Genomic DNA, 58,886 nt, shown 5'->3' with positions numbered 1-58,886 from the left:
CATAGAGGCTGGGCCTCCCTCCCTCTCACACATACACACCCACAAACACACGCGCACCCGCACCCCCCTCTGTCGACAGTCAAAAAGAAAACGCTTTGGCGTGCCACACACAAAATGATGCAAACATTTTCCCAATTGGCATTCGATTAAGCCAAAAATGAGATTGTAAATGCGAATACGAGCGCCACCAACGCCACGATTCATCAATGCCGATTGTCCCTTACATTTGTAATCTTCAGAATCGGCTATAATATCCGCGCGAACACGCACTCGATAAACAAATCACAAGAAAAAAAATAAATAAACCAGCCAGTGTGACCGCGGATTTATGTACCGTCTGGCCCTCAGAAATATACCGAAATACTGTCTCATTTTCAAAAAATATACCGAAAAACTTAGCCCACCTAACCCCCCCCTGTTTGAACAGCTGAACAACTAGAGTTCCACCGCGGACAATTACACTGTTCTTCAAATTCTTCCTTTATATCCATCGTAACCTATATCTGCACTGCGCTGAAATACTTCAAGTTTCAGTATAAACACGGCAATGTGTGAGTCGTTCTCTGTCCATTATTGGAACTCCTATTCCTCGATTTTGATATTCGGTTAAACTTCACTCGCTGACTATGACCCGCAGCCGTGAGCACGTTTCATCCGATTGATTAATCAATTTCCTACTAGATTGGTTTAATTTGAGGAATTTTTCAAAGGGTGGGTTATAAAATATGGTTTAAATAAAACCGGTCAACCAAAATGTTAATTTTGTACACCAAAACTACACGGTAACTACACATTTGCTACATATCAACTACATATTTATGGATTGTGGTATTCTCTTTTTGTAACTCCTTTTGCTGTTCCTCTTCTGCTGTTATCTGCTGTTCATCTGCTATTGATCTGCTGTTACTGCTGTTGCTCTTCTGTTACTCTACTGATTTTCTCGTTCTGCTGTTTATCTGCTGTTACTCTGCTGTTACTCTGCTGTTTGTCTGGCTCTGCTGTTGACTGCTGTTACGCTGCTGCTGATCTGCTGTTACTCTGGTGTTACAGCTGTTGCTTTGCTGTTACGCTGCTGCTGATCTGCTGTTACTCTGCTGTAGTCTCGTTCTGCCGTTTTTCTGCTGTTACACTACTGTTTGTCTGGCTCTACTGTTTATCTACTGTTACCCTGCTGTTGACTGCTGTTACGCTGCTGCTGATCTGCTATTTCTCTCGTTCTGCTGTTTATCTGCTGTTACTCGCAGCTGATCTGATGTTTACACATTTATTCAAAAGTGAACAAGCAAAATAACCGCCATGGACCCAATCATGGAGTGGCAGCATTTGCTTGTGCGTCTCGATCGGCTCTGTTAAGTCTACAGAATGTGACGATTGACTGATAACATCATTTTGTTTAGATATGTAGGTTTATGTAGCATAACTACTCATAAACAAAAGGACAAAATGCACTGGCTACAACAGTATTTGAACTTTTCAGGTTGCAGCATCTCTGGCTCTAATCCCATTCGCTTCTTGACCAAACGACCCGAGTACGGAGCACCTTCTCGATGGACGCCAGCAGGGCAGTGTCCTGTTCAAAGGCCTCTTTGAATCCATCGGCTACCTCACGGATGACCATCAGCGTCTCGCAGTACAGATTGCAACCCTGCTTATCGAACAGATCCACATCCCCATCCTCCCCCAGGGAGCCGTGCTCCTGGACGGGTGTCTCCTGCGCCATCAGCAGGAACGGCTCCACAATGATATTAAATAGGCGCAGCAAAAAGCCGCTGTCGCTGCCGTATCTTTGAAGGCTGGCAATGAAATGCCTTAGGAACTCTGTAAACACTACGTTGGCGAGAATCTTCTTGGGCTCCGGCTGCGGGTGCAGTCTTTGCCGCAACATCTGGTCGGCCATCACGGCCGCATCGTTGCGCAGTCCCTCGTCATCGTCCACCAGCAGGAGGAGCACCAGGCGCGCAAAGCGGCCGAGGATCTCCACATCGCCTAGGCAGAGCTGCTGTCCGATTTCGCTGCCAATACGCTCGCACAGACCGATGGCCTTGTGCCGCAGATAGACCGGCTGTGTGGCATAGCTTAGGATCTGTGCGTACTCCAGGAGGAGTACCCAGATGGGCTGCGACAGCTCCGCCTGGCGGTCCATCAGCCGCTTGATGGCTAGCACCAGGCCAAAGTGGACGTGAGCGGCGCTGTTCTCCAGCCCGAGCTCCAGCAGTCGTCCCAAGTCAATTATGGGATCGATGGGAAGCAGCAGCTGTAGGATCCCAATGCGGCCGGCGAGCTGCAGGCTCCAGCATTTGGGCGGACCCTGCTGGCCCCATTCGTACATCCGGCGGAGGCAGACGTGCACCGACGGGGACGAGGCGATGCCACGGGCCAGCTCCTGACGCTGGTCGGGTGTGAGGGCCTTGTGGTAGCGCACAATGTCGCTGGAAAAGCTCAAAACCTTGACGTCCCCGGCATTGACCAGATCGGAATGCAGCGGCGGCAGGTCCTGCAGGACCACGCACAGCAACAGCTCGCCGTTCAGCTCCTCGATCGCCATGGGCAACGGCATTGGTCCGCTGAACTTGCACAGATCCTCGACAATGTGGCTCATGGCGGCCCCACGACTGCGGTCCAGTCGGTGCAGATGGAGCCCAAATATCTGAAAGATCTTCGGCGAGAGGCGCTCCTTTTGGCAGCGGCTGTAGATCCGCCCAGGCGTCAGCTGGTACACCTGCCGTAGCTCGACCATCACCTCCTCGTCCAACTGTCCTGGCGCCACATCCTCCAGTATGGCCACCAGCACCTCCAGCATCCCATTGAACAGAAAGACGCTTCGGTCGAGCAGATCGACTGCCACTTGTGGCAGTGTCTTCAGCATCATTCTGACCAGATTCGGGCGGCTCCAGCGCAGGCGTCGGTACAGCTCCAGCATGAGCAGCTCCTGGCCATGGATCCGGTTGTGCCTCAGGATAGGAACATCTTTAAAGGCATCCCCTGGCGAGGGTGGGGCCTGCGAAAACAAATGTTGGGAGGAATAAGATGGAGAAAGATCATCAGTTGAAATCTTTGAGAAATCAGAAGGAACGCAGTAATCACGAGAGATTTATGAGCAAACAGAAGGAGAAGGGAGAAGGGAGAAGGGGCAAGGGGGAGCAGAAAATGTAGGATAATCGCCCCATAAACGCCAATAAAACCACTTACGTTTAATCGTCCATGCAGCACCATCATTTGCACTAGGAGGTGCCTCATCCGGACAAAGGCATCCCGGTCGTCCACAAAAATGCCAACCACCGCCGCGGCCTTCTCGCGGGTCAACACATCCGCACAGAGGCTGATCTTCAGCAGATCTGGCACAAAATTGCTGAGCTGCAAAGAGCGAAAATGTGGAGTCGAAAGAACGTTCAGTGGTGGAGATGGGGCCTCACCTTCAGTGTGGACTCGGCGCCCTCCAGCGACGAGGGATAGAGGCGACTGAGCAGCATCAGCATGCTCTGCAAGTGGATCTTCTGTACGCCGTTCAGCGCCCTAGGCCCGAGGGCGGCCTTGGCCAGGCCCTTGCTGAAGTAATTGTACAGCTCCGGGTAGCGTGTGAAGAATATGCGTCCCGTCATCCGATTGCGTACGTGCAGCTCGCCAGCGTCATCGCGCGGCCGCTCTACACCGAAGACACGGACGACGAGCGTGGCCAGCAGCAGGCTGGCACTGTTCTGCTCCGCCCAGTCGGTGGCCAGCAGACCGTCCAGCGTGCAGATGATGCCGCGCGCCACAAACTCTCCCACCAGATCGGCCAGCTCGCTGCTGCGGAAGAGGGCTCGCATTATGTTGAGCGCATGGCAGCGTGCAGCGCCTCCTGCTGCTCCAGCAGCACTGTCGCCCCGTGGCGTCTCGCACACCTTCAGCAGACGGTTCATGCAGCGATGCAGGGTGTTGTGGGTGCCCAGCTTCAACTCCGAGCAGACGAGGGCCTGCAGCATGTAGGGTATGCCGGCACTGCGACGCGTGGGGCACAGACGAGACTGGTGGTGGTGGTGCTGCTGCTGCTGCTGCTGCTCTCCCTGGATCATGTCAAGAGCCTCGTTCACCCAGGCGGCTGGCAATTGATTGAGCGCGGCCGCATCACTGTGCCAGAAGCGGCGGCAGAGCATGCTGAAGCCCACATACGCCTGCTCGAAGGCGCCGCGATGCTTAATCTCGGCCAGAAGCAACAGGAAATGATCTCCAATGGCCGTTAGCTGACTGCCGCTCAGCAGATACGTGTGATCGTCCTTCTCGGCCTGCTCCTGCTCGAGCGGCGAGCGCTCCACTAGACCGCCCAGTATGTTGGATACCTCCTTGATGCTACGCCATGCACAAAGCAGCACCATCTGCGGTGTGGTTTGAATCTGGCGCAAGGCCTCGGCATCCAGGCGCCGCCTCAGGACATTGGTCACCTGTTGGTCCGTCTCCTGGTCACTGGCCTCCGGCAGGTAGCCCTCGGGCGCCACACTGCTCACCACCGGCAGCACCACCTCGCTAATGGCCATGCACACATCGACCAGCTCCTGCACATACCGCCGCCAGAGGGGCTCCCTGGCCAGCTCCTCCATGGCAAGCAGCTCGACGAGGTGGCGACTGGCCAGCAGCAGGCCATACATGGGACTCAATTTGGCCCCCTCTGCGAGATTTGTGGTGGCCAGGGCCAGGGCCTCGCGCAGCGGTTGCAGGCACCACTGCAGGGCCGCATAGATTCGCGGCTGATAGCGCACCCCCCCCTCGGGTAGGGACAGGGGTGGGGGTACGGCCGGTACCAGCTGCGTCTCCACCTGCTGGGCCTGGCAATGCACTTGCAGGAGATAGGCGCCCGTCAGCGAGTCGGGGGGACGCAACGACTGCAGCAGCTCCATCACTCTGTCCGGTACGATGCGCGAGCATGGCTGCAGCTTGATCAGCAGCTGGGCGGCCAGCAGTTTGTTGTGCTCGTAGCTGTCCCACAGGCATGCCTCGACGCGTTCCGCCTGACTGGCGGTCAGTATATCGCCCATGGGTATGTCCAGGCGGCTGCACAAGAGCGTACAGCTCTGGAGGAGTCGCAGCGAGAGCCAGCGGCGTCCATAGTTGGCCGAATGAAAGAGATTGTCGGCCAGCAGGGCCATCAGACTGCGAAGATAGGCCATTTGATCGGCTCCTGTGGCGCTGGGACGCTTTCTGTGCTCCGCCAGGCAGAGTTCGATGCGTCGTACCACCTTCAGCATGTGGCCAAAGCCCAGCTGTCGTATATGGGCGCTGGGATTGTTAATGTTGTGCTTCAGATAGAAGCCAATAATCGCACGCTCCTCGGCGCTGACCGGCTCACTGGGCCGTGCGGCCGCGCCCACAAAGCGCAAGGTAAGCAGCCGCAGATGATCGTCCTGCCCGACTAGGGCCTCCCGCAGCCTCTGGCTGTGCTCCACGAGCAGGACCTGCCGCAGTTCGCTGGACTCTTCGTTGCGTGCGCTCAAGATGGCCGTCAGGGTGGTGCTAAAGGGTACGGACGTGTCGGGCTGCAGCCAAATGTGGCGCAGCGTTTGCGGCTCCTCTTTGACGGCCTGTGTGATCAGCCCCTCGATGGCTGAGAGCCGCTTCCTGTTGTCCTGGGTGGCCTCCAGCAGTAGGTCCAGCCACTGCTCGCGCCAATCCTCGAAAGACTGCTCCTTGCGCGAGGCCACCATCATGGCTGTGTGGGAGAGGGAATGAATGAGAGAGGGGAGTTGTGTGGGCAGAGAAATTGATTTGCTCACCTCTGAAGAGCGAATCGACGGCATCATCCACGCCCAAGTACTTGGGAAATACGCTACCAAACAGGCTGGGGCAATGCCTGATGGCCTCGCGTGCCCCCTGAACGCCGACAAGTTTCTCCACTGCCAGACAGCCCGCGGCCAGGCTGCCGCCATCCTCGAATCGCACATAGACCTCTTCGAAGAGCCCCGCCAGCCCGCAGGCCTGGCCATGCTGCAGGATCTGCATGAAGATGCCGCCGCACATGTGACGCACCGAGTCCGTGGCACTGCAAATGTTGGCCAAGGCGAAGCGCTGCATCGCATAGAGGATCCGCTCGTAGCCCTGGCGCTGCGGACCAGCCGAAAGATGAGCCACTGGCGCACCCAGACTCTTGGAATAGCCATGGAAATGCTTGGCCATGTAAACGAGAACATTGTTGGCACTCCCCTCCTGCGCCGTGAGGTCCATCAGGCGATCCACTATGTCCGCCGCACGGCTGCCATATCGCTGATAGTCCTCGGGCAGCAGGACGTTCAGGGCTGCCGCCTGTATGGGCAGGTACTCGATTGGCATGGCCTTGGACCACTTGTCCAGATAATCCTCGAAACGATCAAAGAATCGGGTATTTTTGCCAATCACTAGGCCGGCAATCGAGCGCACATCCCACGGGGTATCACTGTGACGAGCCACCTTCTCGGCCACCACTTGAACTAGCAGGAGGGACGCCCCGCCCGCCAACTGGGCGCCCCACTCGGACAGCACGCCCACATGGAAGCGCAGCACATTCTGCACAAACAGATACAGTTCGTTGAGCCGCGTGGGCGATAGCTCCAGGACAGCGCTATTACTGCAGGGACAGAGGAGCACATTCTTAGCAGATTGAAGCCAAAGCTAAGCCGGGACCCAGCTGGGACTCACCTGATGTCCAGCCAATAGCGTTCCAGGGCCATGCTCAAGAGCGGCAAAAAGCTATGCAGCTCATGGCCCAGGGCCTCCCGGCCATAGGCGAAATTCTGCAGACACGCATTGGCCGACACGAACACATCGTTGACCTGGTCATGGGTCAGCGGCTGAGGCGGCTCTGTGGCCGAAACCGTGCCCGCCATTTCGCGCAAGGCCTCGCGCAGTGCGGCCACCAGTTGTGGCTTGGTGTGCTGTGGCTGGCCCACCTGTTTGGCCAGAGCCTGGTCGGAGAAGAGCCTGCCAGCGGAAAGGGAAAGGGGTATTCATTCATGGTTCGTTTCTTTCTGGTTTAATTCGTACTTGATCAACTGATTGCGCACAGAGTGCTTGAGGGGACTGGCAAGGAGCACACTGGCCAGAAACTGTTCCACGGCCAGACGACGATCCTCCTTTCCCTTTTCCTGTTCGTGCTCCTCCTCCTGGGGCTGCTGCACGTGGGATCCATGGAACAATGTCCGAATGACGTTCACCTGCTCTGCACTGCTGGAGGCCGTCGCAAACTGCTGCACAAAGCTGTGGGGCGCTGAAACAGACCAAACTCTGGCATGTGGCAAGTATAGAGACGGCTGATGCGGTGGTGGCTACTCACATGCCTTCCACTTGTTGGGCACCGGCACGAGGGCGTCGCGCAACTCCGCGAAACGCTTGGGATGGGAGCACAACTTGATTGCGGTTACGCGTAAACTTAAATCGTTCATGGTTCTTTCTACTTTTTAGAAAATATAACAGGAGCACGGTTAAACATCAAATTAAATCCAAAACACGCCGGGAGCAACAGCTCCCTGTTGCTTGGCAGCACCACAACACTGTAAATAAACTGTTCATGTTGCATCATATTCCTCGATCTTGATATTCGGTTTAATATTACTAGCTAGCCAGGACCCTCAGCTCTCAACTTATAATTTTAACCGATTGATGAATTCATTTCCTACAAGATTGGTTGGCTTTAAGCTTTCATCTTTATTGGATTGTTTGTAAAATAAGGTTTAGCCAAAAACGGTCAACAACAATTAAAACTAACTTAAGTTTTGTACATGGTAACTACAGCACAACTACACATTTGCTACATATTAACTACATTTCCTGAAGGGGAAATGTGTACGTTTCAAAAATTTTAGCCGTTTGCGCCAGTGTAAAAAACCTCCGCTTTCCGCATTGGACTGGCTCTTTTGCGACATTTTTGAAAAATTGAGGTTTTGATAGCAAACGATCAGAAATTTGATGCTGATCACTGATCCCGAATTAGTATTCGATGTGGCCTGGGACATGGCTCTTAATGGTATTTATATACAATTTCTACATTAGGGCATTGGGCAAGATGGGAGTCAAAACGCGTCTTAACAATACTGAATGGTACTAGAAAATACCAGGAAAAGTATTAATGCGATTCCGATACCGTGAGCTTATAAAATATATAAATATTATATAAACGACGTCATAAAAGTATAATACCATAAAACTCAAATGAAATTAAATCTAAAACTCCCCAGGAGCAACAGGCAGCACACAGCACAGCACAGTTAATTGCGTGCTGTCATATTTATCGCTGGTAATTATCGAAATATAATACCAAATATTTGGCGGGTTGTTTAAACAATAATCGTAACTTTGGCCAAATTTAGCCAAACACCTAAACTATATTTAAAATATTACCACAAATATGTCCACTTGTTCGCTATGTGGAAGTTCGACTGTATCCCCTGTCCTTGCCCCCTTTTTTCGGGGGAAACATATGCGGAAAAAATACCTCCTCCACCAAAAAATATCAAATTAACCGTTACAGTGAACAGTGCTGCCAATGGAACGCAATACCAGAGTGAGGGAAGCACTGTTGCCCTTCCTCCAACAATAGCAGGGCAAAGAGGTGGCAAGCAGGATGCTTAAACCCTACAGATACCACGGATACCTTGAATGTGGTGGAAATCGGATAGGCAGGGATATGTAGGGCAGAACGCGTACGTAAACGACAGCACCACGTGACTCCTGTCTGGAGTTGCGTCAATCTATGAGTCGAAACACATAATCAGCCATGTGCCAGAGTCCTGGAAGCGACGATTACGTGAAGGGTGGGTTTTAAGACCAACAAATTAAGGCGTAAATAGAGATTCGACTGTTAAGGTTTTTTTTTACAGTAAATAAATCTTTTTACTTTATTAGGGGTATTTTAGGGGCGGGGGGGCGTTGGCTGGGGGACTATATGAAAGAACTCTCGTTGGCATTCCCATTGGAGGCAGCAAACTGCACCAACGCCTTGATGCGTCGCAACAGTGAACCATTGAAGCCCTTGCACTTGACCGAATACTCTTCACTGGCGACGATCAGCTCCGAGCAGAAAGTCTCGTTAAAGGTGGAGATCAGATGCTGCTTCAGCTGAAGGATTTCATCGGGGGTGGCATGCAGCACGGAGACGCTGTCGTTGCCGCTGGAACTCTCCAGATTGCTCTCGTTGATGGCACTGCGATTCTCGCTGGCAAATATCACCGCATTACGCATATAAAAGTCCAAGTGAATCCACAGCAAATACAGATTCTGTTCGGCTATAAAGACGGCTTGCATCAGTTCGTTGCGCTTCTCCTTGTGCCGCTGGCTGAGCTCCACGTAGCTTTCTTTACCTGCAAAAATGGGTAGCAGTGTGAGCCAATGTTTGGGACCAGGGACCAAGGACCAGGGCCGTGTACTTACCGCTCGGGCCGAAGCAGATGTTTGGCAGCGAGGAGCGCTGCTCCAGCAGGTTGTCGGCATGCGACTTCTGCGAATGGTAGTAGCCCACGGAGCCCTTCAGCTGTTCGATGATTGTGTGCATAATGGCCGTCAGCTTCTTGCCGTCTGTCCTGCCAGTCCTACAGAATGGCAAAAGATAGAGGGCGTGTGCCTTTGGTGGATTATTCAAGCAGAAATCACAAAAAACCAGTCCCTTACAGTGGTGTAACATCATTGACTATCGTCGTTAGGAGAAACTTGGAGGTGGTGCTGTCGCGGACATGACTGGTCACCGCATGGCGGCAATAGAGCGACAGATTGGCGGCAATGTCCAGGAAATACTTGACGTGACGACTCTTCTGGCTCTCGGGCAGGGACTCCACATCCTCCTGCTGGAGTATTTGGCGAATGGTGGCCTCGGTCACAGTGAAACGGCCAAAGACCACGATCATCAGCTGCTGCAAGCGATTCAGGCGATTATAGAACTCCAGATCGCGCTCCTGCACGTAGCTATCAGCCATATTGGTGCACAGTTCGGGCGTGGAGGTGCGCGAGAATAGATTCGTGATCGACGCCAGCTGCTGCAGGTGCCCCAGGTCCATCAGGGGCGTGGCCGTGCGCAGCATCGTCTCGACCATGTCCATGTGGGCGAACAGAAAGTTGAGCACCTGGTGGGCGGCCGAATCGTTCTGCGATCCCAGGGAGCTGACAATGCCATCGCAAAGGGCCAGGGCCGGCTGCAGGATGGAATGGAAACGCTTATACGTGTTCGGGAGAAAGCCCTCCGGATCTTTTCGCAACTGGTTGGCTTTCAGGTCCGGCTGCAGGTCGTACACCCGCATATTGGACAGGACGCCCAGGGCTCCTTCGGCGAGCAACATGCGGGCACCCGTCTGCGACAGTCGCGTGAGGAAGGCCAAACGCGCCTCGTACACGTACAACTGCCGCAGATTGTCCGGCACCGGTTGCAGGATCGCGCTCAGGGCATCGTCCGATTCTGCGACGTTGTCCAGCAGGTGCTTCAGGTAGCCGCGCGACACCACAAATTCGGTGAGCGTGCTCACCGCATCCAGTTCAGAGATCATCTCCAGGCAGGCCAGCGCCAGCATGCGGCACACATCGTGTCCGGTCACCGCATCGTGGCAGATCGAATCAATCAGCTTCTCCCCATAGACCCCGATCACCTCCGCGGCCATCTCCTTGAGCCGGTCCTTATCCTCGTGCCGCTGATCGGAGACGGCCTTTTGCGATTTCTCCAGGCGCGAGGCAATGCTGTCGAGAGGAATCCAGAAGAAGCATAATAAAGGGAGCCGTATAATAAAAGGCACGCGAGGGCTTACCTTTCATGAAAGTCCACCTCCTCTTCGGTGCGCAGACGCTTCACGATCCGCAGGCAATTGAGCAAAGCCGTATAGAGATTGATGCGCAGCTTCTGCGACTTGACGCCGCTCACCATGATCCACTCGACGATGCGTTTCAGGATGAAGCGCAGATTGCTCGTGCTGCCCGTCATTGTGCCGCTGAGGTTCGACTGCGAATGGGCGTGCGAATACGAAAGGGAGAGCGGGCCGTTGACCAGGCTGTTGTCGCCGTTTTGGGCGGCGGCCACATCGCTATCATCGCTGGTCCGCTGATCCTCCAGCTGGTAATAGCAGATGCGCAGATTGGCCAGCAGCAGCAGGATCGTTTCGGTGATCTCTATGGAGATCTCGATTAGCGGCTGCACGGGCTCCACCTTCAGCAGCATCTTCTCGATGATATCAATGATGTACTGACGCCTCAGGGCCGGCGGCAGCAGGACCTCGGGCATGCTGCTGAACAGTATCTGCACCAGCTGGCACCACGCCTCCACAAACCTCAGCGTGGCGATGCGCTGTGTCCGCACACGGTTCACCTCGACGGCGTACTGCAGCAGCACGGTGATCTCCCCACTGATGGCCTTGCGCTGGCCCGTGGCAATGGTGCTCTGCACCGTACGCAGCTCTTCGTGCAGGACGTCGTGGAGTTTGCGGATGTTTATCATCAGGTATGGCTCAGAGCCCGAGGCAGTTCCGCTCTTACTGTCGCTGCCTGGACTCTGTCGGGGGCGGGCCTCGCATTCCTTGAGCACCGTTGTCGTCAGCACCGGATCGAAGAACTCCAGCTGCGGCTGGGGCGCTGTGGCATTCACCTCGAGCACCAGACATTCCAGCAAACGATTCGCATGCAGTCCTTGGGTCTTATCGGGCATCGCGGGTATCTTAACGGCCGCCGCGACGGGGCCCACGTCCAGGCCATAGAAGCTGGCGGAGGCTGTGCCACTCAGTATGTCGTTGTTGAGGTCCTGCGGCATGCCGGGATTCGCACGCAGCCCATCCGACTGGCCGCCCAGCAGGAGTATGTCGCACAACAGATTGTAGCGCGTCATCTGGCCATGATTGGCCGCCAGGCGCACCTCGACGGCCACACAATTGAGCAAATGGCTCATGGCGTGCAGCATATGATCCTCGCGGTGGCGGCGAAACGGCATGGCGCTCAGATGGCGCAGCAGGAAGTCATTGCAGGTCAAGCGAAAGAAGCGCAGGATGGTCTCCGAAGTCCGACGATTGGCGCACAGGCCCTGGAACAGCTGATAGACTCTCTCCACCAGATGGGCCGTATAGGGGCAGTATTTCTCCTGGCTGTGCCGTTGGCTCTACTCGAATGGGATTAGAAAGAGAGACAAACATAAGCCCATCGATGTGAAGGAGATAGAGATAGAGAGATAGAGAGGGAGAGGGGGAGTACAAACCTCGAGATACTTTTCCAGGACCAAAACCAAGGAATGCACACAACAGCACTGCATTTCAATGCCGACCTGCTGCTTATCCCTGGCCATAAAGTCCCTGAGGACATCGATGCCCAGCAGAAAGTAAACGAAATTCGGCGGCGCTTGACACAGATTGAGTCCAAAGAGCTCGACCACAGCCTCTTTGATCTGCAGATCAATGCCGACGGGCATCTTCTCATTGAGGGCCACCACTTCGTAGCATGGGCCCAAGGTGGTGTCCCCGTCCTCGGGACCGGTGATGTCCGCCTCCGATTCATCCTCGTCGACGGCCACACTCGGCGGCTGATGCCCTCCGTGGTGGAGCACATCGCCCATGGCCTGATAGTCGTTGAGCACAATCGAATCGAGGAGCTCTTCGTTCTTTTGGGCCAAACGGGCGTCCATTTCCAGGCACTCGACAAACCCCTGGCGCACCTCGAGCTTCTCGTTGCTGCCGAGGGCATACATATTGAGGATCTGTGAGGGGACGTTCGGCAGCATGGTCACCGCGCTCAGTATCTTGATGGCCGCCAGCGAGTGACGCGGCAGCCAATTGTTGTAGGTCACAAACTTAATGATTTTCACCACGTAATCGGGTCGTCGGGTGCGCGGATTGATGTCCAACAGCATCCGGTTCAGTCCCGACAGCAGAATGGGACTATTGGCGGACGAGTGGGCCTCGAAGAAGGCATTCTGTTTGGCCACCGCCACCTCGAGCAGCAGTAGGGCGTACAGGGCGCACTCCTCCAGCTGTTCCTTGCCACGAAAGCGCCTGTACTCGTCCAGCCGCTCGCGGGTATCCTCGATGATGCGCAACAGGAGCTGCAATAGATGCGATTTCACCTGCAGCTGCAGCATCACATGGTAGCCCGGATACGGATGCTCGTCGCGCAATTCCATAAAATCGCTGGCCTTCGGCCGGTACGTGGCCAGCAGATAGAATAAAAGCTTCAATCCCTTTGCGGCCACCTCCCACATTTCGCTGGGGTCCTTGTACGTGCGATTGTAGACCCTGAGGATTATGGAGTCCATCAGGAAATTGAAATACGGATCGTAGCCAGGGTGCCGCGGGCCGGCGCCCAAGCTCCTGGGCATATGGGTGGTCATCAGTGTGTGGAGCAGCTGGAGAACGCCGCGACTCAAATTGTACGACTCGAGACGGCTCTCGTTCTGCTCGATCTCCTCGGCCAGGCTGCACGGGCTCTGTCCGGCCGCTGCCGTCGTCACCACCGTGGGTATTATCTGCGAGTCCTCCAGCTGGAACCAAATGGCACGCGCCGTCTCCTTGGACTTGGCCAAGGCTGCCAGCGTAAACATGATCTCTGCCTTGAGGGCCAGCGGTGTGGCACATGCCACCAGGCCCAGCAGCACCTGTGGCGCCTGCCAGCTGGCCTGATCGCACATCATCACCCGGGACACGCGATCGTGCTCGGCCACCGCGCGCATAATCCCCATCACAGCCACCAGATGCTCCGTTTCGCGCTGAGTTATGTTCCGGGGCTGCAGGGCTCGCCGCATGAAAAGATCGCCATTCGAGGCACTGCCCGGGGCCATAGCGCTGAAGGCATCCGTGCGCATGTTGCTGCAAAGGGAACGAGGCAGAATTAAAAGCACAATCTAAACAGATCTACGCCCTACCCACTCACCTGTAGTAGCTGGCCAATGCCTGAAAGAAGTGGTCCCAGCCCATCGAAAAGCTCGAGGAACCCGACGGCGTGTTCTTGAGCAGATTGAAGGCACTGCGGGCCGACAGCTCGGTGCGCGTGAGGCCCGTGATCATCTTCAGGTACGACTTGAACAGCGTCTGTGGCAGCAGTTCGCTGGCCAAGGATATAAACTTGAATAGGGACACAGCCCGGGTGTTGTTCATGGGATAGAGGCCGGCATTGTTGCCGTTGCCGCTGCCGCTGCCGCCGCCGCCGCCGCCGCCGCTGCCGGCTGATGTGGCCGTGTCGCTGGCCCCCCAATACTCGTTGCACAGGGTGTGGCTGGCCCGTCGATCGCCGTAGAGACGGGACACGCACAGCATTAGCAGCTCGAAGTTTGCGTCCAGATTTGGTGGCGGCTCGAGGCCTTCATTCAGGAAACTAATCACCGTGCGCGCGGACTCGTCCGCCCGGTTGCGCAGCTCGGCCACTTTGGCATGCATGAAATCAATGAAATCGGTGATCAGTAGATGCGCCCGTCGATAAATGAACTCCGTGCTGACAAAAGAGATAGATAGGAGGCCATCAGAGGGGGGTCAAGCCTCAAGCATTGACTCTTACTCACTTGTAAATCATTTCATTCTCCAGCAACTGACGGTATATGAAACCAAGGACATTGGAGGCCAGTGCCTCATCCATTAGCTGCTCATCGCGTGGTATCAGCGCACTGGCGGCCGCCTGCATCTGGCTGGGCGCATGCCGCAGGCTGGCCAGGGCCAGGGCAAAGCTGTACTTGATGATGGCATCGAGGCGCGGCATCTGCCATTTGGCCTGGGCGTACAAGGCCTCGTGGAAGCTCTTGGCAAACTCTGGATCCCACATGATGGGCAACCGGCCCGTGTATGGATTAACCACATCCGAGCTCAGCAGCACGGACGTATCATAGGAGTACAGCAGAGCCATCAGCATAATGACTGTCACATCATCGATATTGCCGCCTGCATTGTCGTTGCATTTGCATGCCGCGAGCATTTTCATCAGACGTATGGCATTGCCGCGGGGCAGGCCACGTTGGGCCGAATAATTGAAGAGGCTCATGGCCACAGCCTTGCGGATGTCCTCGTACAAGGCCAGCACTTGATTCTGATGCTTTGTGGAGCCAAAGGCGCGATTTTTGGTCAGCATAAGGTTCTATCAACAGAGGGGGAAAACTGAATGTTATTAAAGCCCAGTGGTTGTGAGAGAGGGTCCAGTAGATCCTTTACCTCCTTGACCACATCCATTTCGGCGAGTATATCCAGCAGGCGGGACAACAAATTCGATTCCTCCGTCAGATTCTGCACATAATTATTCACCAACGAAAGGAACTGCAGACAAACAAGCGAAAAGAAAACGCCATTAGCTTCTACTTAGAGCTGGCCAGGAGCTAGCGCTCTTCCTACCTCTCTGGGCAGCTCTGTCACCCAGGACACGCCACTCATCGTCTGCATCAGATCGCGCAGGGCACAGGCCATGGCCTTGCGGCCATCATAGTAGAGCAAAACGGCAACCAGGCCACGGGGCAGCCCCGGATGATGCATCTGCTGACGCTGGGCCGTGTACAGCAGCTCCACGGCGATCAGCTCATCCAGATCGAACATGTCCGACAATATGATGGCCTCATCGATCAGATCCTGAGACAGTATCAGCTTGTGGCCCTGGGCGCCCAGTGGTATGCCTTCCGTGAGTCCGGCCCTTATCTGATTTCGGCTTTTCTCATTCTTGGGCTGCAGGGAAACGAAGCACAGAAAAAGTGTCAGTGGCATAGACTATGTGGAGGAGCGGAGCCTTACCGGGTTGCGTAGAAAATTGGTAAAGTTATGTTTGTTCTTCTTGAGGCACTGCTCCAGATCGCCAATGAGATCCTTTGGCTGGGCAATCGCCTGCTGCAGTGTGCCATAAAGATGCTTGCATGGCGTCCACATGTCCTCGGTCATGCCTTTGAAACACGAAAAATACACACAAAATACGTTTAAATATAATGTAGCACAATACATAGGATGTCTCCCTGCACATACCATCCATTTTTAATTAGTTTTCTATTTAATAAACCGAACCAAAACAACAGATAAAATAAAAACGCGGTTTTTGTTGGAATCGGCGGCAGTGTGACTGCCGGTACTTATCGGCATGACCCGCGGTCTTATCGATAACATATAGCCCTCAGAAATATACCAAAATATACCGTCTCATATCGAAAATATACTGACGAATTGTTCGAGTTCCCTCCTTATTCCTCGTCTTTGATATTCCAACGAATATTACTAGCCAGATAGGACCCTCAGCTCTGCCCACATTATATTTGTATGAGTATTAAGTGAGCATGGAATGTCAGTTCATATTTGACATGTTGTTGGTATTTGAAGACTGTTGCTTGTCAACCGGAGTATGTGCATTTGTATACCCTATACTCAAGCTGTTTGAAAACTTTAATTAATAATGACCTTGTCATGGATTGAATTGTATTTGACCTACTCATACATACAATTAATTTCTTGTATATATATCTCGATCGCGATACCTATTCTTGGACTCTGTAAGAAGAGACTGACAAGTTTCTGTACACATTGGAGCCAGATGACAAACATTTCCCCAATTCTATAATATCCTTGTTTCCTAGGGTATACATAATTTTGCCCATTGTTACTGGGACTTGTTCGGATGAAAAATCCCTTCAAGAGCTAGGATTTGCCACCACAAAGTAGAAAGCAAGTGACGCACAGATGTACGATTTTAAAAATTCGGTTTTAGTTTGAATCGGCAGATCTTGCGCCGGTTTGTGTCAATCGACAGAGTGACCAGTGAAAGCTTGCATCGAAATCACTTGATGCACTGCAATGCAGCCCTGGCTTTTGTCAGGCTTTTTGTCTTAGCCAAATGCGGCCACACCCCATACACAACTGCAGTGCCGCGCGGGGCGGGGCGTTTTTCGTGAAAATTTACGCACGAAATTTTCCGTAGTTTTTCCCCCAAAAATAGTACACCATTTGTTTATTTTGTTTTGTTTTTTCTGTTCAATTGCACACACGACTGAAGGATCAAGTTAAATAGTAGAAGTAGTGTACGCGACAGCTTATATGAAAATGCAGTGCAATTGTGTTTAAGGAAATCCCGTTCGCATGGCTGGAAAGTGTTTAACAAAATTATAGCCAAACAAAATGCAGCAGCAGAAGCAGCAACAAACAGGCTGACTAACGCCGCAAAAAGAAGGAATAGAAAAGAAATCACATACTTACGCGTGGAAAAGGGAGTAGGAAAACACACAGGCGGATAAAGAGGAGTAGTACCAGGAAAACACATGCAAGAAGAGTAGCATAGCAGGAGGAAACACTCTGGGAAAACGGAGTAGTAAAAGGAACACACTTCACACATACAAATACTCGTTGGAAAAAAGAGGAGCCCAAGGAGGAAAAGCCAAGAAAGAGGCAACAAAACACAAACGCAACTTGCAATTGGAATTGATATTCGAAATTGGAGTGGGAAGTGGAAAAGGAGTGGGAAGTGCAAGTGTTGTGGGACGTCGGAAAAGGAGTGTAGAATTGAGGAGTGGAGCGAGACGTAGGCAAAGGAGTGTGAGGGGAAGTGTATTGTGCAATTGGGCAACATATCCAACAATAAGAGTGTGTTTGCCAGAGCGAGATAGAGCCAGAGAATTGCATGTGTGTGCGTGTGTGCATGTGTGGGTGTAGTTGTTGTCTCTCCCCAGTGCATAAACTGTGCTCGTGCTCGTGCTGCATTCGGCTTATTCGCCCACGCACTTACCCGAAGCGAAGTGATAGAGATAGAGAGAGGGAGCAAGAGGAAGGCCCAGGAAGAGCGGGTTTGAAGAAACAAGAAACTGCATCAAAAGCGAAATGCAAATCGAGCCGACCAACGGTTAACGCGACTCAAATTTGCTTAAATTACGACGAATAAGTGTAAAACAAAACGAAGAAACCTGCTTCTCCTTTTCAATTGCATTTCTTCAAAAAATTGTGTGCAATATAAAAAAAACTCCAGCGATCGCACAAAAGGCGCACACTGAGAGTCCAGAGCAGAGTAACCAGAGAGTGACAGAGAGAGAGAGAGATAGAGAGCAGTGACAGCAGACAAAGAGAGCACACTCGCTCGCTTTTACAGCTGCAGTGCCCTGCTCGTAGTCCTACATACAATACCACCCGCGCCCCGACCGACCCCACTCCCTTCTTCTGGTAATATGGATTTTGGCGGTCTGGCAGCACAACAACAACTATTACAGCAACATTTACTACAACAACAACAGTTACATCTGCAACAACAGCAACAAAATCTTGAGGAAACAGCAACAATAAGCAATGTAAGTATCGTATCTCTTTCTGTCTCACTTGAACACACGCTCAATGCATATGCGTGCATGAGTGTGCGTGTTATGTCTCTCTTTTCATTTCTTTTATACTTCATAAATCGCTCCCACACACACACACATACGCACGCACAAAAACAACAAGAAAAGCACAATGCATCGGTCTTAATGCTGTTGCTGCGCTGCCCACTACTACTGCCTGCTGTCTTTTGTGCAGTTTATTGGTTTTCTTATTAGATTTCTGTGACGCTGACGTTGGCAGCGACAGCATTTGTGTGTGTGTGGGCGGACTGTGTGGAAAAGGAGTTTTAAAAAAAATTCGAGGGGGGAGGGGGCTGACATAGGTAATTGAAAATATTCCCAGTTTAGTGTTGTAAAAGGTACAGAGATTTTTAGGGAAAAGAAAATGAGTCAACGCTGAACAGTCCAATCAGAATGAAAGAGACGCCGATGATTAATCTCTGGGCCATCTGCGCTGGCTGGTGATGCTGCTCTGCTCTTCTTTGCTGCCAAGAACAAGAAAGTGCCGACACATTAATTGCGGTACTAACTTTTGTGTTTCCCCTCATTACTTTCACCATGCATAAATTCTTAAGAGAGGGGGCGCTGAAGGAGAAAGGCAGAAGAGAAAGAAAGAAATTAAATTGTTTATTCAAGTCCAGCAGCAGAAACATCGCAGTTGTTGCTTCCTTCTTTGTTTCTGCCGCAGCAGCAGCAGCCAGCTAGAGGTCGCTGTCGTCGTCGCTCTTCCTGCGTCTTTCTTTTCGTTTACTTTCTGGCATACCCTTACCGCACTGCGGAGACACTTCGGTACATAAAGTACTCCAAATCGGGTCTCGTTTAATTGATTTATGCCGCGATTTTAGAAAAACTCAGAAAGAGATGTATCGAAAAACGATTTACAGCATTTATTGTAACTTTGTTTATACAAAAATTAAACATTTTAATAGCATATCGACTCAAGGAAATATATTCTATATATCCTAACAGTATAAATTGTGCCTACAGCTTTCTTTTCGCATCTTTAGGGTGTTCACTATTCGCTATCGCCCACCAAAATGGATACTCTTTAGTTTTTGTTTTCTTTTGCCTTTTGCTACGTGACTGCAATAAAATTTAACTGCAATTACGTGCTGCCTGCACACACACACGCACTCACACGCGCATACTTGGTTTTGAGGGATTCCTGAATTCTGAATGCGGCATGCGGCATGCAGCAATGCGCGATGCTGTTCTGTCCAACTGTAGGCTGCTGCCCTCCCAGCAGGACATGCGGCCTGTCCTATGTGCGTGTCTAATTTGTTTAGTTGCGCTGATTGTGCGAAAAAAAAAACAGCCGAAATTCTGCAAAAATTCAAGCCACTGCCTCCTGGGCCTTTTGCCAACCTCTCTAGAGCCCTGGCCAGTCCAGTCCTGTGCAAGGCATATTAAACACTAGGTAGGGCAGTGCGAGAGATGAGCCTCTGAATAAGCTTACAACATAAAAGTTGCATGTTTTGGGATGGACCACAAAAACAGAGTAAACTTAATTTAATATAAATATTCTTTAAAAATTCTTAAGCATTAAACTACTTTGACAAAAATGTGTAAATTAATCGGAAATATACCCTGGAGTGTGTCAAGAAACATTTCCTTCCATTAAATACACCTTGGCCCTGTGTGCAGCCGCCGGACCACTGAGTAGTCTTCCCAATATTTTTTTTTTTTTTTTTTTAGTAATATTCAGCAATGTTACAAAAATAAAGCTGGAATTGAAAAATGTAGCACAAAATGCTAATAAAAATGAATGATATTTTTTTTTAGAGTTCAATTAAATTTGATATACTCGCATTTATTTATTTATGTACGATTAATATGTTTATAAAAATAGAATCTAAATTTTGAGTTAATAATTTGAGCTCTAGTTTAAATACTTCCCAAAAAGCGTAATAAAAAACAAAACAAAAATCCCTTCCCGCTGTGTTTGGATTGGAAAAAAGCTAGATCTTACAGGAAAAAGGCTGAGTTGGCATCACTGCGGCCCAACGAGCCAGCACGTTCGTTCAAAGTGAGCAGCGCTCTCGGATTTACAGTTCGAATTCGGCCGACGCGCGCACAAGACGACAGCAACAGCAGCAGCGGAGAGGCGCAGCAAACGAAAAACGGGACCGCAAAGATAAAAAAAAACTGTGTAAAAAGAGCGCGCGCGGAAATTGAAATTCACAATTATTTGAGTTTATTTTTCGATTTCGGTTTTTATTTTTTTATTTTGCGTTACGTTTTAAGCTCGTTTTGTCTTTTTTTGCTGTGTGTGCTGTTGTTGCGTCGTTTATTAAGTTCCTTGCAACAACATAACTGTTGTGTACATACATACATATTGTATGTGTATATAGAAGTGAAGCATTTATGGGGTAAATGAAGCAATAATTAAAAGTGCCTTTTGTTAATTGAGAAAAGTGGAAGAAGTGGATAAAAGGGAGCAGAGAGCAGAAGCAACAGCGGGACGTAAACGATCGAAGTGGTAAGAGGAATAACAGACACAAATACCACCGTCCAGCTGGCCCACACCATACACCCCCCCTTTGCTGGAAAGCACTGTTTTTTGACGAGAATAAAACGCAAAGCTAGTGCCGGCAGAGACAGCGGCCGAGTGGAGGAGATTTGATTGTTTTTGCTTTTGGCAGTTAATGTTAATGCGTTTTCGGTTCTGTTTTTGCCTCGGGAGTGGTGGGGTGCTGTGCCGCATCTGCATCGACAGAAGTTTATTTGCTTTAATGTTCAATCGAAATGCGGGAGGGGAAGGAACGGAAAGTGATAAAGGAAAGAAGCGTATGGCGGGCTGTGAGGGGAATCAGCTTTTATTACTGTTTACTTGGTCTTCAGTTTCTGTGCCTTATCTTTCCTTATACCACAGACTCCTTCGTAGTACATATAGTAGTTTTTTTTTCCTCCATTCAGCATTTTCGTTTCCACTGTCCCCCACCCGTCTGTTGGTTTGCTGTTATTTTGGCTCTTTGCCGGCTAATACGGCGACTCGTATGTGCGTCATCATCCGGCTGCACCCACCCCCCGTCGCTCTCCCACCCGCATCGCTGACTCGACTAAAACTTTGTGACTCCTTTGGCCGATGATGTCGGTCGGGGTCCTTTCCTCGTCTTTCCACTGCTTTTAATTGCTTCTGCACGTTCGTCAAATATTTGCTCAACTCTTTTTAATTACATTGCCACTATACACACACACACACACACACACACGAACGAACAGTATACGCACATTTGTACCATTTACCCTTTCACACGCACCCACACACGCACACACGAGCACACGAACACACGCGGAACAGTTTGTAATTGCAGATCTGTCATACTGTCTCACTCCAACACTCGCTCCGATTGCTGGTGGTGGGGGAGGGGGGACTACTGCGTTCGTTCGTGCATTTTGCACAGTGTGACTAAGAAGGAAATTCGTGGAAACTGCAGTGATTGATCTAATGGATACCGGAAATATTGTAAAGCGAGAACTAGACTCTGTCTCCCGTGGGCAAAACAAAACAAACAAAAAATAAAAGTGAAAAGCTTGGGCTAGACACCGCACAATGGGTGATATACTGAATTCTGAAAAGTAAAAAGTTTTCAACTAGATTAGGTGAATTGGTTGGAAAACACGAAAAGCCACTTGACCAAGAAGTGTACCCATGGAAATAGATTCTGTGTTGCAATTAAATATATGTATATGCGTACATATATGTAGTACATCGCTTGCCCTACACATGTTTTGTTTCGTAAATCTCTGCATACGCAATCGGTGGCAATCAAAATCATTTTTGTTTTTCGCCCACACAAGGCCATGACACGATCCACTGTGCTTTGTGTCGCGCGGCATTTTGCCGGCAGCAGAGCAGAACTGAACAGCGTAGCAGAGGCAGAGCAGAATCAATGCAGCTCAGCTTCCTCCCCCGACAAATACATACACACACACACGCAAATACACACATTTTAGCACAGCTTTGACGTCGCTGCCGGTGTGCATTATTGAAGCTGAGTTGAGTTCTTGCGGTTCTTCTTTTTTTTTTGTTGTTTTTGTTTTTTTCGTTGTCCACGTTCTTGGTGTTTTTGCTATAAATTTTATGATTCTCTTATTACACGCTTTGGTGCCTTTGATTGTGCTTTGCTTTGCTTATTGCTTTTTTGTCCCTTTTTACATGTGAGCAGCATTGCTTGCTGGAAGTGGCGTAGTGCTGCTGCTGCTGTTGTTGTAGCTGTAAATATTTTATTATCGCTTGTTTCCGTTTAGGAACCGAAAATGGAGGAAAAATAATGTACGACACACACACACACACACACGCACAGGCATACATATATATGTACATACACTTTTACAACATGCATACGCGTGTACATATTTAAAATTCTTTTGTCGCCATATTCATTTCGAAATTATGTACTTGGGGGCCTTGTTGCTTCACACGACTCGTCGCGACGCTCCGCTCCGTTTCGCTCTGACGCCCCCTCCCCTCGCTCGCACTCCCTCGTTGCGTTTCCCTGTGCGTTCAATCGTTCACTCTCTCGTTTCGTTTCCCCCTCTCGTTGGGCCCCTTTCCCCTTGTCAATTTATGCTGCTTCTGCTGCTTCTGCTGCTGCTATCTGTCTATCGGCTGAACGGTTCTTTGCTTCTCTTTCCCCTTATTCCATTATGTTGTCCGCTCTCTCGGCTCTCGGTTGACCATGTGCAATATTTTTGAACGGAATGCTGTTGTGGGAGCGGAGGGGGCACATATTGATACTCCTGTAATCGGTCAGTACTTGACTCTAGGATGGATGTTAACTCTTCAAAGATCATTCCAGTGAAGCACGACATCGACAATGCAGGGTATGCAGCTGTAGGGTATTTGTGATTCGGTAGCCAGGGCAGCCAGTCTCTTTCTTGCCATTGGAGCTTCCTCTTTCTTGTGGGTCGTCGGGTCGCGTCTTCTCGTCTTCGTTTCAAAATTAGCGCAAAATAGTTGTGTTTCGATCGTATTTTTAGTTGTGGTTTTTGTTGCCCTCTTTTATGCCATGACTTTTCCTTATTACCATATTCATTCTCTCTCTCTCTCTCTCCTTGCGCTATCGTCCGCGGATCGTCTTGTGGCGTGTCCCCTGTGGGCGTCTGTTACAATTTGTAAATTATATTTAAACACGAGCCGCTGCCGTTGCCTGCGGTTCGGATTCGGATTTGGCTTTGGATTGGCGGTCGGATCGGATCGGTTCGGAGAGGAGAGGAGAGTAACGGAACGGATCAGTTTCGAGAGCAGACCAGGGTCTATTCGGATGTGGTAGAAATGGGAGAGTACCCTCTCTCTCTCTCTCTCTCTGTCTGGCTGTCTGTCTCTGTGTTACCAAGTGGGCGTGCAGTGACCCAATTTTGCTAATAGATTGCATTTTGCCACACACTTGCAGACACACACACACACACACACATAGAACACATGGATGCACATACATACATACATACATACAAGAAAATGCATTCGGGATGAACTTCGGGCCGAGAACAGGCAAATGTCTTTTGGGTCGCATTTTAAATCCGTTTTCCCTGTTTCCAGTTTGATTTCCATTCAAACGTTCCAAGGTTCCGTTACCATTTCCATTTCCATTTCCGTTTCATTTCATTCTAATTTGCAGTTGCAGATTGCACGTAACTGTTTTATTGCCACGGCGTTCCATTTACGCTCTGTTTCAGTTCCCATTTACACCACACACTGGAAATGATACCATGCGCGGATTTCATTCCCATTCCGTTTCCCCAGCCACTCAATATTTTTTATTTTTTTTTTTTTGCTAATTGAAGCCGCAATAAACTTTTCAACAATTTAAATGTTGAACAAACACACACATACACACACACATCAGTGGTGGAGATATATATATAAATATATATGTTCCGATGTATATAGACTAGATATCTAATATAATTTATAGACGGTATTTAGCAGCCACATTTTGTTGTTCCGCATTCCATTCCTAATTGATTTCGTTTATACGAAACGATCTGTTCCAGAACAGACGGGAACGGAATCTTGTGTGGGTTGTTTCCATACCCCATTCCCATTTCCATTCCAAAATGGAATTTCACTTCTAATTAGCTGAATTATCTATAATTATAGTGCAATATTGTTTATAGAACAATCGGCGGAATTAGCATTTGGCAGCTATTTTCCTTTTCCCTTTCCCTTTATTTTCATTCCCAAAAGTATTATTTCCCCCCCCTCCCCAAAAGCATATACCAACCCGAACGGAACCCCTTTTACATTACATTTTTTCTTTTGATTGAGCGGCAATAAAAAATTTGTCAAAAGGGGGAGAACGACATGGTAGAGGGGGAGGAGGATGGGGCGGAGGAATAGTAGCGTACGGGGAGCGTGTAATCATATGTTTTGATGATTTATAATGGGAACCCAAAAGAAAATATATAAATGGGTAAAGAGAAATGAGAAATATAACAAATGCTCGAATGCGGAACCCAAAGAAAAAACCAAAAGACTGCCTGCTGCACTGCCAGGGGCAGCAACAAGTGATTGATGTCGTCGAAACAGAAGCAGGGTTAAGCAGGGTTAAGCAGTCCCTCCGGGCCAAACGATCTCACGGCCTGCAACCCCTAAAAGACGCACACCAGAGCCAAAAAAGGAAGAGAATGTCTCAAGTTACCAGCCCTGCACTGAGAGAAATCAATGGGTAGCAAGAGATGAGAGAAAGCTTTGGCTAGAAAAAATGTAACAATAATGAAGTGGAACGGTGGCATTGGCACAGTGGCGGAACGTTAGAGAATGGAAATATAGGTGTGCCCCCAGATGGCATGAAACTAAATAAAAAGTAATGGAATGGGTGGAATGGAACGGTGGTGAACGGTGCGAATGGTGGAATGGTGGAATGGTGGAAGGCTGGCCTGCTGCCGAATGGAACGTAATGGATTTTCTCTCAGTGTACGTACACTGCTCTTGTCGTGTAGCCTGCAGCAACGGAATAGTCTGTCAAGGGACCACGCCCATAAGGGTCACAACCACCGCTGAAGGATGGTGGGAGATTGAGAGAGGATATGCTTGAAAATGCATCTGTTCGCATGACACGACAAGAAACCGAAGAATGGCCAGAAAGAGAGAGAGAGAGGGGGGACGAGACGAGGCTGTCGCTTATCTTGATCTCATAATCAGCAGAGTGGAGGAGTGGAGGAGTGCATGGGCGAGGGGAGAGACGTGCGTGAGTCAGCGACAGCGTCAGAGGGGAGGACAAACCAGACAAAACAGAATCGAATCAACGTCATTAACCATTTTTAGTTCTCCTCTCCTTTCCGTCTCCTTCTCCATTTCTGTCTTTGTCTTCCCTGTCTCCTTCCCCTGCCGTTTCTCTCACTTTGCATTGTGTTTGAAAAACAGGCGGCGGCAGGTGCAATTTTAACCCCGAAACCCCGAAAAAAAAAGAAGATCTCGGATCTCCGATTTATTGTTTGAGGGGCAGCTGCTCCGGCGGACACGCCACGCGTCATTTGCCGCATTGCACGCGTGCCTCCCGAGAGCGAGAGCGAGAGAGAGTGAGTGAAGTATAAAGGAGGAGGAGGATACAAGATTTCCTTTCTCGCAAGGGTTCTTAAGGGTTTCGCTCTGTCTTAAAGTACCGAACAGATGTTTTTTTTAAGGGACGCATCGCTCGCGCGTGTGTGGATTTAATGAGTTTTTCTACTTCTTTCTCCTCCTTTCTGTTTCCTTGATGGACTTTCGATGAGTTTTGGTCTCGAGAAATGTCCATGGAGGGTTCTCAAACGAATAAGGATTGAGGAGATGATCAAAAAATCTTTATAAGCCATCCCATCTGAGAATCGGAGAGAAATGGCGAGGCATACATAGGGTATACGAGTTTTTACGAGTAAAATATAATCAATAGAGTTGTAAAATATAATTATTAAAAATTCACTTTAATTTAAACACAATTCAAATGTACATATCGAAAAGTCCTTTGATTACGGCTCATCAAAATACAAAAATAAAACATGAATATCAAAGTATTTAATTTAATTAGAAATATATTAATTTCCTGCTATGAAATATATATTTTTTAAATATAATCAAGCGAAGAACCATATTTTTAAGCTCAGAAGCCAACAAGATACCGGCGTAGACTGGTACCAGAATACACCCAGTCGACCTGCCCAACAGGATGTTCTAAGAGGACCTCTACCCTAGAAACCTGCACAGACAATTGAACCAAATAATATCCCCCTCCAAATTCTTCCACCTTGATGGCACACATTTTTTTTATATTTTTATTTATTTATATATATATTTTTTCTATTTATATTTTTTATTTGTTTTATTTTTTAATTTGTTTTTGTTTATTTTTTTTTATTTTATTTTAATTTTATTTTTTATTTTTATGTATATTTAAGCGATTGGTATACATGTATTTGTAAATTCAAGATACATAAATATAGTATGTGCCGAATAGATTTCGGTTGAGTACTCCCTTCCGCTGCACTGCTCTGCACTGCACTGACCCCCGACTCTTGCCTTGAACTCCGAACTTCTTGAAATGTAGTGCTTGCTGGCGTGTAGCGCCTCCTCCTCACACACCAATTAGGCTGCTTGACGAACCACAGACCGAGACAGAAGCAAACCAGAAACCACAGAAGACCAAAACTCGACTTCTTTGAAGGCCCCCATGGAAATGGTGGATGAAACATGTGTGTGTACTTACGGACGGCTGTATGTTATATGAATACTCATGAGCATTATAAATTCTGTATAACCAAAATTTGCAACATTTTTACGAGCGTTTGAGGGGGGGGAGACATTCGCAAAAGGAGCGGGACCCTCTCTATAAGGCAGGCCCTCCTCCTCGTGCGTGTGTGTGTGTGTGTGTGTGTGGATCATTAAAAGTTAAATTTAATGAATTAATTTAGTTGATTGTTATTTTCTGTTGTTGTTGCGGTCGCTTCTCTTTTGGCGAAAAACCATTCTGTTGTCCATTCTTGTGGTGGCTTTTCTCGTGGGGGAAGGATACCCTGTAAACTCGCTATGGCCACGGATAGAGGGTTTATTGTGTGTACATCGATTAGGCTAAATCTCAAGCCATTGAAAAATGTGTACAGAACGGGCAAATAGACGTCGAGTAGAATTAGAATTGGGGATCTGCCCGAAATGTAGAACCCGTGGTGGGACTTCTACCATAAAAATGACATCATGTGCCATCTCTTTTGTCCTTTTTTTTAGGGATTTGTAGAGGATTACATACATTTCCTGGATGATTGAGCCCCACGAAACTGATGGCTTTCCACCATCCGAGTATAGGGTAACATTCCCCCCAGGTTGATCACTTACTCGGTCTTCGTGCCGAGACTATTTCCCACTTTATTCAGGATTTTTGGGTATCATTCGAGTCGCAACACTCCCGCTCATTTCATTTTTTTTTGGGCGTTGTGTTTGTTGTTTTTATTAATTGACGACGGAAGTGGCTGTAAATGTCCACAAACATGAAAATATATTCATAATGCTTTTTCGAGGGCGCAGACCCAGACCCACTCCCATTTTCCATTTCTTGCCCTCTCCGCCCCCTCTCCACACAGGTGCAAGTGATGACGTCGTTCGCGCTCACTTTTAGTTAATTGTTGGGAATATTATGATTATTATAATAAAGTTGAGTAGAGTAGAGTAAAGTAAAAGTAATTACACTTAAAGCTTTCAACCATTGCCCTCATACCCATGCCCATGCCCATCTTCATAGCCGTAGCCGTTTCCGTAGCCATGACTATACGGAAAATCCCGCTGGGGAATGGGGAATGCTACCGGAACATGCAACATTTTGTGGAGTAGGTCATGTCATGGGGAGTGTTTTCCTAATTGTTACCTTATAACTAAATGTACATAATACAGCACAGCAGAGCACAGCACAGCAACAGTTCCATTAACACAGGCACATACATACATACCTGTGCACACATGCACATACACATACACATACACATAAAATAAAATAATAAATAATAATAAAAATTATAAAAATAATGATATAAATTAAAAAAATGATAAAAAAATATAAAAAAATATAAAATAACATAAAAAAAAATAATAAAAAATATAAAAAATAATAATAAAAAAAATAATAAAAAATAATAAAAAAATAAAAACACAAAAAATAATACAAATTAAAATAAAATAATAAAAATAAAAAACAAAAATAAATAAATAAATAAAGATAATAATAATAATATCAACAATAATAAAAAAAAATAAAAATAATAATAAAAAAACAATAATAAAAATATAAATAATAATAATAATCGTATAATATAATTAATTAATTTCCTATTAGATTTCCTATTTTCTATCGCATATTATATTCTATTCATTCCAAATGGTTCATAATGAATTTTTCCGTTCGCTTATGGGAAATTTATACAGCAAATCAATATAAGTCGGGTCTTATGCTCTTTCAAAGCAAAATTCGACCATGATTGGGCCAGGTCCAAAGCCAGCTACTGTGTGTGGCAGGAAGCTCCATGGCCCCATGGCCCCATAGCCGCATGGCCGCATGGCCTTTGTCTCATTCGCTTTCAAGTGGAACTGGAATTGGAATGAAGCCATACGAAGTGAGGCTTTAATTCCGTTTGAATTCTTTGTGTAGCAGCTTTCTGGCTCTACAATTATCGTCGTTGGTCTGAGGTTATAATTGGTTTATCATGGAAATCATGTTTCTATATTGATCTAGCATTGATCTGTCCCGTTCCCCTCTCGCCCCGTCCCATGTGTGTGTGTGTTTTTTTTTAAGAGTGTGTGTGTGTTTTTCAAGGTGAGCCAAAGAAAACCGATACGCGGTCTGGAGATTATTGAACTGCAGCAGCAGAGGGAGAAGACTTTACCCATTACACACAGACCTTGAATGTTCTTGAAAAAATACACTCGGAGAAAACAAACGTATACCAATCGATTGTAAAAAAACGAAAAATTCTTTTTATTTAAATATGAAAATATTTTATATGCGCATATTTCGTAACTAAAATAAATATATATTTATTATATTTCCTAAAAATTAAATATATTTTATTTATTTTCAAAATTACAAATTTAGAAAACATTTGTTTTTTTTTTAACCAAAAATGAATTCTATTAATTTGACACCACTCTTATTTATTTAATTTAAATTCAGTTTTTAATATGCCATTTTAAAAAAAAATTTTTTTGTTTAAACCAAAAATGAATTCTATTAATTTGACACCACTCTTTTTTTATTTAATTTAAATTTAATTTTTAATATGGCGTTTTTCTCCGAGTGCACTAATAGTTTTTCTTGGCTTTGCCTTTTGTTGTTGTTGTTGTTGAAAGTGCATCTGCATCTCTCCTTCTCCTCTCTGTTTGCGTTGGCACTTTGTTGCAAGAGGGAGCCGCCGCGTAGCGACCCACAGAGTGGACACACGATGTGTGTCTCTCTCCGCCCCTCTCTGGAGTGCTGGACCTATGCAAATATTTACAACTAATATTGAATGAATATTGAATGCTGTGCGCGTTTCTGGGGGGCCTACGACTCTCTCTTCCTCTCAATTAGAATTTTTTTGTGTAGATGCAACTGTCATTGAACTTTGGGCGAGAGAGCAGAGATCTCTGCTCAGACACGCACCATCCCCAAAAACTGCCCCTGCCCCCCCCTGCCCTTCATTCGGATTGTGATGATGGGTCCGTATTTTGAGTGTCTTTTATTTTGTCTGTCTGTCTGTCTGTCACTCAAGTGCCAATTACCCCCAAAAAACAACAACAATAAAAAACCAAAGCAATAATAAACCCCAATAATAAAAACCTTTTTCACAGCCCACCCCCCCTGCCCCCAATCCAATGAGTCATTCAGCGGAGCGTTGAATAGCCCATTAGAGACCGGGGAGACTGGCAACCAGTTACCAGTCGGCCATCAGTCGTTGCAGATGCTCTCATATTTACTCCGTTTGCATCGTAAATCGTTCAACTATAGCCACGGAAAGGCTTTGCATGGTCTTTGCTTTCGGGAAGGTAATCCCATCGATTAGAAGAGTCTCGTTGATGGATTCAAGCGTTGGAAGGCAGGCAGATGGAAAGGATACTCGAAAAGTGACGGTGAATGTCAAAAACAACATGCATTGCGTGTGCCTGACGCCGCTGCACAGTGCTGCCAATGCTCTCAAAGGAGGGGGGCATATGCAGATCACTCCAGCCTTGGATGATGAGTATCTCTATTGTATATGGAAAATAGAGCACTACTGTATCTACCGTCTGTCGGGTGGCTTGCCTTTTAGGCAATACTTTTTATCGGTTTTGTTTTGTGGAGTACTTCGTACCGTTAGGGTTTTTTTTGTTTTGTTTTACTTTAACCGCGATGATGCATGGCGTTTTCTTCTTGTCACAGTTTATTGATGGGTTTTTCTCTCTCTATTCTGCCTCTCTTCCACTCTTTGTTTCCCTGTCGCTTCTCTGTTGTTTCTGGCCGATTGCCAGAGTCTTTTCGTCTCTGTGCCCCTCCCTTTGGTCTGTCAGCGACTTCTTTGTCGCTTTAGTACGTGACTTGTGCCTTGGAAAATTACTTAACACTTGCTACTGCCGCAGGGCCCCCAGAGATATATAAGCTGTCGCAACTATCAGCAATTCCGATGCGGGGCTTATTATGGCATGGGGATCGGCTTTTGATTGTCGTCAAAGCAACAACCACAACAGCATTGCCCATTTTTTTGCTGCTGCCAAACGGAAATGTGTAACGTGTTTGGATTCCAGCTGATGGAGCTTGGGGGGGGGGGGGGGGGGGGGGGGGGGAGGGGGTGGCGCACAGCTGCAGCAGCAATTGGCGGCAATCGGTAATCGGTAATCGCGTGCGGCCTGGCACAGCGGACGCACATCTGTGGCACGTACCACACACACACACACACACACACGAAAACCAGAAGGCAGCAAAAATGAGCGAATGAGCGGTGATTGTGATTACATTTTTGCACTTTAGACACTCCCGGGGATACCCTGGAAATCATACATAATCATTTTATGGATTCCATCAATGAAACGGAGTGGGGGCCTCCCTCCGTATGGCTCTACTCCGCCAGAGGGCGCACACATTGCACGACGAAAATTGTGTGTGGAAGAGAAAGAGAGAGGCTTTAATTGTAATCCGATCTGATTCAGATTCGGCGGTCATTCTTTATGATTCTGCGGCTTAAGTTTTCCCAGATCTTCGTCCTTTGTCCCCCACAAGGGGGGCTCGGGGCACAAACATGATTCAGTGCGGTATCACAGACTATCTAGCTCTCATAGACTCTGAGAACTCACAGAGAAGTCAAAAGCGGAGTGGGAGCGGAAAGTAGAGATCTCTTTCACTCTCCAGCTCCCGTTGCTACCCTGCTTATCCCATCTCCAATCTCGCCCCGGAAGTACCTCTGTCCCGCTCAGACACCCTTGAACATGCACCTCGTGGATCGGATATGTCCGCTTGGCTCGATTCCATTTATTGATCCATCGTTTCCTTTTGCATTTGCAGATAAACCTCAGGGGAATCTTGGTTGGCGGCAGTGCCGGCGGCGGAGGAGGAGCGACGACAGGCACTGGCTGTGCTGGTGGCGGGGATTGTGGAGTTGGTGGTGTAGTTGTAGGCGGCGCTGGTGCTGGCACTGGCGGCGTCAAACTGCGAAAGAACAGCGACCGTCCCCTAACGAAGACGACGACGACGACGACGACGACGACGACGGAGGAGGAGGCTGCCACCAGGCAACAGTCGCAGTCGCAGTCGCACACGTACCGCATCTCCATGGCCAACCTGGAGGACACACAGGAGTCCGAACTGGATCAGATATTGGGGGAGCTGAGCCTACTGGAGGCGCAGATAAGCTATGGCGAGGCATCGTTTCTGCCTGGCGCTGGATCAGCATCAGGAACGGGAACGGGAACAGGAGCACCGATTGCAGGACATGCTCCTGGAGGAGGAGGAGGAGGAGGAGTAGCCGCCGCCTCAGTGATGATGCCCCCCTCCATTATGTCCTCGGCCGCCTCATCGCGCTCCCATTCGCGGACAAACAGCAGCATCTCTGCGGATGTGAGCACCTGCTCGTCATCGGGCATATCCGAGGGTGGTGTGGGGCCATTGGGTGGGTCTACTGGATCGGGCGGATCCATCGCCTCCTCGGTGATGGCTGGCGGCATGCTGATGTTGCCTCATCAGCCGCCCACAAACATAACCATGGGCATCACCCTGGGCGTGGTCACGCACCGAGAGCCACGCACCGAATCGCCGGACAATGATTCGGCCTTCAGCGACACCGTTTCGCTGCTGTCCAGCGAGTCATCGGCCTCGTCCAACACCTCCATGCAGCAGCAACAGTTGCAACAGCAGCAGCAGCAGCAGCAGCAGCAGCAACAACAACAACAGCAGCAGCAGCAACAACAGTTGCAACAGCAGCAGCTGGTGGCCCAGAAGCGGCAGGGAAGCGGCGGCAACAGCAGCTCAAAGGCGGCCAAAATCCAGCTGGCGCTGCACAAACTGGAGAGCGCCTCCATACGCCGGCTCTTTGTGAAGGCCTTCACGGTGGACGGGGCCTCCAAGTCGCTGCTGGTGGATGAGCGGATGGTCTGCGGTCATGTCACACGGCTCCTGGCCGACAAGAACCACGTCCAGATGCAGGCAAATTGGTCGCTGGTCGAGCACCTGGGAGACTTGCAAATGGGTAAGTGAATCTCCATCCATCTTCTGGTTCCCACTAATCCCTAACTAATCCTGCCTCCCTCCTCCCAGAACGCCTTTTCGAGGATCACGAGCTGCTGGTGGACAATCTGATGGCCTGGAACTCAGACGCCGGCAATCGTGTGCTCTTCCAGCAGCGCCAGGACAAGGTGGCTCTATTCTCGCGGCCCGAAGTGTATCTGCCGGGGCCACAGATGGCGCCCGGGTGTCAGCACGACGACCAGACACGGCACATGCTGCTGGATGAGTTCTTTGAGACGCATGCCGCCCAGCTGCAGCTGGACGGGCCGCTCTACATGAAGGCGGACCCCAAGAAGGGCTGGAAGCGGTATCATTTCGTGCTGCGCTCCTCGGGCCTCTACTATTTCCCGAAGGAGAAGACCAAGAACACCAGAGACCTTGCCTGTCTCACCCTCTTCAGCGGCCACAATGTGTACACGGGTCTGGGGTGGCGCAAGAAATGGAAGTCCCCAACGGACTACACCTTTGGCTTCAAGTCCGCCGTCGACTCGTCGCTGGGCAAGTCCTGCCGCTCGCTGAAAATGCTCTGTGCCGAGGATCTGCAGACGCTGGACCGCTGGCTGACGGCCATCAGGATCTGTAAATATGGCAAACAGCTGTGGCACAATCACAAGCTCCTCATCGAGGACCTCTGCATGGGGGACGGCGTCTCGCAGTCGAGCTTCGCCTCGGCCTCGATGCGCAGCAGCGAGTCCATATCGAGCATCTCCTCGGCGGTGCCCTCGCAATGCGGCAGCGTCTCCTCGGCGATCAGCAGCATGTCCATGTCGAACTCCTCGAACAGCGGCCGCACCTCACGCGCCTCCAGCTCCAGCTCGAGCGGTTGCCTGTCGGACGACAACAATGGCTTCGATTCGGAGTTTACGACCGGCACCATCAAGCGGAAGCCCTCGATGAAGCCCAATCTGCCGCTCACCACGATGACGCGCCAGCTGAAGGAGGTCGGAGAGATCACCATCTGCGAGAGCGGCGGCGGTGGCCTGGGGGGTGGTGGTGGGTGTGCCGGTGAGGCCAGCTCCCCGGAGCGCAGTGGCACCCTGACGCGACGCCACAGTCGTCGGAAGTCGCAGGAGAGCAACGGAAGCGGCACCCTCAAGCGACGGCCCGTTGTAGTCCCATCATCGGTGACTGTCAAGCAGCAGCAGCAGCAGCAGCAGGAGCAGGGCAGTGCCTCGTCGACATCGTCGAGCAGCAACTCAACGCCGACGCCAACGCCCAGCATTTGCGCTGCCAAGACGCTGCCCCTGCCACTGCCGCTGCCGCCACCAACCACATTGAATCTCGGCGATGCCTCATCCAGCGATGCCTCACTGATGTGTTCGTCCACTCTATCGCTCGATTCGCTGCCACCGCCGCCGCCGCCGCTGTCGGCGCACGGTCTGGACGGTGCCGACGACCAGGACGTGTATGGATCGCAGTTGTCGTTGGCATCGTTGCCGCCACCGCCGCCGCCCGAGGATGTGATGGTGATGCATGCCATGGCCTATGCATCCGCCGGACCAACGCCGCCACAGGGGCAGGTGTCTAGCCCTACCACGCCCACGCCCACGTCCACGCAGCAGGGAATGATGATGCCCATGATGGGTATGGGAATGGGAATGGGGATGGGGATGGGAATCATGCCCAACAGCAACGGATCCCTGCCACCGGCAGTGCCGGCCAAGCCGATCAAGCCGGCGGTGAAGCAGGCCTCCCTGAAGGCAGCGCCACCGTACAAGGCGCCGCCCGACTACGTGGGACCGCAGAGCGGGATCGGTGTAGGACCTCCGCCTGCACTGCCGCCACCCGCGCCCCAGAAGAAGGTCTCGTTTGCCGACTCGCCGGTGCTGCTGCGGCGAAAGATGTGCTCCCCAGAGCCGGTGCTGCCGCAGCGATCGCCCAGCACCACGCTCAGTACGGGATCCGGATCTGGATCGGGGTCGGCGTACCAGCAGTACGCGCCCGGACCGATGCTGCCGCCGCGCACAGATCTGGCGCGTCTCTCGGCCCAGAGCAATGGCAGCGGCAGCGGCAGCTGCTGCGAGGTGACATCGCCCAAGCGGCTGCAGGAGTCCGCCTCGAATCCGCCGCGTGACTTTCTCAAGGATCTGCAGCGGGTGATGCGCAAAAAGTGGCAGGTGGCACAAAAGTGCAAGCTAGAGCCGGCCACAACGCCGCACGAGGTGCTGGGCTTCAGGGACTTCAGCAACGAGGATCTGCTGGCCGCCCACAATCTCAATTCGGGGGCCAACTCCTCGCACTATTATCGCGAGACGGCGAATGTCAGCCACTGGGTGCGGGAGCACTACGAGTACGCGCACAATGCCCTCTACGAGAACGTGCACGCCCAGACGAACGGATCGGGATCGGGATCGGGATCGGGCGTTGGGGGGGCATCGAATCTAGGTCCAGGTGGAATGGCCACAGACGGTGCTGCGGCTGCTGCTGCTGCTGGTGGCATGCCAGCGCCAGTGGTGGCACCGCCAGGGATGGGTGTGCCACCCAAGAAGCGTCCACCGCCGCCGCCACCCAAGCGGAGCGACAAAACGCACCTGACGACCAATCGAGTGTAGGAGTGTGGTGTGATCCTGCCATCCAGCAGGCGCCGTTGCTGCTGCAGGATGCAGTAGGATGGGAGCAGAGTAGAGCAGAGAGTGAGTACCCTTTGAGGCCATTCGGAGACTGAAACTAATCTCTTCCTTCGCTTCCCCTTCTCAGCACACACTTGGGATGGCCCGGATCGGTACGGATCGGATCGGAAACACCTTTTTCTTTGTTGTACTTGAAACCAGAAGAGAGAATCAAATGCGAATACAAATACAAATACAAATTCCTATTTAAGTCTTAGGCGGAAACAATGGAATGTGTCCCTAGAAACGATCCACACACACACACACACACACACACACACTAACTATAGATACTATATACATATGTATATCCTGCGAGTATATGGCGTATATGTATCTGCTAATTCTCTTACACAAGTATTATGTATATCAAAAGGGAGCGAAAACGCAGGATCTTGAATCTTAAATCTTAAATCTTAAATCACTCGAATGCGCCGATTCATTTTAGGAAATATACATATATTTTTAAGCTAAATTTTAGATTGTAAAAAAAGCGATAAAGGTGTAATATGTATTTTTTTTTTTGTGTAAACGATAGTGCATTATCTTAAAAAAGAAACGAAAATCGATGTAGATCTAATTAGCGTCTGAGATAAGTGTAAAATGTTTTTATATACTATTATGCCTGTTTAAGATTTTGTATTTATTATTTTATTATTTTTTTATAGTTTTTTTTTTTTAAATTTTATATTTGCAAGCGCATCAAATGCGTGGCTCAGGCCGAAGAAAATGGGAAATCGAACCGTATAAACCGGAAGCCCTACAATGCAATGCGTATTATATGACTATATAGATCTATATATATTTAATGTACATTTGTTTGAGCCCAAAATTCCCCCAAAAACAACTGTACGCGTTTCCCCTAAAGAATCGAGTAACTAAAACTATAGTATAGTATTTCCTTTGGCCCTTTAGAGTCTATAGAATCCATTGAACACCCCAGAAATCATTAACAAAAATGAAAATACTTGATGTAAGCGAATTTCCTCATGACAGTTGACCTTTAAACGCAGAAATCGTCATTCAATGAGGATATTTCTATGAATCCCTTGAGAATCCATAGTCCTATATGGGTTGTACTTATTTTGACTCAAATCATCAGATCAGAGAGAATCCCTCCCGAATGGAGGATATATATATGAAATATATAGTATATTGCGCATTGGTATGGGTAAATCCAACTAGTTTTTAATGAAAACGCATCGCATTGAGCGTCGTCTAGAGTCTAGAGTTATTTCTGTACACAAATCAAATATTGTATTTCATCTAGTACTTGTAATTGTAATTGTAATAATATAATGTATTAATTAATTAATTGATTATTGTTTTCCTAGAATATTCTGATTTTTAAACATTTTGTAAGGCACGTTCCTAATGGTTCAATATCATATGCATATGCATATATATATATATATATATATATATATATGTGTGTGTGTATGTGTATATGTATTTGTGTGTTGTATTTGTTCATATAACATTTAAGGGGGTGGGGGGGAGATAGATATATGTATAGGGTTTTTTGTGTTATCCCCGAAGTGCAGTAATCAAAAGAAATCAAACAAAAGAATCCCCAGCAGAGATCCAATCAACAGTAATCAAAACTCGCCAATCGATTATCGATAGCTGTAGTCAATTGCCACCTATCGATCTCCTATCGATTGTAGCCGCCTGATAATGTCTTTCAGTGTTGTTTTTTTTTTATAGTAACTTGATTGCCATTTTTTGTGTTGTTTTGTCGGCGAAAGCCATCTATAAAGATATGCATTGTGTGTACAATGGAAATCGGTATATGCATATGTACAGTGCGGCACACAGCTATAAAGATCAGAGAGGGCAAACGCACTGTACTGTATGCAGTTCCCCCTACCACACACGCGGCTATTGGGCTCCGTTCCGATAACGATTAACGAAAGCATTGGCCTAGACGATGATTAAGAGTTTGCATTTGAATTTCCTATCCTATGCAGAACTAAATGGTATTATGCATATAGAGCTCTACGGATTACTACGATATATACCTACCTATACTTAAAACTAAAGGAAATGCCAATTTTTTAAGCTTGATATTTATACGAACATACGAATATATGAAGATATTTTTTAGAAACTATACGCCATATGTATATATACAAAATATGCATATATATATATATATGTGGTGGGAACACAAGGATGTGCCATAGGCGCCGTCGTCGTGAATGTTTTTTGCTAAATAAATGTACTAAAAACCGAAATTAGAGCGTAAGAAAGAGAAATCAAAGCTAAAAGAATATTTATAAATATATATGATAGGGGTACTAGATATATATATATATATATATATATAGCGAATAAAGGCAAAGGAATGTGGAATCTAGAAACCTACACGAAAAAAAAGCTTCAACTAAAAGCATTTTAACATGCATTTTCATTTGCCATTTTGTTTTGTTCTTTACTTGTTTTCCCTTTTGCCTTTGTTTTGTGCTTAAATAAAAATCAATTTTAATGTTTAACGAAGAGAACGGAAGGGAAATTAGGTAGGTAAGACGTGTGGGAAAGCAGAAGGCAGAGAGCAGAATCCTAACTAAAATATCTACTAAGAAAATCAAACAAAACTCAAACTGCAAGCAAACAAAAACAACACACTCGACTACAACACACACAGAAAAACAAACAACACATAAATACGATTATTGTAACGCCGCAAAAAAACCAAAACAAAAAACATTCAAACATCATTCATATATGTATGCATTAACTACAAATTTACAACAACAAAATAACTACCATTCAAGCAAACAAAATAATAATTAACAAGTACTGAATGTAAAACAAAACAAAAACAAACAAAAAAGAAGGAAATGAAAAGCCCAAGAAATTCTTTGCAGGTCTATTATATAGTGAACAATGTTGCCATTTGATACGATTTTTTCCCCACAAAAAAACACACACACATTTGATATATATATATATATTACAATATATACCTTATATTCCGAAATCGAAAGGGAATTTTTTGTAATTTTGATAGAAACATTCAAAACATATAAAAAAAAGTAAAACAAAACAAACAAAAACAAAAACAAAAAGATAAGAACTGTGCGAGGGGAAATCGAGTGTTACGAGAACTATAAGAAATAAATGCGAGAAATGCCTAAGAAAAATCGAAACAAAAAATCAAAGTTTATTCTATTTTCTATATTCTATATCCTATATACATACACAAATGTATGGTAAGAATTTTAGGGTCCAATGTAAAATTGAATTCTGGATATGGCAATGGTAATGGGGCGCTGATTGACGGTCAAATCAATCCTGTAAACACACTGACTATAGGCCTACGTATGTTTCGAATTCGAAGTCGGGCCTAAGAACATCCGAAGACCTCACAAGTGGATGAACCAGAGCTTGCAGGCGGCTGACCACAAGGGCTCTCACGGACAGGAGTCAGCAAGGGGCACTGTGCCATGACATCTGTGGCTGTCCTGCACTTCTGGGAAGGTGCCTTTTAAGCGACAGCCCGTATCCATTTGGAGCGGGTTCTCTTCGCGTGGTCCAGCTGAATCAATTCCCCAAAAATTCTTTAACATGTCAGAGCTCATTTATAGAACAAAAAAAACAGTCTTTGGTGATATACATTTTTAGTGTTGCTTTGGGGGTCCTTTGGTCTACGTTAAGCAGCGTCTCAAAAGATGGAAAACTTGATGGAAAATAACGAACCTTCTGATGCCACCTTGAAGGAAAGATTCGTCTTTGTAGCTGGTGGCATCATTGCTGTATGGGCATCATTGGCACTTGAAGCAGAGGCCACGGTTGGTGGATCTGCAGCCTGGATTGTAAAAGGATGTTTGTAATCGGGATTCGTCGTAATTTCCTGCATGCTTACCGGGTAAAACAGCATTTTAATAATTCCATTGAATAAATTGAACATTTTATTGTGCTTGCTTTTTGCTTACTGAAGTGAGCGTTTGGGTTATGATATAAGGATCGGCGGTACATTGGTTTCAAGGGCTACTTAGTTTTAGATGATACATCTGTCAGATACATGGAACTCGTAGGCGAAAGCGATCCAGTGGTCCAGACAAAATTTGCACCGATTTGCATCAAAAGTGATGGATTCTGTAAAATTGAAATCAAATTGAAGCTCCAGACATCGGGCTGTCCAGAATATCTTCCAAGATATGGAAGGGTAATGGGGAGTATCCAACCCTTTCCAAGTCCATATGTGGGCGAAATGTGCATGGCATGGGATCTAATGAAGCGAAATGGCGGGGCGATAATGAGAGGTCTACGCACCTTTGCCTGGGGCAAGGAAGACTTCCTGTTGCCCTTTGCCTCGACGTTTCCCCCTCTCCTCCTCTGACACTCGCTCTCCCACTCCCACTCCCACTCCCGCACCCGCACCCGCACCCGCTCCATCAATTTGGCAACCAGACAGACCCGTAAATCATATTACTGCGGCATCGTCTTGTGGACCTTACGCCAATTGAACTTTTGCACGCCTGCAGTTCCCACAAGGAGGGGGGGGTATCTGCATATGTGTGTGTGTGTGTGTGGCAACCCTTACGGCCCGCAAGTGTTGGCCCATTCCCGCTCCATGGCCAGCTATAATATTTATTTGCCTATGTACACGCACGACGGTGTCGCTTCAAGGATGTGCGTGGCAGGAGGCAAATGAAGGGGGAATGTTTTGGCCATTCTAAGGACGGATGGGGCAGGGCCGTGGGTCGTGGGTCGTGGGACGTGCCAACATATGCAGCCAAATGTGGCGATGGCTTCACGTACATGCACCGCACGCTTTTAGGGTCTCCCCGGCCATACACCCATCCTTTCACCCCATCGCAGCGCACAGTGGAGCAAAGAGTGGATCAATGAACTTAAAAGTAAAGATTCATATGTACTATTCCTTAGCCATGGGCAATCGATTCACAAACGGAGTTAATTCTGCTGTCAAGTGACCTAGAAAGCTTTAGGAATCGAGTTATCATAGCACATAAATATGTATGTAATGCTAAGGGAAATATAAACCTTAAAGGTATTTTAAAGTATTTTATGCCCAGTTCTCAGAGACTAGATGAGCTAGAGTAACCAGATTTCGTGTGCATAATCCTGGCATATCATGCGGCGAACAAAGGGCATCCAAAGGAAGATACCAGAAAAGCGTCAAGGAATGAACCTATCTGCCTGATGGCAGAAAGGCAATTAGATCGAATCAATTTTATAGCCCGAATGAAGTAGTATCTAGCCCACCTGTTGCCTGGCTCTGTGAACACCTGGCTTCGAGCACCACTGATGATAGAGCAAAGGGGTTTTGAGAGAATACTTTTAGGATTCACACGCAAAAGACAAATTTTGAAGATACAAGAATATCTGGTTATCTAGTATCTAGTACCGGGTACCGGTTACCCGACCGGTTCTTTTTTCTTCAATATTTAATTGGGTATATTTTTCAATTTGTATAATACTTCTCTTCATACAACAAGGGGCATCTTTTTGGCATCTTTGTTGGTTGCTTTGCAATGTGCAAGTATTTTTCTGCAGTTCCACTGTGACCACGCACACCCGTCCAGGGTATCCTTGCGAATGTTCGCATTTGAATGGATGGTCAGGCAGTGTCAGTGGCAGTGCCAGGCACAAGCGTTGGACCAGCATCACCGGGAAACACCGAGGCATTGCCGGCAGAGCAGCGGCGACGACATCGGCTTCAGTCGCAATACTTTTTAGTTTCCGTTTTGGGGGGATGGGGTGGTGTTGGGGCACGCACTGGCTGGCCACTGGCCAAGCAGCATTGTGAGGAAGAAGAAGAGCAGAAGAAGCAGCAGCAGCAGCGGCACAGAAAAGGGTTGCTCTGTGTGTGTGTGTGTGTGTGCTCGTGGGGGATGGGGGTATGGGTGTACTGGAGGTATGGGGGCTTGCTTGGCAGGCATTTTATTTATGCTGCGTGGCCGTTTCTTTGCGACCTTCTCCTCAACCCCACCCCCCCACCACCCCCCATAGCTCCCTCTCGCTCTTTTGTTGTGCTTTTTTAAATTGGCAAGTGCCAGCGGGCGGATCAGCACCACCATCACCCACCCATCCATCCGTGCACTCCCCCAGCCACTGGTGGCCTGCTTATCAACGGTGCTGGGACCCTTTAACCCGTTACCCGTAACCCGTTACCCGTTACCCGTTCGTGCGTTTTGGTGTCCAGCCTCCGCCCTCCTACCCCTTTATTTTCGGGTGGTTCGGGGGGTTGGTCCAGTAGGTGGGCTTAATTTAAGCGGGTTTTATTTTTTCTCAATTCCTCTCTCTCTCTCTCTCTCTCTCTCTCTCTCTCTCTCTCTCCCTGTCTATCTCTTTCTCGCTCTCTAGGTCGCTCCTTTTTACATGCTTTTTCGTTTTGGTTTTTTTCTGTGTTTTTTATTTGATTTTGCTTTGTATTTTCACTTTTTTTTTTTTTTGTTGGTCGGTCACTAAGGGGGTGGCTTTTGTTGTGTGTGTGGGTGTATGGGTGTGCGAGTGCGTGTGTGTGTGTGTGTGTGAATCTCGTTATGTTGTCTTTTGTTTGAAATGTCCGCTGCAGCAGCATCACTGCCGCGTCGCCGTCGACGTCCGCTGCCGCTGCTGTAACTCTTTTCCTTTCCTTTCTTTTCTCTTCGTTTTATTTATTTTTTATCCTTTTTATACCCGCTAATCGAAAGTAATATGCGGGTATATTCGGTTTGTGGTGACAGTGGATGTCAGTCCTCTTTCGCCCCCACAAAGGACGAATCGTAGAGAAGGACCAAATCTAGCAGATTGCCCAATCTGGATCAGATCGGATCATTATTTTAGCCAGAAGGAACAAATGAAAATGTAGTCTCTCTCTCTCTCTCTCACACACACTCTTCTTCGTGCAGTGTGCGATCTCCGGCGGAGGGAAACGCGATAAAACGGCTGTCGTTGGTGTTAGAGTGGAAAAAAAAGAAACAGATGGAAAACAATATTAAAAGAAAAACGCAAACGGACAAAATCTAGCAACTAAAAATATTCCAAACGGTACGATCGATTTTTGTATAAATTTCATAAAATATAAGCTCATATATGGTATAGGGTATCAAGTAGAGCCGCGGCCCTTGACGCGGCTCACAACGTACCCTCTCGTTTTATATAATGTATTTATATTGTTGTTGCTGTTGCTGTTGTTGTTGTCTTTGTCTAAGTTAAACAATTTTAATTGAATTTTTAACAAAAATAGGGGAAACCATTTATCCCAGCCAAGCGAATAGAAAATGTTTCGCCCCGTTGGGTGGGGGGGGGGGGGGGGGGGGGGGGGGGGGGGGGAACTGAGGCAAAGAAAATATGGACAAAAGTACGGGAAAAGTAACGAAAAAAACCGATTGCATACTTTGTGGGGCTGCTAATTAGATATTTGTCGTTAGAATCCATATGCAGATCGGTTAGGGTGTATAGAGAAATTTTGAATAAAATCCAATATTCTCTTGTTGTTAAAAAATATTAAAGAAGGTATGGAAATGTCTTGGCTAATAATAGTAAAGATTTACCAATTGCTGACCAAATTTAAGTCTATTCAAATATAAATTCGAAGAAAGTGTTTTTTTTTTTTTAGAGATTTACGAGCTTTTAATCCCCTGCTTGCTTTTTCTGAGAACAGTTTCGGGTGACTCTTTGATCTATTTGACACTTTAAAACCTCTAATTGATATTTCTTGATAGCTTTCCCTAGATTTAATGGAATTCTACGTAAAATGTATCTTTTATCTGTGACACAATAAGCTTTGAATGTCAAAACTACTATTGATTTATTTTGAACAAAATGAATAAGCAAATTTCTATATTGTCCACTAATAGTTTAGTGGCAGTTTCTTATGTTTCAATTGCTTTCAATCCCCTGCTTGCTGAAGCTGAGAACAGTGTTGGATGATTCTTTGATCCATTGGACACTTAAAGCTGCTCGAAATGTTTTTTTTAGATCAGATTCCCTAGATTGAATGGAATTCAAAACAAGATTCATCTTCCATCTGTGACAAACTGAGCTTTTAACTCCAAAAACTACTACTGATGTATTTAAAAAAAAATTATCTCTTTGACAATTAAGGCTGCTCTCCGCCATTGCTACATTAAGAGCTTACGAGTTCAATATGAATGAAGTTGCATATGTTTTTTTTTTTTTTTTTAGCTCATTCTGTGCTGTGTGATCCGTTTTGCCTTCATGGAAAGCCTAATGGCGCTCTTGCCACCTTCCCCTTCCCCAAAACCCGACTGAGGGGGATCCATTGCCATGACAAATGATGCAAATTTAATTGGGCAAAAGCATCAGCGTCGGAATCAGCTTCAGCTTCAGCTTCAGGTCTCCTGCTGAGGCCCCAAGATGGTCAGAGAAATGTGAGCGAAATTGGGAATTGAGGCAAATGTCCTTTGATATTTAATATGTTTAAATATGCGAAGCCTTCTCAGGCGTGTCAGCAAAAAAGGGACCCAACTGGACACTGGACACACAAAGATGCATGTATGTGTGTGTGTGTAGTGTGTATATATACGCTGATATAGTGGAAAACATCAGGAAAAGTCCAAAGCGAAATTCATTCAAACGAAACGAAATGAAACGAATTCAATTGACGAAGACGACGACGACGACGACGACGAGCCCGAGAATAATGCCAATGAAGAGTAAAGTAGATCGATAGATAGCCCACTCACGCATACACACGCACACACACACACACACACAACCACTTATGTATGACCATCATGTGTGACCAGGAGAGGGGTAAGGGTAAGGGTAAGGGTAAGGGGTCCGACGGGGTTGACTAGAGATCGTAATGCAAACTGTCAGAATGCGTAACTCAATTTACAATTTTCCCTTTTCCGCTTTCTTCCTCGCAACAAAAGAAAGTCGCCCATTGGCGGTAAGGGACCTAGGGTAGGGGGTCAGGCTGAATTAAAAGAAAATGGAAAATGCTTAAAAAAGAAAGAGGGTGACAGAGAGAGAGAGAGAGAGAGAGAGAGAGAGTATGGAAAGCCATAGGACATGGTAGCACAGAGGAAGAGAGCCCAGAAAGCCTCCAACTGGACGACGTCCAGGTCCTTTCGCACAGGGTTGAGCTCTCGCTGGCTGTCTCTCTCTGGCCCCTGATAAAGACACCCAAGTGTGCGTGTGGCATGTGGCAGGCAAGCGGGGAAGGGCCGCTTTTTGCAGCGGATGGGTGAATGCGGTGTGTGGGTGGCTTGGTCAACTCTGGACAGGCTTTTTGTTTCGCACGAATCCTTTCGCCAGCAACACAAAAAACGAAGCGAACACAAAAAATACGTAAGCGAAAGCGAAAGCGAAATTGAACAAAAATGTAACAGAATACGGGGTTGTCAGCGGGGTGGGGTGGGCCCAGGGGGGGGCACGGGGGAAACGGGGAAACGGAGTGTGTGCAAAAAATGAAAATGAAAAGTGCTATACACACAAGGTACAGTGATGCTTGACCAATGCCACTGGCAAAATGTGGGAAGGAAGCATTTCCGATCTTATAAAGTATACAAATTTCTTGATTAGCATCAAAAGCCATATAGCTATAGCCATGTCTGTCTATTCAGAGACTCTACGAGCGAGGGATGCCCGAATTTGTGTACAGACTCCTGGGATAGCTCCTGGGATAGAAACACTGAAACAGGTGGGTCGACGTCCACCCACACCCCAAGAAACCCTAAGCGCGGAATCATGAAGAATGATCATAGCTATATAGCTGGAGATATACGTTGCGATCAGATCAGTTGCGCACCTGTAATGTTCGCTATTTGAACACCTGGCTTTCGAACAAAATGGATGCCAGGCGATGGTGGCTGCGATCGGCCTGCCGAGGCAACATATTCATTTGCAATCGGGGCCCTTAGTTCACTTGGCAGAGTGTTCACTGTATGAGAGCCACACTCACTCACACGCGCACGCCGCGCAAGATTCGTTTGGACAATTGGCCATGGCCAACATAACCATAACCCCTTGCAATCCCTCCCTGAGCAACCCTTCCCCTTCTGCACATTTGCCCAACCCCCTCCTGACCATTTCCCTGTCCCTTTTTTTCTCTTCTTTTTTTTGCCAAGCGATGTTTGCCAAGCGTGCAGAAAAGCTGACCAGCACAAAAAGAAGAAGAAGAACGGGGGGGGGGGGGGAGGACAGCAGCAGGAGTTGGAGAAAACTCACCAAATTATATAGAAAATATACAAACACACATAAAAAACGAGCCAAAATCTCTGAGAAAAGCAGAAGAGAACCAGGAGGCAGGAGGCAGGGGGCAGCAGTGGGCGAGCAGAGCGGTGTGGAGTGGTGTGGGCGGGGGGTGGAAAGTGAAAGTGCCCAAAAGGGTTACCAGAAATTGCGTCGGCGAAAAAATCCGAAAAAAGGCGGACAGGGGCAGAGGAGGAGTGAAAGGGAGAGAGAGAGAGAGAGAGCAAAAGCAGCAAAGAAATGTAAAGAAAATTACAAAATCACCCCCTTTGGCCAGGCTTACATGCTTACAGTTATTACCATGATAAGGTGGACAGATTGTCCAGAGGCAGCAGCAGAAGGAGCAGCAGCAGGAGGGTTGGGTGGTGGCATGCATCTGGCACTGGTGCTGGCCCTGGCCCTGGCCCTGGCCCTGGCCCTGGTCGCTCCATGGGCCATGGGCTTATCTGCCTTGTCCGGAAATGAGTTGTGCCAAAAGCGCAAGTTGCAAGTTTATGACTGGGTCCGGAAAAGGAGAGCCAACAGCAGATACACAGAAGAAGGGCTAGCAGCAGGAACATCAGGAGCAAGGTGCAGGGACAGGCCCAGGATCAGGGACAGGAGCTGTTGGAGCTTAGCATACGGGCGAGAGGTTAGACACAGATTTGTAACATTTCTAGTTGTGTTTCACGCGATGAACTCTCAAAGGAAAAGAAAGGCACAGAATTAAACTCATGAAATATTATAAAATATATACAAATGTTCATGACATCTGATTTTATATTAACAGATCAGAGGTACGCCTGGAGTTAACGGATTGAGTGCCGTATCCATTAAGAGAACTGTCATAGGACTAGCACACAGCGTGGCTTCTATGAAGATATACATAGATGTGTATACTCGTATGTGAACCAAAGAATCCAACTACTTAATTGCTGAATCCAAACCACAGCCAAGCCAAAGCCTGCATCCCTATTATGCATGTACGTTGTGCATATATCATATGTGGGGCTCAAGGCTCTGTCCCCTCTCAATGTGGAGTGTTTGGTCAATCAAATGCGGGAAAGGAAATCAAAAGCAGAGCCTCTATCGAGCTGCTGAAAAGCGTCCTACGCACAGTTTCGGCAAAGTCTTGACCAAAGAGCGACGACGCGTCGTCGCCGTTCGCGTCAGCGGCAGCGGCAGCGGCAGCGTCAGCGTTGGACAGCAGCAAAATGAAAAATTACATAAAAACCAAATTTATACATACACATGCAGGCATGTACCTCGTTGGTATCACTGTCCGTGTCCGTGTCGGTGTCCGTGTCGGTGTCCGTGTCGGTGTCCGTGTCGGTGTCGTGCATATACATGTCTGTCGAAAAAGATATAAACGGACACAAAAAAAATAGAAGGAAATCTTCCCTTAACTTTTCATTTCCAATGTTATGTAGTTGACAGTCCAGACGCCCCCTTTGGCGGGCGGCCTTTTCCTCGTTTTTCTCTTTTTTTTTTTTTTTTTTTTTAAGTAGGAAATTGTGTCCAAGCTTCGCTTGCTCTCGTTTGCTCACTCCTGTCCTGTGTCCTGTCTCTGTCTCTTATCAAATGATTTTCTTTTTGGAAACTTTCGCTGCCCGTCAAAGGCGGACAAGGACAAGACAACCCTTTTAGTCCTGCCAAACAGGGCGGCTGCTGTAGTAAGAGAGAGAGAGAGAGAGAGAGAGAGAGTGGGAGTGGGAATGGGAGAGAGCGATTTGATTGCCGGGCAGAACCCCATGCTAATGTCGCCCGGAAAAAAAATTGAGCCGTGATTTTGCATTTGCTTTCGATTTTGCTTTCTTTCTGATGCAAAACTTTAACCCAAATTTCAACGTCCGCTGTGGGAACTAAGTCACTGGGTCTCTGCCTTAAAATATCCTTAAAAGAGAGGCAAAAAAAACTATAAGCACACATAGGCAGACATGTGTGTGTGTGTGTGTGTGTGTGTGTTTGGTCATAAATTAAACATGCAGCTCGCAAAAGTATGCTACGGATTTGGATTGAGAATGGGATTGGGATTGGGATCTCTGTCGAATGCGCTGAGGCGTGCAAATGCCAAAGTTACCAGAAAAAAGCCACCAACAAGAAATCAGGCTATGCCACGGGCCCCGAAGCCTCGGATACCCTTGCAGTTGCCTCGTTTCAATGGCATTAGAGTGGCTTCCGGCCGGCTCTTGCCCACCAAAGACTTACATAGTTTTCGCTATGGAAATTTCCAGATTTATATTTCAATTGATATATACAAAAATAAGGGAAACATACACCAAACTGATAGATAGATTGCAACACTTTTGAGAAACATTCTAATACCCTTTGCAAGGGTACGCACACCTCCAACCCCTCATAAAGGAAGGAAGGCAACACCCTCCACCTCCGTTGTGGCCATCCCCCATTTGTTTGTCTGTGGTCGCACAACTTGAAAACTACTTAGCATAAGACAAAATGCTGTAAGCACACAGAACACACACAACCATGACCAGAAGTTAGCCAAACTATCCGTAAACATATATACGAGGTGGATGCCATATAGAGCCAACCCCCCACCCCCCACCCCCCACCGGCCAGCCTCACTGACCCCAACCCTTCAGGCAGACAAACAAGAGCTCGCCTTGATTATAAATTTCAACTTAATTACAAAAACAGAGTTTAATCCTTTCAAACTGTGTCGCTGACTTGGCCATTATATACAAAACATGCTCATCAGCATATACGATATGCATACATACATAATATACATGGAAATTGTGTGTGTGTGTGTGTGTGTGTGTGTTGGCCAACTACAAAGGACGCTTACTAATTTATGGCCAGCCAAACTATCCGCTCCACTATCAAACACAAAGCAAACGCCCGAGGCGGCCAGGACAGTGGGACCAGAGAGATTGGGATTTAATTGCTGATGGTTGATATACGGGTGTACTGGCATCGAATCAGACAGCTTGGATCGGACTAAAGATGGACCCAGGACAGTCTTGGATTGGACTGAAGATCGCAGGAAAAGCAGAGCCTAAACTGCAAATATCCCAAAATATATACAGGTATGTAGATACCTAACTGCTCCCCAAGAAGAGCATCTTGTGAAAGATGTCCTTCAAGATCATGGAATTGCGCTGCTCTGAATATGTTACCACCGCGCGCGGTGGCTGCCTCAAGTATTGCTCGTGGCTGAGTAAAATGGAAAATTGGACTACAAACAACTTGCGCATAAGTTTGCTTACCTAAACACACACATGCATAGCCTCACATAGCACAGTACAGTACAGCACAGCAGAGCACAGACACTCTTTCACACACACACACACACACACACACACAGACACATACATATGCATAGTTTTTGAATTGAGAATCTCAAGTCGAGTGTGGCATACAATCAGGCGTCTCTGGCTATACATATATCTGTGATGTTTATGTGGAGAACGTTAGGACATTGGACACACACACACACACACACACACATACACAAATACCCACCTGCCTTATATAAGCCAACAGCCACTCATCCCCCCAGGCACACACACGCATACGCATAGCTAAACCAATTTCCACAGAGAACATTTTAAATTTCCGAGCACACGAAACGGACGAAAATTTGCGAATGCCAAACGGAAGGCGGGACGCCATACCCAATCTCCACCCATAACACACACACACACACACACACACGCACACGCACACCCATGCATATGGGCATCAACTTAACTTACAATAAAAGCCATTGCCCAGCCTCCCCCTGCCAGTGCGGCCTATCTTTATCTCTTGTTCTCTTCTCTGTGGATGTCCTGTACCAAGCTGTCCTTCCCCCCCAGGGCCGTTCCTGTTCCCATGCCTGTTCAAGCGAGTATACCCTTGCAGAGGGTATACTGGCAGCAGGCAAAAGGCAGCAGGATATTAGACGTACTCTTGAGTACCTCTCTTCTGGGACTGGGTTCACGGTGCACCGAAGGATTTCCAGGGAGAAAGAAAGAAGTGTTCAGGAATGGCTTTAGGTTCTGGATTGGTTACGATTTGTGTTTGACCTATGAAAATATTTCAAAACAGAGATATTCCAATGACAAATTTCGATTGCCCTTATTTGAGCGAAACAAGGGTATCTAAAGCCTCGACTATATTCTTTGTTGCTTTTCATTGTTGTTTTTGTTGTTGTTTTACTCGTATGTAAAGTGCGTAAGTTGTGCCTTAAGTCTGGGGACCAGAACCAGAACCAGAGCCAGATCCAGAATCAAGACCAGGAACAGGAACAGTGACAGGGACAGGGACAGTCCCAAAGCCCAAGTGGAGAGGGTAGGTGGTGATGGTACGGTGGGTTTTCTGCACTATTTTACATACGTAATGCGAACTTCATGGGCCGAGAGCTCATAAGCGCCGTTGGCCAAAAGCTTTGGAAATTAGCGTTGCTTCTACGGACCACAGGGTGGCAGGAGGCTGGAGGTGGGAGGTGGGAGGCGGGAGGCGGGAGGCAGGAGGCCGTAGCCAGTTTCCGGATGAGCGCAGTGGTGGCTCTAGGCCGGAGTGGGACTGGTTGCATGTGTGGCACATGTGGGTGGGTGTGGGTGGTTGTGCCAATCATCGGGGCACCGGAACAGGCCATCAAAACATATCACGTTTTACCTTGACGAACACGAATCGAATTTCGAGTATTTTAGTGAAAAAAAACCCCAGCACGAACGGGTTTTGCAGAAGACAGAGAGACCCGAAGAGTCAACCAGAAGTCTCCGAGATCAGAGATCAGAGATCAGAGAATCATTCTGCTTTTGATCCTAAGGGATACGGAATGAAATGAAAGCCCAAATTCGTCGTGTATAAAAGTGTAAGGATTTTTTTATATAATTTGTTCACGAATCGACACAAATATTGTACAAATGTTCGTATAATTGTAATTATAGCTCAGATTTTGAAATGCGTCTACTTCCAAAATCGTACACTGCTGAATTTACTCATCTTCGTGGTTTTGTAGTTTTCTGTAGTTAATTGTTGTGATCTTGCTGTCAAAAGAGGAGTCGAGTCGTCTCTCCATCTTATAGACAATTTTGGGCTATCTTGATGTCTTTTGAAATGCTTAATAGTTGGCCCCCTTCGGCTTTGTGTGTGGGTCCGGGCTGCGATCGGGCTCGGAATTGCGACCGGACTGCGATGTCTTTTTGGTTGATTGGGGATGCTTCTGCATGGCACTGTAGTGGCGAGCGTGTGGCATCGGGAGCTTGGACGTGGCAATGCCCAGCTGTTGGTCCCCCAGAATGTGGGGCGTCGCGCCGCTTGATTGTGGCATCTGGATTGTGGTCGGCGAAGGGTGTGTGGCCGTGTACACGCGGCTCGAGGGTTCGGTCTTGGGAACGCCTCCGTAGATCCTCTTTGTGGGTGGGACCTGGTGATTGTTGTGATTCTGGTGGCTGTGAAGATTGTGGCTATTGTAATTATTGTTGAAGCGCTGACCGTCGGCATGCTTATCGGTATTGTGGAAGCGACTGTGCTCTCCTACAGCGTGGAACTTGGCCGGGCCGCTGGGTGCTGCGGCAGCCTTGATGTGAGCCCATGGCGTGCACCCGAGGACCACTGATGGATGCGGCTGTCGATGGGCCCGTGAAGTCGAGCGTTGGGACTTGCGTTGTGGGCCACGTGATGTATTCCGTTGTGGAGCACGTGTCTGGGCTCGTGATTGACCACGTGATACAGAGCCAAGGAGAGGCCAAGTGTGCGATCCCACCGAAGTCGATGAGCTTGCTTGGAGGGCCCCTGTTAGCTGGGCACTGGCGGAAGATCCACCGGATGTGTTGCGTGCTGAAGCTCCAATCGGTGGCCATTGGCTGGGCTCTTGGTACATCAACGCTTGGGCGGCAGTTCCATGTGGAGCTTTGAATGGAGCTGCAGCTCCTTCGGTGGAATTTTGATACCATGGGGCGGTGGCTTTTCCATCCACTGTAGTACTTTGTGGAGGCGATTGTTGCTCAGCCTCCTCTAGAGATCCATTAGGAGTGGTCACGGGAGTCTCTGCTGCAGATGACGGCCCTTGAAGGGTTGCTTGTGAAGATCCTTCAGACCCTGGGGATCCCGGAATAGTCGCTAGTCGTTCAGTGTTAAGAGATCCCTCTGCAGATCCTTGGACATCGCCCTGAGAAAACTCAAATGGAGATCCTTGAGGCCCTAAGGGGGGGGAGGAAAATAGAGACCCATGTAGAGCTGGTGGTAGGCCCCATGTTCGGCGGCCACTGGCTGTCGAAGATCCACTTATAGACCATAGGGATGATCCGCTAACAGTAACTGGCCCAGATGCCGGCGATGGCCATGGTAGAGTCCCTTGTTTACTCTCTGCCAGAGTCTCAGAGGAAGATTTGGGTAGCGGTTGACCCTCAGACGACGATGCTGGCCGACCACCAGATGAAGAGTCTGGTACAGATCCTGTTAGAAGCGACCCTGGAGGCGATCCCCTCATCAAGCGATGCATTGGAGTACTTTGTGCACTAAAGCGCGAACCTTTTTTGAAGCGGCCGAATGTGTCGTTGTCAGGTCCCAGACTCTTGGCCCGATACTGTAGGTTTTTCGGGACCGTAGGCCGATACGGATTCTGGCCATTATCCTGATTCTGGTCGTGGTGCTTATTCTGCTTCGGATGGTCCTTCTGGTCTTGTTTCTGATCCTGTTTTTGGGCCTTAGCCTGGGCCTGGGCCTGGGTCTGATTCGCTTTCTGGGCCATCCAATCATGAATGGCCTTGTGACGCACTTCGAGCAGCTCACAAAATTTGCGCTCGGCCACCAGGTGCTGGCCGATAATCTCCTGCTGAAAGAGCTGGCGCTGCATGTGGGTGGGCAGCGCGTCTCTGATGTACTGAGCTAATTTGCAGCTCCTCTGCTGGACGGTCACCAGATCGTTGTAGAGAATCGCGTTCGTGTACTCCAGTGGTGCCTCAGGGGACTGCGGCTCGGGGCTGTCAAAGTTCAATGGCACCTCCTCCTCGTCCTCCTCGCGTACTGGCGGCATTCCGAAAGCGTCGGAGGCTCGGTGCTGCTGCCGGTTTGGCTGTGGCGCATCCTGCTTCCTGGCTGCTTCTGCTGTTGCCTTCTGTGGTGCCTGGTATATGGGGCCAGCCTGCTGCTCCGGCTGCAACTTTAGCTCATCGCCGCTGGACGATGAGCGCTGCTTCTGTTTTTCATCGCCCCAGTTGGGGCGACTTGGTTTCGCCTCGTCCCTCTCGGCCCCCACGGGCGGCACCAATGAAAGTTTTCTGGCTTTGAAGTATGTCTGAAAGGGCTGTCCCCACTCGGGTGCGGAACTGTTCGGATTGCCATCGCCAGCGACTCTGCACAAGTTCGGGTCCAGAGTCTTCGCTGTACGCAGACGGATGGCCCTCTCCGCCCCGATGGGCAGCAGGGGCGGCTTGTTTCCCGGTGAGCCCCTAAACATACTTTTTAACTTTTGAATGAAACGAAAGGAACTGTAAAAGGGTTTCCAAAACTAAACACAATTATTTTCACAATTCAATTTTTTTTTTTTCGTTTTTTTTTTTTTTTTTTTTTTTTTTACCTGCCGTTCGAACTGCACTGTTTTATCAAATATGAACAACTGAAAAACTGTGTAAACTGCACAACTAAAGGCAGGAAATGAAACGAAAGTTTAGCCAAGGCCTACTTATTTCCCCGAAAACTGACAATTCGATGACAATCACTTGTACAAAAAGCAAGGGCACACTGTATGCAATACTACCAACCCAACCCTGCCTTACCCTACCCTAGTCAGAAAGCACACGGCAGTATTGGAACCAGTCGGTGTACGAGTAGTCCATGCTCGGGCTATCGAAAAACAAACAAAAATATTCCAAATCGGAAATCGTAAGATTTGGCTGGGTAATAGGCCAGGGACCACGGCCAGTGATAAATGATAAATAATGTAAGACCCATAAGAATGCGTGAGTCCTTTTAACCTAAACAAATTAAACAAAATATGAACTGTTCTTTATACTAGACTCCCTCCAATCGCTTCCAACCCATCAGCGAGCCAGGGCGCAGGCTCAATAGGTTCCTATTCGAGAGATCGATCACTGAGTGGTATCCACATCCACATCCACATCCACAGCCAGCAAAATTGGATCCATGCTGCCTTCCAGGGGCGCATCTCTATTTTAGCAAAACAAAATCGAATTTTATATGGCTATTATAGCTATTGACGAATGGCAAAAGGTATCTTTTACTCGTTTTCTTTATGTCTTTCATTAAATATGTATATATATATTTTTTATTTGATACGTCTTTTTGCGGGGCCTGTACAAGGACATCATACCGAATGTACAGCGTGCCGCTCTAGACCAGTCCACCTACAAGTTACAAGTACTAGTGGATCTGTGATGCCAGGGGGGTTTGCCCTGCTGGATAAGAATGGGTCACTGGCTATTCTTCGAACAGATACAAAAAAATTAAGGGGTTCACTGGCACAAAGTGTCATCTATCATTTTTTAAGTGCTGGTAAACGTTTATGATGCCTATTACACCACACTAATCGCCTCAGAACCTATCGATATTGGGTTCGACCGAAAAAAAGTCGCTTCAAACTGGAAAAATTCTTCGCAAAACCGAAGCAATTAATTGGCTTTTCAGCAATGCAACATGCATCAAGAAATACATCATTGAGCCCTGATCAAGCAGTGCTGGTAAACGTAGACCATTTCTCCAGTTCTCCAAACCGGAAAACGATAGCTTCAATCAGGAATAAAGTAAATTAAGTTTTCCAGCTACGTTCTGTGCATCTCCCACCCATCCACGACAATCAAATTGTAAGGAAAACGATGTTTAGGGAAACTCCCAGAGGAATACACACGAGTATTCGTACTTTAAGCTCTTCGTTCTTGTGATCTGTATAAATCGCCCCCTTCTCTCGGCGTTTTCAATTGCCCAAATGAGTTTCAAGTCCAAGTCGCACTCCCCTTCCTCTACGGCACCCCCACCCTACTCCACTCCACCCCACTCCACCCCACTCCACCCACTCCCATGGAGAGTGGCCAGGCAGGAACTTTGATCTTTGCATTATGCAATATATGTATTGAAATTTGAAGCGCGTTGATGTCTGGATATATTGGCCAGGAATTGCCAGCAGCTGCCGGCGAAGGACATTCAGTGACTTGTGACTGACGCAGACGTGCGGTGTGGGCTGGGGAGGGGACAGAGAGAGTGGCATTGTATGGGTAGGGGGGTGATGCTGCTGGGCTGGTGGGGTGGCCTGCCGCACACACACACACACACATATACGCATCAATTTTTTACGCAGGACTCTCTCTTTCCATGTGGCAGCTTTCTCGTTTCCTGTTTTCGCTTTTCGTTGTTCGTTTTCGTTTTCGGGTTTTTTTTTTTGCATTTTTTACTGGACGTCGGGACTTACGTGCGATTACGTTCTTTAGCTTCTGCCACATGTGTGGCACGCGTTTCTGTATGGGAGTGCGAGTGCGTGTGCGTATGTGTGTGTGTGTGTGTGAGTGCTGCTACCCCCATTTGACATTCACTTTCGTCTGGACTTTGCCTTTGCCCCTTTCCTGGTGAGAGTACCTCCTCCTATCCACCTCCAACTCGCACTTTCACTTGCCAAAAAAAAAACGAAAGAAAAATATACAAAGAAAGGCCATCTATATCTATGGATGCGACAGCTTTTGATACTCTTGCAGGCATTCCTTGGCATCCATTAGATCATGATATGCATTAGATATAGTCTGGTCTAAATGTGATGAGTCATTAATAATGACATAAAACTCCTTGCTTTTTTTTACCAATTTTTTGATTTGATTTGTATTCTTTCAGGCATCTTCGGAAGAAGCTGCTACGGCTAGACCGATCGTTTTTGAATTTGCATAAAACATACACATATGTATGTACTCGTATCTACTAGTATGTGTAGATATTTATATATACATACAATCTTCAATGCTGTCTTTCCTAGTTTTCGTTTCTATTATTTAAAGACTACAAATATCGGATCAGATACATGTATACAGATGTATACATATATTGTACAGGGTCTCGCGGTGCCCTCCAACTATCTTGGTATACCTTCCGAAAAGGGTATACAAAAAAAAGCGGATGTGGAGAGAAAAACATGCGAATTGTGTGTCTGTCTGTCGGTCTGTCCCTCTATTTTGTTTATTTGACAACATTTCTGTATGCATGTGTTTGTAGTTGTTTGTGTGTTATTTATGCGTGTGTGTCTGTGCTGGCTTTTAAATTTTTCATTCACTTCCATTCACTGGCAGCCCCACAGCCCAAAAGCCACAATCGCTTCGACCGCTTCTGCTCCGCGATTCGATTGCAAAGTTTTCCCTCCTTAAATTCAATGTCAACTGTCGGTTGCCACAGTCCCTCCCCCCCCCCACTGCCCCACCTAATGGCCCCTTTTCGATTGGTGGGTAATTAAGAGATAGAAGTGGAAGGCCTGAGGGGAACAAAACTCAACTCTTTTTGTGATCAACTGTACTTTTTTGGGCATAGATTTTTGTGTGCCCGGCATTGCCCGCGTTGCGCATTAGTCGTAAATGACATTGAAATATTACGAAATTTAAAAACCATTAGAAACAGACCGAAAAGGGGGGTCCCATCACCATCACCATCACCATCAGCATCAGCATCCCACAACCCTCTCCCAATCTCAAGATCTCCCTGTTTATATATGTATACCGGCAGCATGTACCATCCTATGTATTCGAGAAGACCAAAATCTTAGCGGCGAGAATTGCTCGCGAATAAAACCAACAAAAATTCTGGAAAAAAGGAATAAATAAATAAAGAAAAATCATCCACTTTTCCTCTTTTTGTTTTGTCCTTGTCGGCGGTTGGTCCAAGCTGGACTCCAGTGGGTGGGTGGGTGCCTGTGGCAAGGGGGTACTGCTGTTGTTGTGCGTCGTACTACCAATTTGCTAGTGACCATAATCAACCCCTTTTTTATTTTGCCCCCAACTGTTTTCCACGTTTTTTCGCTTTTTTTGCTCTATGCAAAATAAATAAGAGAAAGTGCGTAAGGAAGAAAGGATGCGTAAGGGGAAGAAGATACAGAGTCGTCGTCCAGGAGGGGTCCAATACAGGACCCAGGCTCAAGAGGTTCCTATTCGAGAGATCGATCACCGAGTCGTATCCAAATTTTTCCACTGTTCGCATTGTAGAGCCCTTTCCCACAATCGGATTACAAATAATCCCCTGATGATGTTTTCCGAAGATTTTCTTCAAGCTTCTGATATTTTGGTGGTGTTTATGGTAATTTCAACAACAAAGATATGATTCATAATGCATTCTGTGTGCTCCCAAATGTCTTTCTTTTATAGTTTCCCAAAAGGATTAATTGTTTTGCTAGATGAATGGGTTTCGGCAGCAAATCTATAGCTTTCTATGATATCTATTGATCTATTCATTTCTGAGTACCTACCACTTACAACTTTTAATAAACTACTCAATGCTGTATCTTATAGTTCAGTCCACTACAAACGATTGTCGTGTAACGTTTATTTTTGTAGTAAAAAGTCATTTTGGAAGCCTAATGATCGCATTCTGCGTTCCCAAATCCCTGCCTTTCCCTTGTCCATCTACGCACGTGTCATCCATCAAAGCCCTGCTCTCTACCGAACAGCCGGCTTTGGGTTTTGGGACGGACAGAGCCCCGTCTCATGCATATTCAAATGACGGCCGTCCAAGGGAAAATCACAGCAACGAAAATCAAGCCAACGCACTTAAGGGGAGCAGCAGCACCACCCCCAAAACCCAACCCAACCCACACCCACACCTACACCCACATACACTCCCATCCCAATGCCACACCTCCACACCCCCAAAATGCTTACAGGCCATAAAACGCGACAAATACCAAGAAAAAAAAGAAGCAAAATATTCCAACGTCAAGAAAATGTTGCATCGAAGACCGAGGCCTCAGATACACTGTCGGTAGTCGGTAGTCGTACTCCTAAGGCAGCTACACTTTTCCTTAAAAATATGATCCATTAAGGACACTGTTTCTGTACCAATTTTGTTTGGTTTTTGAATATAAAGAATATAGTATGGAGCATACAAAAAATACACCTCCTGGGTGTTACAAATGTCTGCTCAAAGTCGAAAGTACCCCATTTAAAGGGTGTTAAAAGAAGGCGAGAGAAAAACTGAGGACGCAAAAAACGAGAAACGCGAAGAAAAATTAAAATACGCACAAAGTTTTGACAGCTGAATTGGCATAATGATGGGGTTAGTGACGCCCATGATGGGGTAGCTGGGGGCTGCTGGGGGGGTGGGTTGTAGGCGGCCATAGGCTTACCGCATTGTCACTGGCCTCCTCCTGGCTCTGGCTCTGGCTCTGGTTCTGGTCCTTTGTCCTCTGTGTCTGTCGCACTGGACTGGCTTCCTTTTGCCCACGGATGATTTTTCCCTTATTCTTTCCCGTTTCCTTTCTTGGGTTTTTTTTTTGTCCTGGGCATCGGCGCATCATCGTTAATTTTATCTACGCAAATGCAAAATAATTACTTTACTTTTCCTTTGGTTTTCCCGCAACAACCCCAGCCCCTGCCTCCTTCCGGGCCCCTGGCTTACCCCTTTTTGGGACAACGGCTGTCGAAATTTATGTACTTTTTTTTGGGTTCATTCTTCTCTACTTTTTTGTGTTTCTTTTTTTTTTTTTTTGTTTTTGTATTGAAAAGCATTTTAAAATTCTGCGCCAGCTGTCCTGCTCTGCCCCTTGCCGGCCATGTCCTGCCACATCTTGCTCTTCGGTGGCATTCATCGTCTTCTTCTACATCTCCAAGGGTTTTCCTCTCGCGTTTTCCCGATTTCTCTTATTTTTTTTTGGCGTTCGTTTTCTGTGTTTTTTAATTAAACAAAAGGGTTAAAAAGTTTCGCCAGCGGACGAGAGAAATCTATGCGGATAGGGGGAGAGAGATGGCCAGAGAGAGGGAAAGGGAGAGAAAGGGGATAAAAAACGCCGAAATGAGTGAAATGGGGGTAAAATCAAATTTTTGCCCTCCCCTTTCTTGGCCTTTGGTCTATTCGGTTTTTCGCTTTTGCTTTCGCTTTTTCGTCTCTCTCAGTTTTCTATTTAGTTTTCATTTATTTTTAAAAGGAAAAATTTTAATAACCAAGGGTTGGCCCGCTAGCTAACTGGCCAAGGGCTGGTAGGGGGTTGCCGTTATGTGGGTAGGGGGGTGGGGGCCGTTATGTTGGCACTCACAAAGAAATTACATTAATGTAATTTTTTACATTTTTCTCTTTTTGTCTAAT

At 47.7% G+C, this 58,886-nt stretch overlaps 3 protein-coding genes across 3 annotated transcripts; 1 reads left to right on the top strand and 2 right to left on the bottom strand.

Moving 5' to 3' along the window:
- Positions 1 to 1,259: 1,259 nt before the first annotated feature.
- On the bottom strand, positions 1,260 to 7,491 carry LOC6597315 (thyroid adenoma-associated protein homolog). Its single transcript, XM_002022467.2, has 7 exons — positions 7,277 to 7,491; positions 6,988 to 7,210; positions 6,643 to 6,924; positions 5,745 to 6,571; positions 3,414 to 5,680; positions 3,190 to 3,354; positions 1,260 to 2,998 (listed from the first exon to the last, which is right to left on the bottom strand). The coding sequence occupies exons 1-7, from the start codon at positions 7,383 to 7,385 to the stop codon at positions 1,496 to 1,498; spliced, it is 5,376 nt and encodes a 1,791-aa protein (XP_002022503.2). The 5' UTR covers positions 7,386 to 7,491; the 3' UTR covers positions 1,260 to 1,495.
- Positions 7,492 to 8,826: 1,335 nt separating this feature from the next.
- Positions 8,827 to 15,940, bottom strand: LOC6597314 (nuclear pore complex protein Nup205). The gene is made up of 11 exons (XM_002022466.2): positions 15,879 to 15,940; positions 15,654 to 15,799; positions 15,264 to 15,587; positions 15,087 to 15,188; positions 14,447 to 15,012; positions 13,822 to 14,379; positions 12,158 to 13,757; positions 10,728 to 12,061; positions 9,607 to 10,659; positions 9,370 to 9,527; positions 8,827 to 9,299 (listed from the first exon to the last, which is right to left on the bottom strand). Exons 1-11 carry the CDS (start codon positions 15,883 to 15,885, stop codon positions 8,881 to 8,883), a joined length of 6,267 nt encoding a protein of 2,088 aa, XP_002022502.1. The 5' UTR covers positions 15,886 to 15,940; the 3' UTR covers positions 8,827 to 8,880.
- Positions 15,941 to 16,790: 850 nt separating this feature from the next.
- Positions 16,791 to 36,106, top strand: LOC6597313 (ras-associated and pleckstrin homology domains-containing protein 1). Its single transcript, XM_002022465.2, has 4 exons — positions 16,791 to 18,175; positions 31,675 to 32,854; positions 32,923 to 35,525; positions 35,590 to 36,106. Exons 1-3 carry the CDS (start codon positions 18,056 to 18,058, stop codon positions 35,442 to 35,444), a joined length of 3,822 nt encoding a protein of 1,273 aa, XP_002022501.2. The 5' UTR covers positions 16,791 to 18,055; the 3' UTR covers positions 35,445 to 35,525; positions 35,590 to 36,106.
- Positions 36,107 to 58,886: the final 22,780 nt, after the last annotated feature.

This window comes from Drosophila persimilis, unplaced genomic scaffold (assembly GCF_003286085.1).
Source record: "Drosophila persimilis strain 14011-0111.01,24,50 unplaced genomic scaffold, DperRS2 tig00000606-arrow-arrow-pilon, whole genome shotgun sequence".
NCBI lineage: Eukaryota > Metazoa > Arthropoda > Insecta > Diptera > Drosophilidae > Drosophila > Drosophila persimilis.
The sequence above is the reverse complement of the archived record's forward strand: the minus strand, read 5'-3'. Positions and strand labels throughout refer to the sequence as shown.

Bases quoted from the DNA above. Each gene is read 5' to 3' on its own strand.
- LOC6597313 (XM_002022465.2), top strand. From the start codon at position 18,056: ATGGATTTTGGCGGTCTGGCAGCACAACAACAACTATTACAGCAACAT. The intron at 18,176-31,674 runs GTAAGTATCGTA...TTGCATTTGCAG, and splicing joins AAACAGCAACAATAAGCAAT to ATAAACCTCAGGGGAATCTT. The intron at 32,855-32,922 runs GTAAGTGAATCT...CCCTCCTCCCAG, and splicing joins CCTGGGAGACTTGCAAATGG to AACGCCTTTTCGAGGATCAC.
- LOC6597315 (XM_002022467.2), bottom strand. From the start codon at position 7,385: ATGAACGATTTAAGTTTACGCGTAACCGCAATCAAGTTGTGCTCCCAT. The intron at 7,211-7,276 runs GTGAGTAGCCAC...GGTCTGTTTCAG, and splicing joins GCCCAACAAGTGGAAGGCAT to CGCCCCACAGCTTTGTGCAG. The intron at 3,355-3,413 runs GTGAGGCCCCAT...CGCTCTTTGCAG, and splicing joins GCGCCGAGTCCACACTGAAG to CTCAGCAATTTTGTGCCAGA.
- LOC6597314 (XM_002022466.2), bottom strand. The intron at 15,588-15,653 runs GTAAGGCTCCGC...GTTTCCCTGCAG, and splicing joins CCAATTTTCTACGCAACCCG to CCCAAGAATGAGAAAAGCCG. The intron at 13,758-13,821 runs GTGAGTGGGTAG...TTCCCTTTGCAG, and splicing joins GCATTGGCCAGCTACTACAG to CAACATGCGCACGGATGCCT.